This window comes from Solanum lycopersicum, chromosome 7 (genome assembly GCF_036512215.1).
Source record: "Solanum lycopersicum chromosome 7, SLM_r2.1".
In the NCBI taxonomy this organism is placed as follows: Eukaryota; Viridiplantae; Streptophyta; class Magnoliopsida; order Solanales; family Solanaceae; genus Solanum; species Solanum lycopersicum.
The window spans coordinates 3,018,241-3,082,674 of NC_090806.1; the positions used below are offsets into that span (position 1 = coordinate 3,018,241).

General features: G+C 28.1%; 4 protein-coding genes and 1 long non-coding RNA gene across 6 annotated transcripts; 3 read left to right on the top strand and 2 right to left on the bottom strand.

Annotated features, from left to right (window-relative positions):
• The first annotated feature begins 11,418 nt into the window (after nucleotides 1-11,418).
• Nucleotides 11,419-12,424, top strand: LOC101265448 (protein GLUTAMINE DUMPER 2). The gene has a single exon (XM_004242620.5). The coding sequence runs from the start codon at nucleotides 11,653-11,655 to the stop codon at nucleotides 12,208-12,210; it is 558 nt and encodes a 185-aa protein (XP_004242668.2). The 5' UTR covers nucleotides 11,419-11,652; the 3' UTR covers nucleotides 12,211-12,424.
• A 10,031-nt stretch (nucleotides 12,425-22,455) lies between these two features.
• On the bottom strand, nucleotides 22,456-26,588 carry LOC104648144 (uncharacterized). Its single transcript, XR_742193.3, has 3 exons — nucleotides 25,993-26,588; nucleotides 23,512-23,596; nucleotides 22,456-22,805 (listed from the first exon to the last, which is right to left on the bottom strand). It is a non-coding gene; the product is annotated as an uncharacterized lncRNA (long non-coding RNA).
• A 4,680-nt stretch (nucleotides 26,589-31,268) lies between these two features.
• LOC101265742 (PTI1-like tyrosine-protein kinase At3g15890) lies at nucleotides 31,269-35,221 on the top strand. Its single transcript, XM_004242621.5, has 4 exons — nucleotides 31,269-31,660; nucleotides 31,953-32,103; nucleotides 33,050-33,312; nucleotides 34,287-35,221. Exons 1-4 carry the CDS (start codon nucleotides 31,614-31,616, stop codon nucleotides 34,984-34,986), a joined length of 1,161 nt encoding a protein of 386 aa, XP_004242669.2. The 5' UTR covers nucleotides 31,269-31,613; the 3' UTR covers nucleotides 34,987-35,221.
• A 3,402-nt stretch (nucleotides 35,222-38,623) lies between these two features.
• LOC101266040 (probable receptor-like serine/threonine-protein kinase At5g57670) lies at nucleotides 38,624-46,804 on the top strand. 2 transcript variants are annotated; one of them, XM_010324932.4, is made up of 10 exons: nucleotides 38,624-38,860; nucleotides 39,702-39,856; nucleotides 40,555-40,673; nucleotides 40,886-41,013; nucleotides 41,639-42,025; nucleotides 42,901-43,155; nucleotides 43,647-43,804; nucleotides 44,473-44,688; nucleotides 46,041-46,190; nucleotides 46,276-46,804. In XM_010324932.4, the coding sequence occupies exons 1-10, from the start codon at nucleotides 38,713-38,715 to the stop codon at nucleotides 46,420-46,422; spliced, it is 1,863 nt and encodes a 620-aa protein (XP_010323234.2). In that variant the 5' UTR covers nucleotides 38,624-38,712; the 3' UTR covers nucleotides 46,423-46,804. The 2 variants fall into 2 exon arrangements, with proteins under 2 accessions (XP_010323234.2, XP_019070535.2); XM_019214990.3 differs by lacking the exon at nucleotides 46,276-46,804 and having other exon boundaries at nucleotides 46,041-46,199.
• Nucleotides 46,805-53,597: 6,793 nt separating this feature from the next.
• LOC100191137 (CONSTANS-like protein) lies at nucleotides 53,598-55,367 on the bottom strand. Its single transcript, NM_001247519.2, is given in 2 exon segments — nucleotides 53,598-54,152; nucleotides 54,608-55,367. Coding segments are annotated over 2 exon segments (1,155 nt in total). The 5' UTR covers nucleotides 55,364-55,367; the 3' UTR covers nucleotides 53,598-53,753.
• Between the last annotated feature and the right edge of the window lie 9,067 nt (nucleotides 55,368-64,434).

Here is a 64,434-nt window from a genome sequence, read left to right on the forward strand (position 1 = left end):
TTGATTTGATTTTTTACTATTATAAATAGAAATGTTATTAGTTATTTTCAATTAAAAGAAATAATAGAGAGAAATAATAACGAGATTCAAGACTATTAATCGAAGAAGAAAAGAATAACACTTTTGTAATTGTCTTGATTTAATTATAAAGATGTTATTTGCTCTGAATCTAGGCTCCGACGCATTAATTCTTTAGATATTAATAAAAAAAATGCATCAACAATTAATTCTAAACACATTCTTATAATTTTCCTAACTTTTTGTTTCCATTTTTATATGAAATTCACATAAAAGTGTAATGTTTAGTTACCCATGCCTTAGCATAATACAATGAGCTCAATGTGGTCCTATATATATATGCTAATTCTGTGGACTTCTACATTATTAGTCCTCTAAAAAAACATTAGGTTATTCTCAAAACTTTAGTAAATTATATTAAATATATAATTGGACTGATTTGTTGACATGTAGTTGGACAAAGAGAAAAGCAGTTGAAAATCAATTATTATTTGTGGTGGCCTACATCCATATCAGATTAGTTAAGCAACCAAATATAATTATGTAAAAAAAATAAAATATTAGAAAGGTAGTGGAAATCCCACTTCGACAAAAGATTATATATATATATATATATATATATATATGAGTAAATCAATTTCTCCTATGTGACATCAATATTCCAATAAATCTATCTAATCTCCCAATATTTTAAAAATATCTTTTTATTTATTTATTATTATTGATTGAGAATACATTAAATTCTTTAAAAAGCATCCATATAAGTCTAGATAATTTAATTAGAAATTTTAATATATATTTTTTTAATTAAAAATGTTATTCTTAAAAATGGATCCTAGCATATAAACAACGAAGCTAGAAAAAATAGATTCTCGAAAGAAAAATTGTTTGTAATTTAATTAGGCTCACGTGAGCATATGAAGATATACCTTTATATATTTTTCTTCTCTAGTTTTCACTAATTATAGATTTATTTAGTACAAATGAATCTTTTTATTGGTTTTTCTTTTTAATACTATGATTTTTTTTTTGGAGGAATTTAATCTTTTTGTCATTTGAAAAATTATCCAAGTCATGGTATGATGCCCATGAATAAAGATGGATCAACAAGGACGGTTTGAAGAAAAGAATGGATAAGCTTAATTAAAGAATGGGTACGTATTATATCTTAAACAAATTACTTAACCAAATGAAAGACAGAATTAAAGTCTAAAAAGAATTTTATATTTAAGATACGAAACAAATCATGCATTAAGATGATTATATAGTTTAACAAATAACTAAATCAATAAAATTTGTTAAGCCAAAACATATAATACGTGTCATGAACCGAATCGCGTTTAAAGAATTCTAAACATGCTATTCACATTTAGCTAAAGGAATTTAATAGTTAATTTATGTGTTTGATGCATGTCATGTTATATACTCTATTTCATATTACAGAATTAGATTCTTGCATTAATTATTTTAGATTAAGACATGTGAGAATCAAATACTAAGTGGAACTAAGCTAACAATATATCTTATAATATTATGATACCATAATTATAAATTAAATAAATCCAGGAAATGTATCATTAGATCATTTAATATCAAAAAATTCTTATCTGCTAATTAATTAAGTACATGGTGGTGCTAGTCTTCATTTTGTACAAGTCTTGTCTTGATTAATTTGTAAGTGCAATGGATTTTTTAATTTCATTATTTTTTACTTGTTCGCTATTATATTTTCTTTTAATATTGTTTTAGGTATGTTTTATTTGAGTCGAAGGTCTACCGAAATATTTTTTTTATTTTCATAAAATAAAAATAATATTACCTATATAACACGATTCATTATGTAAAACTACATTAAATATATATACAACCCTCGTGTTGAAGGTAAGAGGTGCTACCCATCCGAGCAACTCTCGTGTCCGTGAATAACTTTATATATTGCATTTTGAACATTTTCTTAAGCAGAACAACAGAGCAAAAGTTTTTTAAAATGGGAAGAAGCAATAATTAGAACTTTCTAATGCCTTTTATTATTTTTCCTACAAAAGAAAAAGTAGAACTTCTATCATCTTTTATCTCTCTATCTAATTAATTAAATTAAGAAAATGTTTGATTAAGTTTATAAGTTGATCAAATTGATTTATAAGTATATTTTAATTTATTTATACGCACGATAAATAATTAAAGTGCTCCTTATAAGATAATTAGTCAAAGCTATAAAGTAATCATTTCAATTTATTATTATACGACTTACAAGCACTTTTAATTTGATCAACATTTTATTAGCTTATCTTTAATATATTCTTTGATTTTCTAAATACATTTTTCAAAACAAAACCCCTATTGCCCTCCTCATTTCATATCAATAATTCATCCTTTTCTTTACAATTTGTTTTTTAATTATAAGTTTTTGTAATAAATTGAGGGAATATAAGAATTTAGCTCCAAAACACATTGAACACTGCAGACTAAATACAAATCAAAACGGATTTTTTGCTCATATAATCTATAGGCGAACTGTGACAAATAAATTTAACTCGGTTAGTCACCCTTAAAATCCATAAAAATATCACAAAATTTTAAAAATTAGTTTGTCCATAAATGGATGAACTACATTTTTGTTACATGTTTATCAAACACATTAATTATTTATTATCAGTTTCAAACACTTTTATTCACACATAACTATTTTAAAATTGATATAGGAACTATGCATAAATATTGTACTTAATTAATTAGAGATACATCAATTTGTACTTTAGTTGCTTAATCAACTATTGTGAGTGGGATTTGGTTTTGGATTAGGACGTCACTTGTATTATTGATGATTAATTTAATAGATAGTGGTTAAAAGAACAGTAGAAGACATAATTATACTACTATGATTACTTCACACTTTGTTAGTTGTAAGATTGAAGAATATAATAAAAATTTATTGGATTTCACATATTCTCACATTGGATGTATCTTATGGGTAGAAAAATTATCACCAACAAATTGTGATAAGGATGTTAAATATTTCTTTAATTTTATCAAATTACGTTATTAAGAGATGATCTAGTCCTAAATTTTATTAAATTTAATATAAATATGTTATTAAGAGATGATCTAGTCCTAAATTTTATTAAATTTAATATAAATATCGAATAAGAAAAATGTTTAGAAAAATATGTAATCGTCCTTGCCGTGTACGTCCATTTTCAAAATGGAAGCTGACGATGAAAGGGGCCATCTTTTTGGTGGGACCTATAGTAGTCATTTTATTCATAGTGATGAACATATATAACTTTTATTTGGGTCCTACTATATTAATTAATTTGTGTACAAATATTGCTTTTACTTCTTTTTTTTTCTTTTTTCATACCTCTTCCTTTTTCTTTTCTTTTTTATTAGAAAAATATTAGTAGATTTTAATCGTTTCATGTTGTTGAAAATCTTAGGATAAGAGTAAGGTTCTTGTATGTTAACATATTTATGAGATCACATTTTATATGTTATTTTATTGTTATTTTAGGTTGAAATTAGTTTTTTTATGAAAAAAATAAATATGCGAGAATTGAAGAATTGAACTGAGAATTAAATTGTAATGACCCGAAAGGTTATTTTTGGAAATTTTGAATATTTGCTTAACTTGAATTAATTAATCGATAGTTTATGGGCTAAAGTGATAATTTATTTAAGACCCTATACTCTTTAGCCTATATTTAATAAAATATGTGGATAAAACCTATCACTTTTAGTACTTAAATAATTCAGAAAAAAAAAAGATAGAGAAACAGAGGAACTGACGGTGGCGGCGACAAGTTACGAACTTCAGGTAAGAACCTCAAAATTGAATTCATTAAACTCTTTAGTCCCATTATGACTTGTATATTCATGAATTTAATGAATGTATTGTAAGTTAGAGGGGAAGGAGTATTAAATTAATATTTATAATTAATTGACTTTCAATTAATGGTGATGCACGTGGGTTTGGGAATTTGGGGTACAAATTTTAGTGGGATATTCACGTGAGGTTGTCAGCAGGTAAGGTTTAAGTTTGCATGAGAAATCACAGTTAGCAAATTAGATGAACTGCATGTTTTCTTAAAATGTTATTAAAAAGTTTGATGAAGTTTAACACGTTGGAAAATTCTTAATGTAATCTTAGTTTTTTTTTGTGTGTGTTTTTTTTTTAGTCAAAAAATTTATTGTATAGTATGAATAAAATTTTGGCATATTGAGATACCTAATTAAATATTAGGTATATTTGATTGTATGATATTATTAATTTTATATAATACTTGGAAATATTAAGATTTAACCCTAGGCTTGAAACTTGGGAAATATCATAATTGAAATGTTAATTGACATCAAAATTTAAGAACTTGATTATAAATTAGGTGAATTCTTAGGTCAAGGTTAAACACATAAAAGTGTGAGTGTTGTTAATTCCGAAACCTTATTGTAAATATATACTTGAATAGATTGCATTGGTTCAGAAGCTCAACGGAAAGGGAAGGCTCAAGTCCAAGAATAATTATTCGATTGACTAAGGCAAGTGGATTTCTAAACCCTTGTTAAGCGTACGAAATTCGTGTATTTCCTTGTGTGATGTTGAGAATGATTTGGAGACTTGTTGCTTAATTGTTGGTGTTGTATTTCTTGTTGCAAATTGTGCTTTGTTATCAAATGGTTATCTCCTCCTTTTCATTTGAGCATGTCATTTGCATTGTATCTGAGACATGGTTGTGGTAAGAGGATGTACTATTTTCGAGGGTCGTATCGCGCGCCGCGATGGATATTATATTCCGAGGGACGTATCGCGCGCCGCGAAGGTTACTATTATCGAGGGTCGTGTCGTGCGCCGCGACAGATGCATGGACAGATATGTCCCTCATGGGTCCCGGACTGAGAGACAGCGGGTGTGTATCGTTAGGGAAGACATGCATCACTATACTTGACATTACATCTCATGGCATTACACATTTGATTATTGATGAACTTGAACACGTGTTTTGTTGATCTTGTGAGTGTTTCTCTGTGAAGCTTGTGACTGTTGAATATTGAGTTGTTATTGAGAATGTGTAAACTGATAGAGTGTGGTTATTGAGTTGTGTGTTTGGTAAACTGTAAACTATTAGACTGTAGCGCGGAGGTTTAGATATGGTGTAAGAAGTGCCCGTATTTTGTTCACTTAACTTGTGTTTAGAGGTTTGCTTGTTGGGTACCGCGTGGTTTGGTACTCACCCCTTGCTTCTACAAATTTTTGTAGGATACGAGCTTGGATCTTCGTGATACCTGTTATTCTTTTCGTTTCCGAGGCATCTTGTGGAGGATTGTGAGGTAGCTGCTTGTCATCTCAGCAAACTTTCCTACTCCAGTTTATGACTTTGTTTTTACTCGAAAGACAACTTCATGTTAGACTTCTATTTTATTTCAATTCTAATATTTACATTAGAGGCTTGTGCACGTGACAACCTGATTTTGGGGATTGGATTAATATGACTTGGTTTCACAATAGGAATTGTTGTTGGATTGTCATTTACTTCCGCACTTTGTTAGATATTTGGTTTTAGGCTGACTTGTCTTGGTGGGATAAGATGAGTGCCATCACACCCATTTTTGGGTCGTGACATAAATGTGAAAGACTAATGGTTGACACTAAATGATCATACAAAAGAAAATATGTGAGAATTAAAGAACTGAATTGATAAGAACGACAATGCGATGATACTAGATTGTATAAAAGAAATAAATATGTGAGAATGTATTTCGATGCGAGAGAAGACACAAAACAAGAGTTAACTTTTGAGGAAGCGTTGCATAAGATTAAACAACCTCAACCCTGAAAAATTATAAATATTACGATACATTTAAGATCATAAATTCTAATGGTAATTCATATAATAGAAGGATGTACTATTGATCAACTAGTAGTACAATATTTGTACTTAAGTTATTCAAAAAAATTACTTCCTCCGTTTTAAAAAGGATGATCTATTTTGATTTAGAACGGAGTTTAACAAAAGAAAGAAGATTTTTTAATTTTATAGTTCTAAATTAAGATTATGTTAAATATATGAAATACTCATTAATCTTGTGATCTTAAATATGACACGTGCAAAATTACGATGCATGAATGAGAGAGGGTAAAATAAAGGGGGTGATGAATAGAACTTCTTTTAATCATTTGGGGCAAAAATGACATTAACAATTATTAGAAATGAAATAATGATGATTGTCTAGACTCTAGAGGTATCAGGCCAAAGAATATTATAGTAGTGGAGGGGTCTTTACAGTAGACCCCCCTAAGTTTTTAGGGACCCATTTTCCACCCCAACCTTATGATGAATACTCCTAAAGTCATCCAACATGATCAAAATTGTAATGAAATCTTACTCTACAACCCAAGATTTGATATGCCTCTTGTGCATTTTCCATGTTATATCTTTAGCATTGCCATTTTTTTAATTAAAAAAAATTACTCTACTTTGATAAATATCTGATATGAAAATTTGAACGTTATAATAACTAAGAATTCAGTTGTTCAGGGTATGACTATTAGAACTTTTATCTTTGTTGAACGGGATTCGATTCTCCATTTTATTAACTCCGTCTTGGTTTTTCCTTTCTCTCCACCTTATATATAATTAAATTTTTTTGAAAAAGAAAAGGTATTCTGTAAACAAGTGGGAAGAAAAAAATCGTGATGAAATGAACGTAAATCACTCGTAACCCTTAATGGGAATGAGAAAATTCTTAGTAAAAAATAATTTTTTATTAATAAATTTTAAGCAATACGAATCTAAATTAGTCGAGCCGATAAATTCTAAGAAAGGAGGTGAGGGGGAGGGGAGGAGGGAAGGAGCCTCATTTTCCCTTTCCTTTTCTTCCTTTTTCTTTTGTTGCTTTCAAGTGTATTTTGCTTTTATAGATGTCTTTATTTACAAAAAAAAAATTATGGAGGCAACTTTTTATTGATATGAGGATACTTTATATCATATTCTAAGTTTGAATATTTCTTCATTACAATGATACAATGTGAGGATTAGTATGAATCCATTATTATCTTATAGTTCAATAGGATCTACAAGTATATGCTATTTTAAAATCAAAAAAGATATTTTATGGTGACATACAAATCTAAAAGATGAAATAAGAAATACTTTTTTAATGATTAATCAACTTTATTGCTTATAATAGACAAAAAAAAAATTACTACAAAATCTATTACGTAAGTGTTAGAGAACTTCTATATTTTTGGTATCAATTATTTTCGATGCAATTTTTTTTTATATTTTTAAGAAATTAATTAAAAGTACATTCAATTAACCAAAGTTAAAACGATCAAAAGAGGTCTATTTAAATATCTTCACCATCAAATTATATATTTAATATATCTCAACTAAAATTCTACCTTTATCGCTACAATTAAATATTAATATCACGTTAAAAAGCATAAGATATGTCTTTCGTACGCATATCTAACATATGTATATAAAACTTCTCATAATTATAAGTTTTTCTTTTTAAAATTTAATATAAATATCCAACAGAAATAAATTTAAAAAACAAAAATGGTGTGAGAATTGCAGTTACCAAGACGAGAGAACATATCAGCATAGAAACCGTTTCCTGTCTTTTAAGTACTGTTACACATTATGTCATGAAACTGTCTCAATAGCTATTTTCATCAAGCAAAACCCCACCCCTTCTAAATTACTCCCACACTCCACTTTTATTCGTTACGTTGAATTTTCCGAAAGTAAATTTGATTAATTTTAAAGTTAAAATTATATTATATTAATTTAATATTTCAAGCAAAAAGTTTAGATATTCAATACTATATGAAAAGTATAATAAATTATAATTATCTACATATTAATATGATGAAAAAATATACCTTAAAATGTTTATCAAAATTTTTATAATTTGACTTAAAAAATAAAAATCATAACAAATTCGAGTGGACGGAGGGAGTATGTTACAATTCCTAATATAACCAAACACAACTGATGTAATTTATTAATTTACCATTTAATAATTAAATTATTACTCTTAAATAGAATTGATTTAAGCACACTATGGAGTACAATAATAATATAATCAGTGAAATTTACTAGTAATATAAAATTTATGCAAACTTTATCATTATTTTGTAAAAATTGAAAAATAAAAAAAAATACTCAACTCGATTGCAACAAATTCAGTTACTAAAGAGAAAGAAATAATAAAGAGAATGTATTGTTGAGTATTGATTATTAGATCCTTCAAAAGGGAATTCAAATTAAAAAGAAAAATAAAATATAGCTACAAAAAAAGTCGATAATTTGTCGCTACGAAAACACATAGCTAATAAATGAAGATTTTTGTTATCGCTGACAATTTCTTTTTGAAATTTCAGAATAATCAACGATTAATACAATCTCTATAACAACATCTATTTTTCGGGTGGACACAATGTGATGAACACTTTATGCGCACTGGGTAACCCTCCTCCCTCTCTACATTATAATAACTTGCAAAACACACAAGACATGTAAACTGCACTAGCCAAGTCCAATACAAGAGAATCAACCTTGGATCAATCTTACTTGCTAACACATTTTATTCTTTAATTATTATTTTTATATATATAATGAACAAGAATGATGTCTTACCTGTATTATTACGTAGATAATTGGCTTATATAGTTCTTTTTTATTATTAGATATACACATGATCAATTAGTGAAGAAATTATACTTAAAGATGAACGTCTCTCAATTTGTTTTTAAGTTTTGATTAATTATAAACGAAAACTTAGACCAGAAGAATATATTGTACCTTTAATTCGGATTTATGCAGAATATGAATATATGATAAGAAAGTGATTGGTCAATTTCAAATATTATTTATTGATTTTATTTATTTATTGCTGTTTTAATTTCATAATGAAAGTATATTTAGAGAATTTTTGGGGATAAGTATTCATCTGTTAAAATCTCCAGCTGCCAAAAGCCTGATAGGGTGGGGTTCCAGAGTTACACTATGGAAAATTGTCTGTTATATTTGTTTTGTTTCATAAAGTGGAGAATTTTTAGATAAAATCAAAAGTTAGTAATTGAGAATTGTAGCTTTCAATTAAAAAGTAATATTTTTTCTTTTTCGTGATCAAATTTGTAACTTGTTCACGTAAATGAGTTCATAATTTAGTGATATCGAAGAAAGTTTCATCACACTTAGGATGCAGTAGAAAAAAGAAATTGAAAAATCGATTTCTATGGATGGAATCAATCAATCCTTAATTAGTGGTGTTTGATTATAGTTTTGAAAATTAAAAATTTCTTTGACAAAAAGTGTTTTTCCCAACTTATTATACATAATAAATTAATAACAATAATCAGATCAGTAAATTTTAATAATGTACGATTAAATTTACCTTCAAAATCGACTTTGCCACACAAGATTTTTTTTCTTCTTTCAATTTTTCACGTATAAGACGTAATAACCAGTTGGGGTCATATCTAACTTAACTTTCACAACTTTAATCCTAGCAAGTTCTCAACCAATTATATATTTTCCCTAATGAATGGTCCCAATATGGATCCTAAAAGCCAACTCTAGTAACTTTAGGATATAGTTCTAAGTATGGCTTTGTTTTTTTTCTTAATTAAAAAATTTAACGTGACTTATAGGTGTGAAGTCACTCCTATAACGAGTGATTAAACTTTCAATACGAAAACTTTCAAATACGAGTCACATTTAATTACACAAGCTTTAATATGAAGTACTTAACAAAAACAAAGTTCATAAGTAATTGATTTGAGTCAAGGGTACGAACACCTTTAAAAGAAGCATTTTATATATCAGAGTGAGACTTCTTCGACACAATCCAAATTTAATCAAACTTTAATATAATTATCAGACACTCAACATCAAATCGAATGAGGAATAAACATAAAGTTCACAACCAATTGATTTGAGCATGAATATGTACATGGATAGAGAGGTTTCAAAAGTTAATTAATGTGAAACTTTTTAATTTGATTCTAATATGAATATCAGATACCCAATCGTGACCATAAAAAAGAATTGCATATCCAATTATTGCCATCCCCAACCCATGCAATACTCTAAGGTTGGGTCCACACAATGTATATGAAACTTAAAAGCTAACTCTAGTAAGCTCTATGATGGGTGATTCAGCAATTTTAGACTTTTCTTAAAAGTAGAATAAATGATGAGCCTAATGAAGCTTTTTATGGACACCCTCTCTCTCTCTTTGATATTACGTATAAGAAATTCCTTATTATTGTAAAATTCAATTAGTTTCAGAAAAATAACAAAATGAAAAAGTTTTGATTGAAAGTCTAGGAATTAATTCTTAACTCAATTATGGAGAAAGTAAATGGAAACAAAGTTCTATATATTGTGATATCAAATTAGTTGGACATATGTGTATAATACGGGCAAAAAATTTTATGTGTTCAAGATTTAATATATAAATATATAAGTAATTTACTTATATACACTTAATGACTATAACTTTCTGTGTACATAATCTATATTATCGATAAAGCATATTTAATTGATTATCTATCAATGTATGCAGTTTCAATATATTTAATCCAATTAAACATAAGAAAATTGAAAAATAATTTTCAAAAATTATTTTTCTTTCGTACTAAACACAAGAGTTAGTCATGTAAGTATGTTTATTACTTATGTCATATGCTTTTTACGAACCTTATGGCCCTATTAGAAGACAAATTTTATAAATTTGTACAATCTATAGAGAATTTCTAATACTTTAGAATTATTATCTTAAATTTTATGTTCAATCAAATTACGAAAACAATGAGTAATATTTTCTTTATTTTAATGGGATCAAGAGTCAGTTACTTAAAAATAAGACATATAAATTATTACGAAATTTAAAAAATTTATTTCATCTAAGTTATATAAGTTAAATTTTAATTACATCACTAGATCTCAAATTTGCTTTTGTATACATCAAATCCCTTTAATTCTGTTCAAGGACTATAATCATTATTATGCTATGCAAGACAATCCAAAAAATTCCTACTATATATCTTTAAGCAAAACGACTAAACAAAAAAGGTACTCTATGAAAACACTATTTAAAATTAACAAAAAGTTTTAAAAAAAATGATTGGGTCCCTCTTAACACATTCACAATTATCAATCTTCTTTTTTTGCCAATTACCTTTTCATTAATTATTTTTCTTTTTCCAAGTGTAGTATATTTTTATATTTTTATATTCATAGATTGTCCCTCCCAAAAAAAAAAAAAACATAAATAAAATAACAGAACAAACAATCTATATATGGACCCCATTTTTCATGCAATGACGAAACATTTCACTCAAAATAAATAAATAAATAAATAAAATAAAAATTTATAAAATTATAATAAATAAATCCACTCTCTTTAGTCTCTATATATAACCACCTTCCTTTACTCATCATCTTCATTCTATACCCTTTCTCCTCCTCTGTTACCACTATCACCATCATCATCAAAAAAAAAAAAAGATCCAAAGTTTTTTAAAATTATTTTAAAAAATTTATCATACGAAAAACATTACGAGTCTACAGTTGTACTTATAACATAACTAGTCTATTTGGAACGAGAAGATTATTTTTCACAACGATGAGGAATTTGGAGGGATCGTCATCGTCTATTGCACCGGTGGGCCCGCTACGGTCACCGTGGCACTCACCGGTGCCGTATTTATTCGGAGGATTAGCAGCTATGTTAGGGCTAATTGCATTTGCTTTACTAATTTTAGCTTGTTCTTATTGGAAACTTAGTGGTAATCTTGAAGAAAATCAAGAAGGTGATCTTGAAGAAGGAAATAATAATAATAATGATAGTAATGGTGGAGATGGTAAAATGGTGGAACCACCAATTCTTGAAGAGAAATTTTTGGTGATTATGGCTGGACAATTAAAGCCAACTTATATTGCTACACCAAGTTTGTCTAGTAGAGCTTCATCTTTTGGAAGCAATAGCGGTTGTACCGCGAGTAGTGAGAGTAGTACGGATAAATCCGAGGCGGAAGAGAAGGAGGAGGAAGGAAATGATGTCTCGGGTTCAAGTCTTGAGAATCACGAAGAAACTCTCGTAGGAGAGAGAGAAAAGGAGGTCTCGAGTTCAACTTCTGAAAATGATATTGTGATTAACGTGACACAAATACGAATTAGTTAACGGAATGAATTTCAGAGTCATATGGTAAGCATGATGAGATTAGGTCCTTTAATTTCAAAGAGAAAGAGAAAAAAAATGTTCTTTTTTTTAACTCTTTTTTTCCCTTATGTGGGAATTTCCGGAAATGTATATATTTTTTGGAGAATGAATTGGGAAAACTTTATATATATTGGTAATTTTAAATAAGGAGATCATACTTTTTGATTTTGGAACATATGCTAGCTATGTTAAAGCTCATTATTCAATGCTTATACACCTTTAGGAGTTAAAATTTATGTGTTAGATGTTTATATCTAGTTATATTTTTGTTAAAGATTAATTAATTTTTAAAGTTAATTATTTAGTTAAATATAAATAGCGAGGGTAAGTATTCATGTTCAATTTCAATAGTAAATTAGAATAATATTTTTCACATAAGTGGTGTGATTCATCCACCTTAAGAATAGTTAGGTAGACAGTAAATTCGATGTGGTCCTCAGACCTGAGATCCCAAATTCTGAAAATGCTTGAATATCATGAAAATCACACCCCACCCCCACCCCCACCCCCCCCCCCCCACACACAACCACCACCACCTTTATTTATTTTTTATTGTATAATTTGAATAGCAAAAAAGCAAAAAATTATTTCTTTCAAAGTTTTATGGGATTTTGTTAGTTCTTGTTTGAACTTTACATTGATCCACCCCTACTATTTATTGATCATATCATGTGTTAAGTATATTTTATCAAACTTCTATAAAAAGTACAATTTTAATTTAAAAAATATTTATAATGTGTCGTAAAATTAATTTCTTTTTTGATAAACTTTTTTTCTTAAATATATATGTATATATCCAAAATAATCTGTCTATTTGGTACAGCTTTAACCAGAGAGTAGTTCAGGAATTCACATGAAAAATCCAGACAGTTATAGCTTTTATCTGAAACTGATTCAAACAACAAGAATTTTCATGCATTAAATTTTTGTACTGTTGTCCTAAGTCACGTGACACTTGAATGAACACGTGTATTCCATTAATACCCACCCCACCCCCTCGCCTCCCCACCCTACCCTCTTTAGAGAGACCAGTGTTACAAATTTGGGGATTCTAATCGATTTACAAGTTAATATACACATATTTATTTAATTATTTAATATAAATATAAAATTTATGAGAAAATTAATAAATTTATTTGAACTCATGAATTTTATCGAGTTTCGCCTCTGCTTCTTCATCTGGGGCGGATCTAAGATGGGGAAGAAGTTTGGGGAGTTATTAAGAAGTTTATATTAATATAAAAGAATTTTTTTGTTGGAAATCTACTAATGAGAAATTTTTTGGTTTCACTACTAAGAAAATATTATTTCTTACCGAAAAATGTTAACTATACAAATATTTAAGTGAATTAGTGAAAAAGAAAAAGAAATTAGTGGTTGTTTCTAATATTTGGATGAAATTTATTTTTCATCAGGTGGTTATCTGATGAGCTGGTTCAATGAGGCTAGAATACTAGGACAGAATAATTATGTTTTGTAACATAAATTTCGCATTAATTTGCGATGAAAAAAACTTATTAGAATGAAACTTGTTCAGGTTTTGTTACTCTCCTTGTTGAGGATTTGATTCCTCTTTGAAATCCCAAGAACCTATAAGTTTCAAAGTTCAGACCCACACTTTTGTTGGGGAAAAAATCTTATTGAAAATGCTAAATTGTCTCTATAAATGAAGCTTACAATTTTCAAAATATAAATCTAATCAAATCACCACATGAATATATGACACTTTGTTTTTTACGGAGTAGTAACTTAGTGTTTCATATGATTAGGGTGAACCTAAATAAAGTTAATAACAAATCAAAAGATTGATTTTGGTTTGTGAAATGGAGATCAAAAATAGGATAATGATACAAGTTTTAATGATGACAATTTTATTTTGTTCTTAGGGAAGTGGTACACAACAACACGCATTGTCTAGTTGAGTGGATGCACTCTATGAATAATACATCCACTTTAATTTGTTGAGTTATATTAAGACTGTACACCATTTTTGTGGAACCATTTAAAATGACTTGTAACCATAATTATCTTTCACATAACTTACAGGGCAATGCACTCCATTTGAATATCATGATTAAGTGACAAAGTCGAATTTTTCATCAAAATAAAATTTATATGTTTATGAGAAATTTGTTTGTGTATATATAATATATTCCATTTTTTTAATGAAGGAATTTGAATAAACTCCCTTTTACTTACCAACTAGATCTATTTCTAATAAAGTTTAGAATATTTCATCTAAGGTCAAATTTATATGTATATAAGAAATTTGTTCATGTATATATTATATATTATAATTTTTTGATAAATCAATTTGAGTAAACTCGTTTTGACTTACTAACCTTGTTCCTATTGATCATGATAAATAGTAAGCGTATTCAGAATTTCGATGACGAGTGTACTTAAATTCAATAACAATAATCTTATAACATTTTCTTGATTTAATTTATTATTAATTCAATTTTTGTACACACCTATCTGAAAGAATTTTACCAGTCAAAATTCTAGAAGGTCAAATCTGAAACCTTAAATCAAAAATTTTTAAAAATACTGTATTTAATTTGTCCTTCCTTCTCGTTATTATAACTTTGGGCGATTGTGTGTAAAAGTTTAAATCTTACAGGAAAGATAAATTAGCTCACCAAATTCATCAATTAAATAATTTCCAAAAACTTAATGTTGTCTCTGTTTCTATTATTTATTTAATTTTAATTTCATATAATTTAAAAATTTAAATACTTTTGAATTTTATAACTTTAAATATATCGTATTAAAAATATTTCAACTAAAAAAATAAATAAACTGAAACAGAAAATATAATTAAAAATGAATAAATAAAAACATGAGAAAGTATCAACCATGAAAAGCCTAAATCACCTCAAAGTGACATAAATTAAAATGTCAATCATGAAAAGAAGCACAAATAATTAAAAAAAGATGCGGCATCATGAAAATGTTGCTTAATTAGTGCAGTACACATCTTCACTGTATATTACGAACAAAAAATAGTGTAATCTTTGTCATATATATATATATATATATATATATATATATATATATATATATATATATATATATATATATATATATATATTAATATACTCAAGTCCTAAACAAGAAAATTGTAAAGCACTTTATTTTTAATTGCTTACATTTATTAGGACAAACTAAAAGTGGACAAGTGTTTGTAAGATACTAATTCAATATATTCTTCTTATTTAAAAGTTTTGATTTTTTTTTTCATCTAATGTCTGATATTTATAATAAGATATGATTAATTTAAATTGCATATTACAAAATATATATTTAATATAGCACTTTCAGTGGGAATTTTTTTCATGTTAAGAAGCTCAAACCCAATCGTTAGCAATATACAAGAAAGGTGCTCGTTCATTTTCTCTCTATTTCCATACTTCTTAATTTCTTGTCTAATTTTACCTTTTATTTATGATTTAAGTTATAGACATTATCAGTATAAAGTATTTTTTATATTATCAATATTATTATTTAAAAGATACTTGAGTGTTTTTCTTTTTTATAAAATATGTGTTTTATAACATCAAGAATAAGATAGGTTACTTGTTTTTTTAATGGGTAAATTTGGACTAACGATATAACCCTTTTATTATCACATTATCTATGTATCTCATATTCTAAATAAATTATGTTATAGCTATCATTTGCGCGACATGATAACTAACGACATATTTAAGGTTCAAAAATTTGAGTTAATTTTTCAAACGGTTATTCATCTTTCTTTTTTTAACCAAAAGTTATCAACCTCATTTCTTTTAATTTAATAATAAAAAGGTCATAAATGATTAATCCCCTTAGGAGGTTCTAGATATATCATATGAACACTACAAATCAACTTTAACTCAATATTTTCAATACAAAGTATAAATATATATATGAAAAATTATTAACATGTTAAAAATAAATATTAATTTTTGAAATCATAATTTCAAAGATTTAGGGTGTGTTTGGTATGAAGGAAAATGTTTTCCATGGAAAATGTTTTCCTAGAAAATGTTTTCATGGAAAACAAGTAGATTTTGGACGTATTTTCCCATGTTTGGTTGGTGAGTAAAAAATATTTTCCGAAAAATGATTTTTAGTGTTTAATTAATGAATGAAAAATGTTTTTGAGGAACATCTTTTATTTTTACTAGAGTATAAAATAATTTATGAAATTGAAAATATTTTTTTTAAAATAATTTTTTTGGGGGGTGGTGGTGGGAGGTGGAGGGGTAGTGGGGTGGGGGCAGGGGGAGGGGATAGGAGTGAAAAAATAAAAATTTGAAGTTGATAGTATTTTTAAAAAAATAAAATTAATTTTTTTGGGGGTTGGGGGGTGGAGGCTGGTAGGGGTGGGTAGGGGGGCTGGCCAGGGGGAGGTAGGAGTTTAAAAATAAAAATTTGAAGTTGAAAATATTTTTAAAAAGCAAAATTAATTTTTTGGAGAGAGGGGTTAAGGGGGAGGGTGGTCAGGGATCGGGTGAAAAAATAAAATTTTGAAATTGAAAATATTTTTTTAAAAAAAAATTGATGTATTTTCAAAAAAAAATGTAATTTGAAATTGGAGGAGAGCTTTGGAAAATGTTTTCTTTAATTTTTTAAGGGAAGTCATTTTCCTTAATTTTGAGGAAAATAAGTTGATTTGGAAAACAGTTTCCAAAACTTTTGCCCCAACCAAACATGAGAAAATTTGAAAACATTTTCCAGAAAATGTTTTCCTTCATACAAAACTCACTCTTAAAGGAAAGGCAGAAATCGTCAAATTAAAATTCTCAAAACAGGTATGAAGTCGCCAAATTTTATAATAGGCATACTACATTATATTGATAAAAATGCTCATTCATTTTTAATCTTCTTTTTTCTATAATTGTCTAATCTTGCCTTTTTCTTTAATCACATCCATGGTTGCCTTTTAAGGTTTCAAAATTATGCTCTTGTTCTTCATATTTATCCTCAGCAAAGCAAATACCTAACACCCAAAAACTTTTTTTGCTTAAAAGTTAGGGAATAATTAAACCCATTATTCTTTACATTTTTTTTTAAACTCCTTAATGGAACATTTCAAAGTTATTCTATATATTAAAAATAAAAGAAACAAAAAAAAACTCTATTTAAGGTATGACATGACATAGAACAACTGGTAAATGCTATGACAAACATGTCAATTTAATATCTTGATCAAATTATTCATTTCACAAAGTGCATGAATCAATTTACTTTATAATTTTTTTAGTAAACATTAGTGCAAAAGAAAAAAGTAATGTTGATCTTTACGTGGTAAATGTATGGATAATCATCTCTTAGTACAATTCAATAGATGGGATAAAAAAAAATACTAATAGAGTTATCTTTTGCATAAATGCATGTCATTTGGACTTCATTTATTGATGTATGAGATTGGAAGAAGATTTGATGCTTTCAAGTGAGAATTCGATTCAGGATTCAAATTGGGAATTGCTAATTTATCAAATACAATTAGCTCTATTTCATAACAGAGGCATATTCAGAGTTTAAAATATAATTATGTGGATAATAGTAATTCATCTTTTACCTTTAAAAAGATTATACAATTCTCTCCTAACTTAAACATGCAGGATGCGGGTTATGATAAGTGGCTTCTTTGCTAGCTACTAGACGACCCATATGGGCTCAATGTTTGAGTTCTTTATCAATAGTTAAATTCATGACACATTTGAAATTATAATAATTTTTTTCATATGTTAATCGATAATTAGTATTGAAAATATTAGATTCAACTAAATCTGATAATACTCTCCATCAGCCTTTGGCCTGAAGACATGATTTATCTTATTATATGCCATAGGTATGACCTTTTTTATAATCGCTAATTAATATACACTTCGATAAACTTCCATATGTAACCACTCTTACCAACAATTTTTACTTTTTTATTGTCAAGTAGTATAGGCTTCTTACCAACAATTTTCACTTTTTTTTATTGTTAAGTAATATAAGCTTCGATAAATTTGTATGGTAAGTGATTCTCACCAACAATATTAGCGACCTCTAACATAGAATATTGTTCTTGATTTAAAGGAAGTGCACTTAACCAACATTTTCATAGCATTAAGTGAGTATGTTCCATTCAAACATTATTTTACAAAACTATCAATGAATCAAAATGAGGGAGAAAGAATATAAAGTAGAACACTATATGGTGTCCAAATGAAACCAAACTATTTTTGAAGTGTGTGCTACAGTATATATGATCCCAATTATATGATTGCATAAGCCATATCTAGTCCACCACTCAACTACATTTAGCCCATATAGAGAATAATATGAGGTCATTTTGCTTATTTTAATTAATGAGAAGTCTTCATCAATTTTATGTTATTAGCACAAACTCCAACTGATTACTACTTATGAACAATTGAAAGTATGATGTGACTGCACTTTTGTGCAAAACAAGAAATGTTCTTGATCTTAATTATGTGGCATAATGGTTTGTATATTCATTTCATATTAAATGGCTGAAAGACAACTAAGAATTTTATTAGCATATACATGGCATTAGGACTTTATCTATCAAGCACTTTAAATAATGAAATTGGAAGAAAATTTGATGCTTTCAAGTGAGAAATAGATTCAGGATTCTTAATAGGAATTGCTAGTTTATCAAATACAAATTAGCTCTATTTCATGACATAAGAGAGAAATCAATCCAAAATTTAAACTTTATAGGTTCAATTTTGAGTTCTTACCACTAAACTCGTGAAATATTGAAAATTATGGATATTTACAATCTGATATTTATTAAAAATTTTAAAATAATCAATAATCTTAGCGATCTCTATGTATCAAATATTGATCTAGATTGAAATAAGTGCATTAACCAAAACATTCATAGCATCAAGTGAATTCCCACTCAAACATATCCACAAAAACTAGCAATTATTGCATTAGGCAGAAAGAATATTAAAAAATAACATTATATGGTGTCCAAATGAAACCAAGATATTTTTTGAAATGTATGCTATGTGTGATACCAATCAAAGTTCATCATTAATTAAAGTTATGGCATAAGCAGTATCAATTTCTCAACTACATTTAGCCCATAGAGAATAATGTGAGGTGATGTTTCTTAATTATTTCAATTAAATGACAAGTCTATCAATTTTTATCTTACTAACACAATCTCCAATTGCATTACCTATGAATAGGTCAACAGCATATTAATGCAACATCCGCTTAGAATCTTGAGGTAGATCAATGTGCTTAATTTCATAGGTCTTGTTGTAGACCAATGAGCTTAATTTCATATTGCTCTCTATTTATCAAATCAATGACTTTGGGGTTTGCAAAAATTGTACCATATCAATGATTGATAGGCCAATGACCTCATCAGTCTAGACATGTGTCATGACTCATGAGCAACAGAGTTACCTAGGAGTCAGGTTACACTCTCATAACTTATCAATCAAATGGACTTAGTTTCTAGGTAAGCCTACAGGTGCAACATTGGTTAGGTCTTTTAAATTTAGTATTTTCAATTTGAACCATATAATTAGGTGTAAAAATTCAATAAAATTAAAAGAAATAATACGAAAAATCATGTAACTTCAAAATTGCAATTGGTTCAATATGAAGAATCTTAAATTTGAATCTACATGGTTTAAATTGAGAATCTGCAAGCTCTAGATTTTTATGGCTTATGATTTCAATTTTTAATTAATATGTTTAATGTTTTAAAAAAAAAATTGGCATAGCTTTATTGGAGAGGATAAAAATAAGACATTTCCTAATGATTATGACAGCCATTTATATTTGTTGGACAAGAGTCATGTCATTTGAATTCAAATGATATTTTTGATGAAGTAAGCCAAGAATATATGGAGAAAGTTTCATGAATAATTCAACTCAAAAAATAATGAAAATAACAAGTCATAAGCTTCATTATTATATGTAATCCATTTGGACAATTTGTGGACAAGATGATCAGATTCAGGATTATTCTTTTTGCAAACGTCAAAAATAATTATGCAGAAACTAGAAAAAGGAATATATCTACATAAAATTATTAACGTGTTTTGTGGACAAAATCAATAGCACATAACCCTAGATAAAGAGGTCTAAAGTCGAGGATTAGGATAGAAGAGTAATAGGTAACCGATTACTTTATGTGATAGATAAGGGGGCTATAGTTCCCTCTTTTCATTTTCTCCTTCTTTAGTGGTATTATTATTTAGTATTCACGTCGTATCTTATTCTTCAACTTTTACTAGTACTACTTGTTGCTTCACTCAGATTTGTTTATGTTGCTACTTTGCTATCATTATTTTCCTTCCAATACCTCTTTGATTACACTTATTTTGACCTGTCTAAATTACTTGAGTTGAAATAGTCTAAAATGTGGGCACAATCCAATCCACTCAATTCTTACTAAGGTTTAGTTTTTGTATTTGCTCTTTTATAATTTTCTTAGTATATCATAAAATTATGTTTTTTTATCATGGTTATACATAACATATCAAAATGAAAAAAATTATCTTTTACAAAAATTAACAAGATTTCTCATTAATCAATTTGAACATATATCAACCCAAGTTTTTATAGGTTGTAATGGACTGGAAGAGGTATCTACAGGCCCAAAACATTTGCTCTGTAAATGCAAGCACTATCCAATTGGATTGGTCTTCATCTATGTAAATTTCAGGCCCAATGTGAAACATCAGATGCATACATGTGAAGTAGTTTTAAAACTCCAAACATTTATGTCTAGTTTTTAAAGTTAATCTTGAAGCTGTTAAACTTGTAAGATTTTATAAATTTTGGCTATGCTTTAGATATAGATCTTGAAATTGATAATATCCTAACCCAAAATTGTGTAGGTAAGCACTTGTAATACCTTTGTTCAAATGGCCATATTCAGTTCTTAAAAACTATTTAATATTTAGTCAATTTTGGCAAATTTTAGACTAAACCTGCTGCTTTTACTTACTAGCTTCGAGTCTAAAGTTGGCTACTGCCATTTCTATAAGTTAAATGGATAATGTGTTGTTTTATAACACATTTATTTATATTAACAGCTTAGTAGTAGAATTTGTTTAAATGATTGTCCACACTCCATAGTCATATGACAATTAAAGAGTAAACTAATAAGACAACTCAGTTGATTGGTTATCTGGTTATTCATCTTGTTGATTAAGTTTGATTCTCCCGGCTTACAATCCCCTCGGCTATTTCCCCTTCCCCTACCCCAGTTTCTTTTTAAAAAAGAAAGAAAAAACTCATGATTGGCATTGGATTGCGAGTTTCATCAAATGGGTTAACCTTGCAATAAGTTTCCACTTATTCGCTCAAAATAGGAGTGTTGTCGCATTTTACGTGTAAGTAAAGGATATTTAGTAATTACATAGTTTCTTAATTTTCATTGTGTATTACTACATGTTTTCTCATTTTTTATATATCATGCTATTTTGCTTCAGAAAAAACCTGGATGTCCCAAAATATAGACTTTAGAGTTTAGAGTGCCAAGTACTCCTCCTTTCTTCCTAAGAGTTTAAATTCCCTACACAATAATCCATATTTTTGGGTCTCAAAGAAAGCTAGTTGATGAAGAATAAAAGTGAGGAGAATCTCACAATTGATTTTCCTATGTTGTACTTAAAATTGGACTATCTTTTTTGGAATTGGATTATGTAGCATTAGCATTAATCTTAATCAAATTAACAAGAAATTGGAAGCTTCGTAGATCATGAACATTTACTTCTTTTTTTGTTTTTCACCCTGTGTTTGGTATCTGCATTAGAGCCCCACTAATTTATATTTGCTCCGTGTAGGTCCCCATTCAAGGTGAGTTCTCCCTACCAAGGATTTTTCATACCCCAAGCTCGAACTTGAGAATTCTAATTAAGAGAAAAGTAGCCTCATCCGCCTGCACCACATCCTTTAGTGGTGTAGATCATGAACATACTTCCTCCCATTTGGACCATCTTTATTGGACTTGGGATGGAACAAAGCACAAATTCGATTTTGATTTGACAAGAAATCGTCCAATTCCTATTTGGTTTGTCAATACTAACTTTTTGAGCTCGTGGAGTGATGGTTGTGATCCCTCCACTCTTAATCCTATGTCTCATGTTTGAGCGCCCTGAGCCCCTGACAATGAAAATATTCTGTATGGAGCATTTTACCCCTCATAGTGAGCCTACTTGACACGAATTTAAATCAGTACTATATATATATATATATATATATATATATATATATATATATATATATATATATATATATATTATAACACATTTTCACAAGCATTGGATGCTACTTGTAACCAGAAATAATTGCTGGTGTAGCAGGAAATTTGCAACAAATAATTTGAATAGCAACAGGTATTTACTTAACACGTCTTGTTGCATCAATTAAAACAGAACAACGTAGTCGAAGACTCACGGGTTTTGATTTGTCAATGTTCATGTCCCGAGCAAATGGTGACAATGTCTGGGATTCTGAGATTGGACCATGGGCGTTTAACGGATCCAGCAGCATAAAGTGGCAATGTGGTGCAGAGAATGCTGGCAAGGAATCAAATGTCAAAGAAACTAGCAGAAGAAATGGATGTATCTAAAAGGCACGTACATAGAAAATGTATGAACTTGCAAAGAACCACATAAGGAACAACAGGGAAGCAATCGACAAATTAATAGATGTGGTGCTAGAAAAAGAGACTTTTTCATGCTTGATCCTCCTTACTCCTCTAGAAAAGCATATGAATTAACACATCTTCTTGTTGCACCAATTCCTATTCTTACTACTCCTCTGACCTTTCTCCCTATAACAATTGATTTGTTTTCTTTTGATGCTCTCTTCAATGAAAAGTAAGTGTTCTTCCCTTGCTTCAAGATTTGTTCTTTTATATATATGCATATATCTTAGTTACAATTGATAAGATGAATTGTAGATGTTCTGTAAACCATGACAACGTTGTAGAAAAATATTGTTAATTATGTATCCAACTGAACTCATACCAAAAGAATTTGACTACCGAAAATGAAAGATCGGATCTTTCTTTCTTTTTGTAATGTCCTGGCACTCATTTCAGTCATGTTGTATACACCAATGTATCAGTTGTAAGATCTTCATTTTGGAGTCTCTTTACTTCTAGCTGGTGGAAGTTCTATGCTTTTCAAGATCTCAAGATTCTCTTCATCTTAAGGTTAGAATTAATAGATTTTGTCCAACTTGGACAGAGAGATTTTTTGTATGGTAAAAGATATGTACCTTGCGAAAAGAAAGAATTTGTTGTCACTAATAGCATTCGGGGCACTTGTGTTGCTTGTTCATTGCCACTATTGGCATCAGGAACCTAGTAAATAACAACACATAGATAACATAATTTCGTTATAAAGCTAAACTTTAAGAAGGAAAAAGTTAAACATATTTCATTGTTTTGAGGCCAACATGATGTGGTAGGAGCATATTTACACGACTTATCTCATCCATGATAATTCTAAAACGAAGGGCTGAAAGTTTTAGAGAGTACAAAATCTGACTATACATGACAATACAAGTTCAAGGAGATGAAATATTTATAGAATCAACAGATTAACTGTAAACACAACAAGAAGTATTTAAAAAAAAATGAGAATTCAACTCAACTTAACTAGGAAGGAAGAAAAAACAGGTTTGAAACATAAATCAGTACACAAGTACTAAAATTCAGCTGCTGCAATTTGCTACTGTCAATTACTCTAATCAAGAGAAGTGAACAAAATAAGAACGACCAAGTATATTAGATCAGAATTAATATACAGGTAATAGTACACAGCCCCAGAACTTTAATACAACAAAAAAAAAGAAAAAAAAAGACACCAATGTACTCCGATAAGTGGGGTCTGCGGTGGTAGAGTGTATGTAGACCTTACCCCTACCTCGAGGAGGTAGTGCTCGGCTTGAGTAACGAAAAAATACCGAAGTAAAGAGGACATAGAAAGTAATAGGGAAAACAAATCGTCGCATTCAAAAGAGAGGCAATAACAATAACCAGCCAATGAGATAACTGAAGCACAGTAAATAACGAGGAGGAATAAAGGTTATAAGCCGCGAATATATGTTGAGTACAGTGTTGGAAATTCTGAAAAGAGTTGAGCTCTTCTATAACTGCCTGAACTTAGAATTTCTGCCCAATTAATTTGATTTTAATGGCAACTAACAAGGTCCTTCACTCCAACAGAACTTCTTGCCTCTCATTGGATACATTGGTCATAACACAGCTTTTAAATAGCTCACTAAAAGGGAACATAATACATGACAAAACATAGTAACAAGGCATAAACATATCAGACTATTCCATCTCAGGCTAATTTTATTATTTAAATTAAAAGCTGTAACAATGACAGAATACTAACATGTTTAATAGCTCCAAAGATGTTGTTTTGAACAATAAAAGCTAAGTCATGTAAGATGCTGAGTTACTATCCTTTATAGTACCAAAGCAATAACAACAACAAACCCAATGTAATCCCACAAATGGAATATGGAGTGGGTGGTGTGAACACAAACCTTACCCCTACCCTGTGAGGATAGAAAGGTGGTTTCTGAAAGATTCTCGACTCAAAAAAAAGGCATAACAAATCGAAGCAAAGGAAACAACTGGTCATAATAAAGTAGTGAATAAGGGGACAAGCTTACCACTCTCCAAAATAGTCGCAATTTATTTTTTTACACTTGCAATAAAGTGTAATAATACAAAGTACCCCAAGTGTTTTACTAATATTCAGGGAATACTAGTATAGATCCAAAAACTTGAGTAAATGAACATGAAGAAATATGCAACAAACAGTGAAAGCAAACTCATGTTTTACTAATGATTCATTCTTGCGGTACAAGTGGAAAGACTATTCATGCTTTCATACATGGAGTCCTAGCCTCATAATAGTTTAATACAACTTCTACTATAATATACCAACATGAAATTGGCATCCAAACACAATCCTACAAGGACAACACTAAGACATTTAGCTTAAGCAGGTGATGGCAAATCTTTGGAGCCTACGAGCTGTGTATACTTTTCGAGTTGTTGTACATCACGTGACAACTCTCTAACAGAACAAGCTCATTTGCAGGAATATTGTTTCTCCATTGACATTGACAAAATTCTTCTAAATAAAACAGTGAACACTTATTTGACTATCAAAGTTCACAAATCAAAAAATCAACGAAGCGACATAATTCACCTGACATTCAATAGGAGAACATACGAAATCCCAAACAAAATCAGTTTAAAAAATAGAATCAATTTTACAATCAGATGACAGGTCTTCGAACTCTCACTGTTAATACAATACTTCTTACCTAACATCCACAGTAATTTGCTCAATCCGCATAAGATCCACAATAATCAAATCAACTTACTTAATTCAAATACATATAATCGATATCCACAGAAGTACAAAAACTCACATGATATTCAATAGAAAATATACAAACTTCCAAACAAAATCAGTTTACTGATCATCTAGAGCTAATAGAACTCTCACTTTCAATACAATATTGAATTACCTTCTATTGAGAGAACTAACAGAACTCTCACGGTTAATTTCAATCCGCGTGAGATCTACAACAATCGAATCAATTTTTTCAATACACAAGTCTCTCTTTTAAGAGTAGTAATATCACATTACGGATGAACACATAAATTTACATGATATTCAACAGGAGAATACCAAATCATGAATAGCGAAGGGATTTTCAGTTTCTTACCTCTAATTTTTGACATATCTTAGCTACTGATGATGATGAATGATGAATCGAATGAAAATTTCTGAATGTTGATTACAGATTTTTGAGCTGAACTTACAGAAGCTATGGCGATTATGGATTTTGAAATACCCTGACAGAGAGAAGAGAGCGATAGAGAAAGAGATCGTCAATTTGAATTGGCGGGATTTTTATAGAGAAGTGAAATAATGGGAGGGAAGATGAATTGTATCGGTGTTAAAAAGGGGCGGGTCGGTTCACGAAATATTCACCCGGTTGTTTCGTGGTCCAAGTTGGTTACCGGGTTCGGGCTCAGGTTTTCAATTGGGCTGGGTTTATCCGATTCCATCTCATATCAACCAAATTTAATTTAATTTTAATTTTTCAAACGTATTTAATACTTGTATTAAAATTAATTGATTGTTAAAACTACGTAAGTCCAACTAGAGTCAGTCCCAGTGTTTTAAAAGACTCTTTCGGGACTCGCCCTAGGACGGGGCTCTAGCAAAACGCCTCGAGACTCAAGTGTGGGACTTTATTTTACAAGACTTACGTCCTAAGCACGCCCAACGCTCACAGATATAACAAAAATTATGTGTTAAAATCTTTAAGTAACATTGTTGACCCTCACAACTCTTGAATAAATGAATGATACGTAACTTTTTAATCTATTAAGATAACAAGATTGAGAGTAACTCAAACAACAAATGTAGTATCACATATCTACTATTTGGTAATACTATGAATATAATTATACATTACGTAACATTTCTCTTAAAAATATATAGCGGAATTTTACTTTTTCACTTATCATTGGTTTTCTGATTTTGCCATATGTATCAAAATTATCATATTTTATTTAACTACAGTATGGTATACATATTCTTTTTAGAAATAATGATTCTTTTATTATTAAAAAAATTAAGATATTAGATTAGTTATACTTGTATAGTCATGTTTTATTATTATTGGTGTAATAATATTTCTCAAAAAGTAATTATATCACTTTTTTCGTTATTATAGATTATCAATACTTATTAATCATAATATAATTTCTGTATATTATAGTTTTTTCATAAAGAATTAGTTGTGAAATCATTGAAAGGAATTTAATTAGTAATAAAACTATAAAATTGAATATACATGAGACTGCGCCCCGTAGATTCATGGGACTTACGCACCGTGTCTCGGAGCTTAGGTTTCGCCCCTTACGGTATAAAACGTCTCGCTTCACATTCCGCCTTTTAAAACACTGATCAGTCCAATTGTGAACTTTCATGTTTGTCAGCTACAAAAGTCGGTAAATAACTATAATTCTTTTTAAAATCAAAGAGTCGATAATTTTGTATGCTTAGACCATCTTTTCTCAAAACCTTTATAATATAAAAATTGATCGTAACTTATGATTGAAATATTTGAAAACTATTATTTTATAAAAATAAGAATCTTGTGACTCGCGCAACTAAATTTACTAGTATATCAAAATGGTCAAAGCTAAGTGGTTGTTCCAAGTTTTTAGCTTCTCTTTGAATAAAAAAATGTTTAGTGAAAAGAATTTTAGTTCAAAAATTCATTTCTAGCAATTTTTCTTAAGTTTGGGAAGTCAATAGCACCCACTTAAAAAAAAATTATCGAGAAAATAATAAGTTCAATTGATATATTAAAGAAATACGTATATTGAATACCAATTTCTATTTATTTTAATATCACCAAGTAATAGAGGTAATAATTTTATACATTAGCAAATTGACAGCACTCTATGAGAAAATATTTATAAAAAAACTAAATATTTTTATAAAATTAGCAAATTGTATATCCTGTATGTATATACACACAATCATTAGTATCTCATAATCAATGTATAAAACGTTTGAACTACGCGATTTATGAACAACTTTAGCAAACACTATTTAAAGCTTGTTTGGGTAGAATTAACTTCTTCTTTTTTTCTTTTCAATTTTTTTATTATTTAACTTTAAAATAAATATTTAAATAATTTTATTTTTATTTTGTTAAAATTACTTAAAATATCTTAAGTAAATCAATCCACACAGGCTCTTACGTATTGTATTTCTGAAATATAATTTACAAGTTGCAATGAAATTTACACGTGAAAACGAAATAATCAAGAGTATATTTGGTAGAAATATTATAGAAAATAATGCATGTATTAAATTTGTATATTACTATTTCCTCTTTAATACATATTTTTTATGGGCGACTTTCACATATAGAAAATACAAAACTCATATTTGTATGTTATAGATTGCGCTTCATAGCAAACACATATATGTATAATTCGCTATACATATACAATTGAATCGAATTGTATAAAATGAGAAAGAGAGAAATTATTTACAATTTGAATTTGATAGAGAAAGGCAAAAGAGACTTGGGCGGGAAAATATTTTTAAATTATAAGTGTATATGACGATTATATACAATTTGAATTTGTATAAAATGAGAAAAAAAGGAAGGCAAAAGAGACTTGGTTGGAAATATACAATTGAATCAAATTGTATAAAACGAGAAAGAGATAAACTATATACAATTTGAATTTCTATAAAACGAGAAAGAGAGAAAGACAAAAGAAACTGGACAGGGGAGTATTTTTATTGTATAATTATAAGTGTATAGGACGAAAATATATATATATTTGCATTTGTATATACAATTTTCTCTCGCTTTACACAAACATAAACGCAATTTATTCATTTCGTTTCTGTTTGTATAAGCGAGAGGCGCGAGGATGGTGAGCGAGATTAGGGAGAGTGGCGAGCGAGATCTGGGAGAGAGGAGAGTGGAGAACAAAATATATGTATTTATACATTTTTCTCGCTTTATACAAATAGAAACGATAAATTCTTTTTAAAATCAACGTTCTTAAAATCAAAGAGTCGACAATTTTGTATGCTTAGACCATCTTTTCTCAAAAAAAAATTTAATATAAAAATTAATCTCTAGATACTAACTTATAATTGAAATATTGAAAACTATCATTTTATAAAAATATGTAAGAATTTTGTGACTCACGCGGCTAAATCTACTCGTATATCAAAACGATCAAGCTAAGTGGTTGTTCCAAGTTTTTAGCCTCTCTTTGAATAAATTGTTTAGTGAAAAAGAATTTTACTTTAAAAAGTCATTTCTAGAAATGAATACAATTTTTCTCAAGTTTGGGAAGTCCATACCACACACTTAAAAAAAAATTCAAAAAAAAAAAAAATCTTCAAAAAAAAAAAACAAACTTTTCTTTAAAAAAAAATAAGTTCAATTGATATTATAGAAGTACGTATATTGAATGTGAATTTCTATTATTTTTTCAAATTACCAAGTAATAGAGATAATTATTTACACTAGCAAATTGATAACACATTATAGGAAAATATTTTTTTTTTAAGTAATAGAAATTACTCAAACTGTAAATAAATTAATACAGCTGTTAAATTTACTAAACATGCATACATATACATACATTCATTAGTATCTCAAAAACAATGAATAAAACGCGTTTGATGATTTCCATTTATGAACAACTTTAGCAAACACGATCTAAAGCTTGTTTGTGTTTTCTTTCAGATTTTTATTATTTAACTTTAAAATAAGTATTTGAATTTATTTATTTTTTTGTAAAAAAAACTATTAAACTACTTGAGATATCTAAAATAAATCAATCTACACACGCTCTTACGTATTATGTTTCTGAAATATAATTTACGTGTTTCGATGAGATTTACACGTGAAAATGGAATAATCAAGAGTGCATTTGATAAAAGATATTAGAAAATAATGCATGTATTAAATTTGTACATTACTATTTTCTTATTTAATACATATTTTCAATCTATGTATAACTAATATTGATATAAAATTCTAAGTTGAGTGATTTTAATTTATTAATACAAAATAAAATTCAATGACTTTGTTAGATAAATTTTCAAAGTTGAGTGACATCTTGAAATATCAACTCTAAATAGAGATATCGTTCACCATTTATATAACACTGTAAAAATTAAATTATAAAATTAGTTACTAATGATCAAATAGATTGTCGTAAATGACAAAATTAACTGATTTTGGACAAAAGAATCAAAAGAAAAAAACAGCATAAATCATTTCATCAGATTTGTCACAAAGTCATAACATGTCTGAGATATCAATAACATTGTTAGAAAATAAACAATATATACTACGACAAAAATATCATTAGCGATAATTATTTTTTACTTGTCATTAAATATATATTTTTTTTTATAGCAATTAGCACTTTTTATATATGTGCCTAAAGCCTTTAGTGATATTAGTTCTAATGATACTTAATTAATACCGATAAAGACTTTAACTCTCTTTATTACTATCAATATTTATTACGCTAAAAATTATTTTTGTTATAGTGATAGGGTATCTACTAGGTATCTTTGATACAAATGAAAATGCTTTCCTCTTGACATACATGAATTTCTTACTTAATTTATTGTATTCGATACGTAAAAAAAAATCTAAAATTATTTATGTATAATTTAGATGAATATAATCAAAGGAATAACTATGAAATACGTGTGTGGGGTGGTGGGGATCAGTGCTACGTGTTTGGATGGAGATGAAGACGAGGTGTGTTAGAAAATAAGGAGGCACAATCCATTAGGGAAGTTTTTTGTAGTATTCATTTTCAATGTGATAGAACTAATTAAACATTTATTACTCTCTCTGTTCAGAAATATTTGTCATGTTGTGCTTATTGAAAGTCAATTTAATTAATTTTCAAAGGTAAATTAGATTACTTTAATTTGATATTTCAAACAAAAAAGTTAGATATTCTAAAACTATATGAAAAGTACTATAAATTACAATTTTCTCATATTAGTATGATGAAAAAATGAATCTTAAAATGTTAGTCAAAGTTTTTATGATTTGACTAAAAATAGAAATCATGACAAACAATACCGGACGGAGAGAGTATGAAAATATAGTAATATCGTACATAAAGCATCATTTCATCTTAAAAGGTCTAATGCAGATAATCTATCTTAATTTTGTCATTAACGACGATTCCTATAATTCAAATATATATTTGATTTATAAATCATAAAAAGACTAACTTTAATATACTCATACGTAATAGGCACTAAAGCTCTTGCATATACAGAAAAATAACAATTTTGGGGGTAATCGACTAATTTATTTTTATTTGATTCTAAGAAAGAAGAGTTTCAAATGAATATTTTAATTACTTATTTAATTTTCTATTGGAACCTCCTAATACTACAAATTTGGTGATTAGTCAAATATTGTTTGCTTGTAAGATTAAAATTGAGATCCACTTGGCTCTTGGAACGAAATGGCACCATAACATCTACTTTCATACTGAAAAAAATAATAATTTAAAAGTTCATGATTTTGAAAAAGTCAATTTTTAATGGGCTTTTTAATTAAACTTTTAAATTAAATATTTGACATATATACATATATTAGTTTCATAAATTAAGCCGGCAGAGGACGGCAGTAGTGTTAGCCTATCCAAATGACAAATTACTAAATTGTCATTTTTTTCAGGTTTAAAAAGGAGTCCACCAAATTAAAATTTATCAATTGAACTTAGTTTAATTTATATGAATTAGAAGCTAATGGGATCATCTTTCAGTTGCTGTGGTGATGAAAAAGTTGATGAAGGGTATGTGCACTAACAAAAAACTTTTATTCGAGATTTTAAATTTTAAAATACGATTTATCATGTTTATATATATATTTTATATTTTTTTAGATATACATAATTAGAGCGAAGATTATTATGTGTCATTCTAAGAAGGATATGTTTTCTTGGTGTCACTGAAACTCTAGGATCATACACTTATCGAGAAAAATTATAGCTCATAGAAAGAATATAACTTTATCTAATAATTAAGCCTGTCATGTATTTCAACTAGAAAAATCATACACATGTAAATTAATTGGGATTTTTGTAGGCAAAACAATGAATTGGTTGGTGAAAATTCTTGGAGAATATTCACATACAAGGAGTTATATGCAGCAACAAATGGTTTCAGTGAAAATTACAAGCTTGGAGAAGGTGGATTTGGAAGTGTCTATTGGGGTAAAACCTCTGATGGTCTTCAGGTAATACAATTAATATAAGAGTTTTAGTTTTTCGTTTGATGTTCGCTATTCATTCTGAGGTTTCGATTCATTAATCTGGATCTGTATTACGTAAGGTCCATTAAGGATAAAATACTTCATACCATAATTTTTTTTATTTATAATACTTGAATCAGAGATTTCTAATTAAGAATAGAGCGATCTTATCATAGACGTGGTGCTTCTTAGTTTAAATTTGGTAGTTTTTCTCTCAAGAATTTTAAATGAAATACCTTCACTATTATCATTTTGGAATGGTAGAAGATACAATATAGAAAAGTAGTTTCAAAAATATCTAGCTTATCCCTTCGACGAGTCCTATAAAACGTGAATATAGACTAGTCAATTTAGAGTCTGATTGGATTGACTTAAAAGTTAGTAAAAAATACTATCAAGTATCAAGTCATTTTTAGCTTTTGAGAGTGTTTGATAACGTTAAAAATAACTTAAAATAAGCTTTAAATGACATTTAAAAATTAAAAATCAAAAGTAGGACTCTCCTATTTTTTTATTTTTAACTTAAAAGTCATTAAAATTTGACTCTTTATTTTTATTTTCTTGACCTAAAATCTACTTTATTTCGCCTATCCAAATGGGCTCTTAGTTGTTATACTAAAAAGAATTTAACATATCAACAATTTTCTTTTTTAAAGAAAAATCATTTCCCATTTGAACCTGAGAAATCATAATGATAGGAAGCCCATAGAACAATGATAAAAGTTGTCTCAGTATGACTTATAAGTCACGACTGTTAGAGTCCTGTTATACATGAATGTGAATGATTCGTGCACCAGACTGTCTTTTATATCAAAAGGTAATTTGGTGTGCTAAATTCTTATTATGCGATCGATCTGGTGACCGATCGAACCATATATTTTACCTTGCGTTTCTACCAGAGGTTAGATTAAGTTACACTTTGGAATTGCAGATTGCAGTAAAGAAACTAAAGTCAATGAATTCAAAAGCAGAAATGGAATTTGCTGTGGAAGTTGAAGTTCTTGGAAGAGTTAGGCACAAGAATCTGTTAGGTCTTAGAGGTTATTGTGCTGGAAATGAACAAAGACTTATTGTGTATGATTACATGCCAAATTTGAGTTTACTCTCACATTTACATGGTCATTTATCAAGAGAAGTTCAATTGGATTGGAAAAAAAGAATGAAAATTGCTATTGGCTCTGCTGAAGGCCTCTTGTAAGTTTCTTTACTTACTCCTTTTCAATATCTTATATCACTTTATATGGGGGAAATGCACAGATATCTCTAGACTTGATCGAAATTTCAGAGATATATCTTAACTAAACTAAAGTCTTATTATCCATAATTTATTTTTTTTTGTAATTTTGTGCACCTTTTTGGCTTATGTGTCATCCAAATATCTCTCACACGCCTCAATTGTGTGGAGTCACATAATGTGGCACGTAAGACAAAAGGTGTATAAAATTACAAAAAAAATAAGTTCAGGGGAGTAACAGAACCTTATTTAGTTAAGGTATGTTTCTGAGATTTCGATCATATAGTCTAGGAGGATACTTGTGGATTTTTCGTTTTATAAGGGAATTAGCAGACATACAGCTTCTGTTGTTAAAAATCGAGAAATGACATATTTGTTGTTCAGTTTGTCTCAAAAAAAAAAAAATAGAATATACTTTCTTATTTAGAAATTTTTTATGTTATATACATTCTACACTGTTTATGTAAATAAGTTTATACTATCACTTATTGCCTTGTTACAGTAAGGTAATTTGACTTAATTTTTTTAAGAAATACAAATCTCATTTTCGAAGGAGACTTACGTGTATCATTTGGATGACCTGATAGTGTAAAAGTAGTTTAAATTAATGGTCTAAAATACAATAATACTTCCATTTTATTTTGTTTAAGATGAATTATAGACAACCAAGTGTTTACGACTTATTTTAGACAACTATATCAAAATTCTATTTTTTTCTTTCTAAAACTCCATGCTAGTAAATATTGTTATATAATTGGGATAGAAGGAGTAATATTTTCTATAGAATTTTTATTTGTTATGATTACCTTACAAGTGATTCGATTATGCAAATTTTTTTTACATCATCAGTGTATAAAACTTAAAAACCTCTAATTCAAAATAATCATAACATATACTCACATATATATGTGTTTTTTTTTGGCTATATACATAGGTATTTGCATCATGAGGTTTCACCCCATATAATTCATAGAGACATCAAAGCTAGCAATGTGTTACTTGACTCAAATTTTGAGCCACTTGTTGCTGATTTTGGCTTTGCAAAATTAATTCCAGAAGGTGTTAGTCACATGACGACACGTGTCAAAGGAACATTGGGTTATTTAGCACCAGAATATGCTATGTGGGGTAAAGTCTCTGAAAGTTGTGATGTCTATAGCTTTGGAGTTCTTCTACTTGAACTAATTACTGGTAGAAAACCAATTGAAAAACTTCCAAATGGTGTTAAAAGGACAATAACAGAGTGGATGGAACCAATGATAGCAAAAGAAAGATTTAAGGATCTTGTTGATCCTAGGTTAAAGGGGAATTTTGATGAAATTCAATTGAAACAATCGATTCGTGTAGCTGCATTGTGTGTTCAGAGTGAGCCTGATAAACGTCCAACGATGAAAGAAGTTGTGTGTATTTTGAAAGGGGAAGAAGTGAATAATGTTGTGAAGGCAAATCATGAGAATTTGAGGATTCAAAGTGTTAGGTATGGAGATGATTTATTGTCTTTGGATCAAACTAGTGATCAAGAAGATAATGAAAGTAGTAGTGATCAAGGAAATGAAAGTAGTGTTTATGGTGTATTTGGTGTTATGGAAATGAAAAAGATGCAAGATCCTTACAAGCGTTTTGGAGATAAATAATGTTTGAGGTGTACGTAAGCTGACCTGAACAGTATCGTTATTGAATAATTACAATGTTTTGGTTTGAATTTGTAATGATATTGTAATGCACAATGTCAAGGAATTGAGCTATTGGCTTTTTGTAAGGTTTTTATTTGTAATGTTTTAATGTATTCTTTTATTTTATGTTAGAGAATGGAACTCTAAGAATGTTACTTCAACATAAATGTATCCTAAATTTATTCATTTTGTTCTATTTATCGACTATCTCATCATAACCCTTGTTGATGACGATGTCATTTACTTGAGACAAAACAAAAACAACAAAAAAAAAAGTGTGTTCAATCGAACCCATAATCTTAAATACAAATATGTATGTGAGAAAAACATAAAATTTCAATAAAGACAGATTCTGAATCTAAAGTTATCATAAAAAGTTTAATGTTAAAAATCTAAATCACCACAAAGAATTATAGTGCATCAGATTGGATCGACCTTAATCACCAGACTTTTTTTTGAATCTTTATAATGAAAAAAAAATATAACAGAAAGCATTTCTACTTTGATGGGTCTTACGTGATACATTTACCAAAATTAATTGACACAATAAGATAAGTCCATTTTTATTAATATTTCTTTGTAAAAGAATAAATTAATTTATAAACTTCATGATTATATTACTTTTAGAAATTAGAAAGGGATGAACATAGCTAAAAGATAGTCGTACGTACAATTCATTAATTAAAGATCTCAAATTCATGTTTGAAATAAAATCACCTTGATAAACTGTCCCTTAAAATTAAACTTTATTAAACGAATCTAAATTAATTATGTCCAAAACTGATACTTACATCTGGCGGAGAAACTAAAAAAAAAAGAGTATTGCACTCTTACAAGTTAAATATTTAATTTATTGCTAAAAGACCACGAGGTTATTTTGGTACTTTTTAATTTTAATAATAATAATAATAATAATAATTATAATAATATAATTATAATAATAATAATAATAATAATAATAATAATAATTATAATAATATAATTATTATAATAATAATAATAATTATAATTATAATAATATAATTATTATAATAATAATAATAATTATTATTATTATTATTATTATTATTATTATTATAATAATAATAATTATTATTATAATAATATAATTATAATAATAATAATAATAATTATTATTATTATTATTATTATTAGAAATAATGCACAAGTACCCCTCAACCTATGCTCGAAATCTCAAAGACATACTTATACTATACTAAGGTCCTATTTCCCCCTGAACTTATTTTTAAAATAATTTTCTGCCCCTTTTCGGCCTACGTGACACTATCTTGTGAGTCCAATGATGGTTCACTTTTTTTTTTCAAACTAGTGTCACGTAGACTCAAAAGGGGTAGAAAACTACTTATAAAATAAGTTCAGGGGATTAATAGGACCTTCGTATAGTATAAGTGTGTCTCTGAGATTTTAAACATAGATTGAGGGGATACTTGGGCATTATCTCTTATTATTATTATTATTATTATTATTATTATTATTATTATTATTCGATGAACTTGACACCCTAAATTCTTTTCCTCGAGATAATTTGTATCATAGAACCTTCAATTTATTTCCTTCATATTTATTACTGCACGTTTCTTAGTTTTAAATAATTAAGAATTCAGCCTACTTAAATCACATAATTTGGAAATGAATTTTAGTGAAAGAATTGTTCATTTGCCTAATTTCATGAGGTTAGTTATTATTCGTCCTTCTCCACCCCACCCATCTCGATATGAATCGAAAAAATAGCTCGACTTCAGAATGATAAATATCTAAATACTTTTCGTGTATGAAGAATTTGTTGTCTAATAGGCTTTCTTAATCATTTGGATGTTTCATTTCTCTCTAATATTAGATATATTCCTGACGACATATGTAAAATTTATATCTTTGTCAAAACTATTTATGATATTTTTTTATCGAAAAAAATTAAAATTTTTTAATGAAAATGTCTGTTGGAGAAACATATATTTTTATTAATATATATGAATGTATGGATTATATTAGTCTTTTTGTTTATATTTTTGAAGAATTTTATTATACATCTCCTTTTGAATTTCATAATAATTTTGTAGTAATTTACATAGTAAAGTGAATATTGATTTGAAGTAAAGTCTCTTCCATACCCATAATAATTGGAAAAAATGCTAATGATTATACAGTTAGCTGCATGTTTCAAACTGCCATTTATGCAATTACATAATAATAATAATCATCATCATTATCATCATTGTTTTCTAGTTATTAGTTTGTTAATTTTTTTAATTTTCTCTTGGTGAGGAATGATATTATTGTTGTTACCACATATAATTATTTACTTAAGTGGTGTTAGGTCAAAATTGTACTTTAGTTTGCATGACTCTATGATGAGCCAACCTTAGAGGATTATTATTTACTGTGAGATGAATAGATTGTTTCTTTTTAATATTTAATCAAGTATTTCATGTTTGGGCTTTATATATATTATGTGAATTATTAATTTATTAAGATAACAAAGTGATAAATATCAAACGTCAAATGAAGTAAAGGCAACACTAAAAAGATCCCACCCTTTAGGATTGTGCATAATAATGACATTTTTAATCAGAATTTTCAAAATTAAAATATATTTTTTTAAAAAAAATTTAAATTTAATTAATCGAAACTTCTACGCATCGAATAATATATACTTAATGACACCTAAGAAGCACATGTCAGTCTTTGAAATAATCTTTTTTTTTTTTATAATTCCATGGATGTAGGGATAGTTTATTAGTTTGGCAATGTGGACAAGTAATGATAAGTTGATATATTATTATTTTCTTTGCATCCAATTATCCCTTATCTTTGGGCCATTCTCTCATATAATTAGTAGCCACAAAAACTATTATGTTTCCTCATTTGCTTTTTTTTTCCTTTCTTCTGATATTCACTGATTCACTAATCAATCAATTTATATGAGGTCATTATATTCTAAATCATCACCATCCATATTATTTTTAGGCGATTCAATTATTGTAAAAGCTTTTTTTAATATTATCAGGATATAAAAGTTGAATTTTATTCAATATGATAAATGAGATGTATTATTACTATCGTGCTCGATCGTTGAATCATAATTTTTCATTAGTCATTATCGATCAAAATATTGATCGCGATGTTTATTCCAACAAAAGTTGACTCGTCAATAGAAACATTCACAGTGTCTTTTCATCGGAAATGTGCATATTTTTATGACATTCTGATAATAATATCTCGCATTATTTTAAGTAGAGTCTCGACTACCGTCCCACCACCTAGGAATGTTCCCTTTCCATGAGGGCAAGGCAAATAAGAGTAAAAAGAATGACTTCATTTGAGTGGCACATAACTTTACCTACCAAACAATATAACAAGTCATGTACAAAACTTATGCCACAAGAGAAATCAAATGCAAAAAAAAAAAAAAAAAAAAAACCTTTACCTTTGCTAAATCCAAAAGTTACATTATACTTTTTTTTATCCTATGCTTCTTATGAAAGAATAATTGAATGAACTAAGGTGGTCACACTATACACCCCACCCCCACTCCAACCACAAGTCCTAATAAATACCACTAATCATTTAAATATCTCTTACTCAAGTTTTCTGCAATTCTATGTGTTCATCAACAAAAAATATAGTGAAGAAGTGATTTAAAAAAAAAAACATTTTTTGGGGGAAAAAATGGATTTTTCAAGTACTACTAATTATAAGCCATCAAAAATTCTTGTGGGAATTTCTTTGGATGTTGAAGAAAGTAAAGAACTTATTTCTTGGGCAATTAGAGTTTTAGCCAATCCTAATGATACCATTATAGCACAACATATTGTTGGTAAGTTTAATATTTTCCTTTCAACTATAGCCACAATTTTTTTAATTTTTTTTTTTGTATTGTGTAATATGTCGAGTCCAGAGCCTAAAGGGTACAAAATATTAACAAAAATTTTAAAACGGTATATAAAATTTTATATTAACCAAAACGGCAAAATCGCTGGAACAGCAGCGATTTACTCCACCGAAAAAAGCAAAATCGCTGCTACTGCAACGATTTTGCAAAATGTGATTTCTTTTTAAAAAGAATTCAAATCGCTACCTAGACAGCGATTTTCAATTTTTATTTTTTTTATTTTTTTTGGAAATCATTGCCTAGACAACAATTTTATTATAGCCACAATTTGTTTTAAATTTTTTTTTTTTATTGTGTGATATGTCTCACTTTGGGAAATTAGAGTTTTAGCTAATCCGAAGTATACATACAATTATAGAACTACCATTTTTGGTATGTTTATTTTTTACTTTCAATTATAACCACAATTTTTATTTTGTGATATTTTCTTGTTTTTCCCCCCCTTAAGTGTGACAATGACCCTTGGAGAATGACACGTGTGACTTTTATTGAAATAATTTTATTATTAAACCAATCAAAAAGAAGATAAGAAAGACAAAAAATAATAAGAAGAAATAGTAGGGGTCTTGATTTTTATACATCTCTTTGTGGAATATTTTCAACACTCTCATATGTAACATTAGAAGTTAGCACAATACAAGTTCTTCAAAGTTAGAAAAATACAAGTTCTTTTTTTTTTAAATGATTTTCGTAAAAATGTAGCTTTTTAATCCTTGAATTTGTATAAGATATATTGATTTTTATTTTTTTGTCATTGATGAAACAGTGGCAACAGAGAAAAGCAAGAGATTTGGTGATCAAAGAAAAGAAGAAAGCAAAAAATGGCAATCTATATCGAAAAATCAAACTCAAATTCGAAAGGCAAAAGCATTTGTTATTTCTATGATGGGAGAATTTACAAAAACATGTCAATATAAACAGGTAGCTTCGAAATCTTATTATCTTTATTTTTATTTGTCGTTATTTTCTCTTTTTCACTCTTTGTCATACAAACATCTTCCGAAAACAGTTTATTTACATAAGTAAAAATTTTATATACTACTGAATATTTTACCTTCTCCAAACCTCAAACACTAAGTTTATTATTGTTATTGTTCACTAATTTTTCAAAAACTTTTTTGCAATATATGTTTTAAGAAATTATTCTCCTTCGTTTCGATTACAATATAATTATATTTCAATCCCAAATAATTTATAATCCGCTATAATATTGGAATCTTAACATTTTTAGTCAGACGGCTAAGAAATACTTTATTAATTACCTAGCCATAGTAGCTTTTAGTTATCATTTGTCACCGATTGATATTTAGCGTATAATTAATGATTGTATGTGATTGATTAAAACATACTAATTAAAATTTGTAAGAAATAATAATTATGATTTTTTTGTTGTGCATTGTAAAAATTCCCTATATTACCTTTATTTTCCATGTTGTCCACCTAAACTCACCTTAAATCCACATTTTGTTTCTGTTATCGCATAAAATTAAAGCTACCTACAAAAATTGTTTTTATAATCTAAACTCAAATTCGAGAAGTCTAATTATGTTACTCCAACTAATATTATAAAATGTATTGTCATTTCTATTGATTTAATTTAATTTATTGAAAATTTTCAGGTAGATTTAGAAGCAAGAGTTGGTTTTAGTTCTAATCCAGGAAGAGGTTTAATTAAAGAGGCTAAAAGTATTCCAGCTGATTATCTTCTCATTGGTGGCAAAAAAAATAAAACTTGCAGGTAACTTTAATTTACTCTAAGTAATTAACTTCGATATACTGATAGTATAAAAAATGGAAGAAAAAAAATTGACAGCTTCACATTTTGATATTCTAATAGAAATATTCATCGAAAATTCGTACATTTTTAGTATTTTGTATTCTTAAAAGACATTTATTATTATTATTATAATTATTATTATTATTATAATTATTATTATTATTATTTTTCAGATATCCATTCACAATTGCAAAGTATTGTTGTGAAAGAGTTCCAGATAATTGTTCACTAGTTGTGGTAGCTAGAAATTCAGGGCAACCACCACCACATAACATTCATTCCAATTCCATTCGAATCCAAGGTAATTTAATTTTCTATCACATAAAAATTAACTTGATTTCACGTATAGTCATTGAACTTTATTTATATATAAAGTTACGAAACTATATATTTTATCACGTCAAAGTAACTAAACTTTGCCTACTATAACAATTAATTAAGTCACTATTACTACACTTTTTTGTCACATAAAAAAAAGTCAACTTGTATCAGTCGTACCAACAAGTCATAGATTTTACCCACTATTATAGTACAATCAACTTGTATTATCATAGTAGATTAAATTTGATTACTATTATATTACAGTTGATACAATTCAGTTACTTAAATGTCACACGTTAAATGATTGAAATTTTACTTACTAGAACAATTAAGTTACTATCCCTACACTTTTTGTCACATCAAAAAAGTCAACTTTTATCAATGGATAAAGTTTCATTAGTATTATGTTACCGTTGATATAATTCATTTACTTTAATGCAACAAAAAAAACATTATTTGTGCCATGACTTTACCTCTATATAGTAAATATACTTGTTTTATTTTAACGTGATTATAAATAACTCGTAATTTTATTTGTTATTTATACTGAATAAATTTCAATAATCATATGTGAAATTAACGTTAGATACATAAATTGTATGCAGAAAATCATCAACCTAGTTCAAGATGGCTTAAAGAAAACAATTCCCCTTCTTCAGAAAAACAAATTATTACAAGAAATTCACCAACGACCGTATTAAATGGATGTGAAGGAGAAGAAAATAGTTCAAGTTTTGGTGAAAATTCCATCACTAAATCTTCAATATTATCATCATCATCATTAGTGACTAAGGAATTCAAATATCAACAAGATCAATTCAAGAAACCAATGTCTCCATTAAGGCGAATTTCGTCTTTTTTACGTTCACCTTTTGATTTGAGCTCAAGAAAGAAGAGTTCAAGATTTCAAAATGAGGAAACTAAACAAATGTCTCCATTGAAGTGTTTTAGCTATGAGGAGATTGCAAGTTCTACAAACTATTTTCATCCAGGTTTGTGTTCTTCATGTGTTATATATATATATAAGTATGTCTTCTACCTCTTTCGGAATGGACCTTCATATAAATAGCTAAACAGATTCAATAAATCTTTCTAATCGATATACATAGATTATATATTAATTATGCATAATGATGCATATGTTATACATGAATTATACATATATTTGACCAAATGGCCTTTTATAGGCTAGTCTTTGGATTATGTCCCCCTTAGTCCAATAGGCTAAGTGTGGCTTTTAAAATTGTTAAATATATCACATAGTATAAAAAGTAAATTACATTTCATTCTCATTTTTTAAATATAATCACTTAAAATTTATAATACATTAAAGAGTAAATTATATTTCATTCTCATTTTTTAAATATAATCACTTAAAATTTATAATACATTAAAGAGTATCTTAGATATATTATAACATAAATTGAATATATTAAAAATTAGCTCGGATACATAATATATAGTTCTGATACATTAAATAGTAGTTCTGATACATTAATATATAGCTTAGATACATTAAATACATTAGGAGAGAAAAAATAGATTTTAGAGGTTTTTAGAAATAGAAGGAGATATTGAAAATAAAAAAAATATAAGACGTGTATTTCAGTAATTTTTCCTAAAATGAAAGGAAAATTTCCTTTAAAAGGGTATTTTGTCTTGAACTTTTGACTCCGAATAACAAATTTAATTTATAGCCATAACTTATATCTTATGGGAAATAGAAGTCATTTTCAAAAGATCTTATTTTTTTTAAATAAAATAGCAAGGATTTATATATTATTTGGGACTAAACGTAATTATTAAATCATGAATATAAAATATCAATTTTGTGAATTATCATTGATTTATTTCTTTCTTTTTGTAGAGAATTTAGTTGGACAAGGAGGATACTCAGATGTATATAGAGGAGTTCTTGAAGATGGAAGACGAATTGCAGTAAAAAGATTAGCAAAAGATAGCAATAATATGAACAAAGAAAAAGAATTTTTAATGGAATTAGGTGTAATTAGCCATGTTAATCATCCAAATACAGCAAGTTTAGTTGGTTATTGCATTGAAAATGGATTCTATCTCATCTTCAAATTCTATCCAAATGGCACTCTCTCTTCAGCATTACATGGTATGTCTTTTTAACCTAATTTACTCTTTTCATTTCATATTAGCTATATCTCGATCGATAAATTCTGTCGTTAAACAATAAAATTATTTCATCGTTAATCAAGTTGAACAATCCATGTTCTATTATATTAATGATATGAATGATTTGTTAGCTAGCTACGGAGCAATTTTTACAAATATATATATATATATATATATATATATATATATATATATATATATATATATATATATATCTAGATGGTCTTTTGTACACACACCATGATCTTGTCAGGGGTAAATTAGTAATTTTTACCAGAAGGATTCTAAGTGTTCAACTTTTAAAACTTATAATACTTTTGACGTTTAATAGATTGTTATTTCACCTCTGCGAGATAAATATTGACAACATTAGATAATTTTTTTATATATATTATATAATGGATTTGGAATATTTTACGTTGTTAAACCGATGATCAATAATTTTTGACTTTTTAATGCTTTTTTTTTCAGGAAAATCAAATAAATCACTTGAATGGCCAATGAGATATAAAATTGCCCTTGGGATTGCTAGAGGTTTACATTATCTTCACAAATGTTGTAAACATCGTATAATACATCGTGATATCAAAGCATCAAATGTTCTTCTAGGACCAGACTATGAGCCTCAGGTACAACTCATAAAGCACGTTTTTTTTTTCAATCCTTATCGGATTTTCAGTATATTTACTAACCCTTGTATCGAGTAAAATTAAAAAAATAGCCCTTTTTCGAACTTGATTTTGAAATTCAAATTTAAAATGGTGAAATTCTATTACAATATCTTAGATAAAATATACAAACACATTGTCATGAAGTTTCATTTTTCGTAATGAAATTAATGCAAGTGTCAATGGTTAAAAAATGTCATGAATATTTCACTTGTTTAAGTTCGAATTCTATATTAATTTTCGTGATATTTCTATAGCAAAAATGATTATTTTTTTTTCAAATTTCCGAATTTTGGCTATTTTTTAAAAATTAGTAGTCTTGCAATCATTACCCTTCTAATTTTTTTTCTCTTATATTCTTAAAATAGAATATCATAGAGTTTCACATATTTTCAAGTTCAAAATATATGGTCATGTCATAGATTTTAAAATACATGATAGTATCGTGATATTTGTTATTATATCAAAATTTATTATAACTTAACGAATTTTCGAAATATTGATTATTATTTTTTCAATGTTTACATAATTTCTATTTTTCTACCAATATGGAAGATTTAAAGATGAAATTGAAATATATATTTTTTTAATCTCTCAATTTTTATCTTTTTTTTTTTTTTTTTGAGAAGATATCAGATTTTGGGCTAGCAAAATGGCTACCAAATAAATGGACACACCATGCTGTAATTCCAATTGAAGGCACATTTGGATATTTAGCACCAGAATATTTCATGCATGGAATTGTGGATGAAAAAACAGATGTTTTTGCATTTGGAATTCTTCTTCTTGAAATTATTACTGGTAGAAGGCCTGTGGATTCATCAAGACAAAATCTACTTTTATGGGTAAGTTTTATTTATTCCTTTTACCTCTATTTTTTTAGTTTATTTTTAAAAAAAATATTTAATTTAAACCTTATTTTAATTGTTAGCGAGAAACTTCTATAGTCACATAGATATTATGATACAAGTAAGATCACAAGTTTTACGAAGAATTGCATTTACAAAGATGTTATGATATGTTTATGTCCACGAGTTTCAAGATACTACTTCTTCTGTCATAATTTATGTGAAGGAGTTTTAGGAACATGTACAACGTTTTTTGTATTGAGTGATAGATTGTTACAAAATTTGGTTAGCTATGAGCAAATTAATGTCGAATAAGCAACAAAGTTTGTAGGTAATTGTAACTCTTCTTTTGTAGTAGAAGCTTAAGAAAAAAAGAAACATGGCTTTTGAAACTTATGGTTTAAAACTATTAATATATATTTATATGGCTATAAATCAATCATATTATTAAGGATAATATGAGAAAGTTTAAAACAAAATCATTTCTAGAAAAGGAAGTATGTGTTACGTTCACTATTTTTAACCAAAAAAATGTCATATAAATGAAAACAAAAAATTACTTTCTTTATTAAAAAATTATATAAACTCTGTGCTTAGGGCACATTTGGATGGGCTTAATAAAAGTAGCTTTAAAAAAGTACTTTTGAAAGTGCTGAAACTTATTTTTAAAATAAGCAGTTATGTGTTTGGATAAAAGTGCTGAAGTTAAAAAAAAATGTTGTTGATGTGTTTGCCAAATAAGTGCTGATAAAAAAATGTTATAAGCTGGAAAAAAAAAACACCCCTACCCCAGCAGCTTTTAACTTTTGGCTTAAAATAAGTTTTTTTTAACTTAAAATAAGTTATTTTGAGTATTGCCAAATAGCTAAATAAGTCAAAAACCAGCTTTTAAGTCAGTTTGGTCAGCTTTTAAGCTGAGCCAAACAGATGTGGTCAAATGTGTTTTCTAAATTAAAACTGAAAAAACAGTTTGTTGTTGATTTTTAGTTTATTTGGAATTTTTGGGGGAAAAAAAATCTAATGAAACAAACAAATACATTTTGGACATTGGTCCATACATTTAATTAACAATAATAATTGCTCTAAGAAATATCTCATTGTCTTGTCTTTTTAACCTTTTTTTTTTTTTAGAAAAAATAAGTGTGTAAGTTGGATATGAAAATGACGTGTGATCTAATGGAGGCAAAAAAATCTAAAAATTATAATTTTTCAACAAATATATTATGATATTTTTTCAAAAGAAAATCAATATGAAGGATGATAAGATATTTATAGACTTGTATTTGTTATCTATATAGTAAGTTATTATTTGATTTAATTGCTAAAATTTTACTCTCTTTTTTGTTAAGGCGACACCCTTGATGGAAGGTGGAAAATTAATCGAACTAGTAGATCAAAAGTTGGAGGGTGAATTTAATATGGACGAATTACATAAAATGGTCCTTACAGCTTCATATTGTGTAAGACAATCTTCCGTATGGCGTCCGTCAACGACCGAGGTAAAATAATGATTAGTTATATCGTATAATGTCTCAGTCTCAAATAAATTATGATCGATTATATTTTTTTTTCTTTTTTTTTTAGGTGTTAGAATTGTTGAGATATGGGGATGATTCTGAGGCAGCAAAAAGTTGGAGAATACCAAAATTTACAAGTGATGAAGTTAATGATTACTCAATGGTTTTTGGATATGATCTTCCTTCTGATTTAATTTTAGAAGACCTTTTCTAATCTTTAGTTTTCATCATAATGTTGAATTAATTTCCCTCATTTTTTCCATAAATTTTCCACTTAATTAGTGTTTATGCCCTTTTTATTATTTTTCACTCAGGATCTGTTAGTATATTAGAGCTTGAGTATTCTGACTTCACGTCATAACCTCATTTGAAGAGGAAGTACTCCCTATCAAGGATCTTTTTATATTCAAGATTCAAACTCGACACCTTTGATCTTGAAAGGATCAATCTCATTCACTGCGTCGTATCAGTTGATGGTAGTGTATTATGACCCAAAAAATAAGAGTAGAGAATATTTGTAATCAAAGTACTCTCATAAGGTACTTTTTAAAAACATTTTGATGCTTTAATTTGTCAATTATATATCCTTTTTGTTATGATTGTGTCATTTTCTTTGATTTCTCAAGTTTTTTGTTTTTATCTTACAGAAAATTTATGTACGCAAAGTATTGACATTAAAAATACTAAAGCATTAAATGCTGATAATAAATATCTTTTTGGTGTTAAAACTGATTTATGCATAAGAAGTTAAATATTTGTGTTTGATGTGCTTAAATTGATAAAAGACATTTGATGTGTTTGATAACCAATTTACTGCTAAAATACTAATTTGCCCTTAAAAATGTTTAAGCAAATAAGCTAAAAAAATATATACCTATAAGTTAATTCGACCAACTTATAAATTTCGACAAATACCTTTTAAGATTTTTCATCGATAGTCAAGCTGACTGTACCCCGATTTAGCCCTACTCATCTCAAAAAATACACAAATTTCATATAGAAAAAAAAGTACATTAGGTATATAATATGAGATAATTTCTTCTCCTTTATTCAAAACTAGGTGAACGAAGTTACTTGGTACATGTACTAGCAATACTAGTAAGAGATAGTAGACACCCCAAAAAATAGTCAAGATGCACGTAAATTAATTAATACTGTGATTATAGCAACGGCGATAACAATATACTCAACATAGTCTCATCAAGTGAAATCTGAAGAGGATAGAGTATACACAATCAAATCTCTATATCAAAGATAGAACAATTATTTTCGATACACCACGATAATGTATAAAAAAAAATAAAAAGTGAAGTGCTTGGATGGATTTGAGACAAGAGAGTAAAAATGGGCCAAAATGTCTTGTTGGTAAGATGGCAATTGGAGATCAACTTCTTGTTCTAAAATGGGCCATTTATTGGGCCTACATAACACGTGAATTTCACGAGCTAACCTCGTGTAATTGGGCCCACTTTGTCTTTCTCTTGTCAATTCTATATAATGTCAACAAAAGTGATAAGAACAAGAGGGTGGCTATTTATTTTTTTTTGGCAATTATCCTTTTTCGGAATATTTGTTTAGTAAATGATCGTAAAATTAGGTTTTACGTCTAACTTACGCTACATAAAAGTTAGCTTAAAAGGAAGAGGATTACGCAAGCTTTATAAGTCATTTTTAACACTCACCTCACACCCAGTGCTTAGCATCTGGTGCATGGACGAAGTCCCAACATCGGGTGAGACAGACTCTGTTTTGATACCATGTAAAATTAGGTCTTAGGCGTAACTCACACCCCAAAAGCTAGCTCAAAGGGGAGGGGGATTGCTCAAGTCTTATAAGGAATTCACTCATCTCATTAACCATCGATGTGAGATTTTTTTGTCATTATTAACACTCTCTTTTTATCTCTTATTTAATCTGACATAGCACATAAATGTATTCTTCAACTTGATACCATTTCATACTTTCGTTCTTCAATTTTATATATGCATAAGTAGACGTTTAAATGAGTATAAAGTTAAACAAGTAAATAAATGAATTTTACCTAATATAATATACATATGACATCACGTAAGACATAATTTTTCACGTAGAATAAATATAACTATGTTTTTAACTTCATATAAATTTATATATTTACTTTGTACATAGTTAAAATTGAAAGATATGAATGGTGAAATGAGGTATAAATGTTAAAAGAAGGCATGATATTTTGTTTGTAAGATTGAATAATATATGACAAAATATTAGATTTGAGCATATCTATTTCTGGAAGGACTATATTTGTACGACTTTAATAATAAGAATAAAATATAGATATTTAGTAAATAACTATTTCTTTAGATCATTAGATTAGACAATGGACTTTTTAGACCATAGAGAATTTCAGTTGTTTGGTAAATGATTATTTATTTATTTATTCTTAATTGATGAACCTTTAAAATTATGATATAAAGACTTTTTATGTAAATTGAAAATTTTATGAGAAAATTATATAATGATCTTAAATATTATAAGTCGCTGCAAATGTGAAAAAAATAGTGTAATCATATAAAATTTATTTAAATATAAATTTATTAAATGGTTTAAATTATATTAAATTAATAAATATATTAGTCTAAATAAATGTTATGGATTTATATAATTGATTTAATTATTAAATTCAGATAAATATAAATTTGATTAAAGTCCGCTCCAATCGCAACTCATCTATTCTAAAATGATAAATAGGGGTCTCATAATTCAGAAAAGAGGACTAAAAATTTTAACAAGAAGCTAGAGAAAACTCGTTGATCAAAAGCTGCAGATTTCTCTACAAGTTCAAGAATTTAAGCATTCAAGTTTCAAGAACGATCAAGATCAAGACCGTCGGATTCAAGATTAGGCTCGAAGCCCTTGGATTCAACTAGAAGTCAAGATAAAGTTCAAGTTCGAGATCAAGATAAAGTTTAATATAAAGTCCAAGTCAAGATCAAGATAGAGATTGATATCAAGATAAATTCCAAGTTCAAAATCAAGTTTTAAAGCCCTTAAATTTATATTTGAAAAGGCGAATTCAGAAGAATCATAGAGATTGTAACACTTGCATTTGAAATAATAAATCAATTGTTGCTATAATTTTCTAAACCTAATTATTATTTTCTCGACACAAATTTTATTATCTACAGACAGTTTAATAATTTATTTGCCGGATCAAATAATATGAAAAAAACCATAGTACCATTGTTACTATGGGTAGTTTCTCAAGAACTTTATTTGTACAGCTTTTAAAATACAGATAAAAATTTAAATATTTTGTATATGACTATTTTTTTAGACCATTAAATTAGATTACGAACTTTTTTTTGAACCATGGTCTAAAAATTATTTCAGTTGTTCAATAAATGATTTTTTTGTAATTCATAAATCTTTTAGATTGTATTTTCAAGATTTATCTTGAGTAAATTGAAAATCTTAAAATAAAATGTCCTATAATGATCACAAATTTTGTAAGCTACCGCAAAAGCTAGAATTTGATGGTCTAATATTTTACTCGTAGGTTTGAATAGTACATGAGAAAACATTATATTCGAGCTTTTATTGTTTGAAAGGATAACTTCTTAAAACTATATTTATACGACTTTTTAAATTAGATATAAAATTTAAACGTTAATTTGAAAAAAAAAATATCAACATAAATCAATGAGTTTAAAATACACACTTTGCTTTAATTGACAGGTTAAAATATTAGAATCAAATTAAAAAAATAAGTGAATACATAACCCTCGAAAAGGGAACAAATGTGACAACAATATTTAATCTCTCTAAGTATTTGCTTAATTAATTAAAAGGTCGTTTACTTAATAAAAAATTATGTGTGTACTACTTTTTTTTTTTTTTATAGATGAATTATATCACGATATTGAAGACGCACCACTAAAGAATATGATAAGATTAAAAGTAAAATTCCTTCGGACTTAATTAAATAATTTAAATTTTAAAATCGATAAATTTTTTATTAGGTAACTTTTTATCCTATCGTGGATCCACGCAACTTTGTGAAACCAAATAAATCAATCTCGTGGCAATATAATTTGATTTGTCATTTTTCCTAAAAAAAAATTGTTAGTAGTTATTGCACTAATATATCATACACAAATTAGTTATGGACAAATTATGAGATAAAGGTGTTTATGAAATGTCACAACATTAAATTTTTTCTTGTATATTCATACTATATATTCCTTAGAAACTAAATTCCCTAGTGTGTGGTTAAGAATCTTACAAAAATATTAGATTGGCCTAATTATTTGTTTGCTTGACATATATACATTATCAGATCATTCAAAAGATATATATAAAATATATTATTACATTTTTCATGTGTATTATATATATATATATATATATATATATATATATATATATATATATATATATATATATATATATATATATATTTTATATGTATACATATTAATATTAAACACATTTTAATTTCAAATCATATCTCAGGCTATCGAATTGTTAGTTAATTGACAATAGCGTGTATCATATTTTTAAAAATAATAATAGTGACTATAACTATTAACTAAAAATTAATCTGACTTATAGAATTTGGACACCTCATCACCTCTATGGAAGCTTTGAGAACATTCTTAACTAATATTTAGTAAATTGACAACATCTCTAGGGTCTCAATCTAGCCCAACTTTCATTAGAAAAAAAATTATAAAATTTTAACCTAATTTTTTCTCTTAGCTTAGTTATAATTATTTATATTAGTCTAATAAAGGTTGGTGTAGAAAATAAACAAAGTCTATTATGGATTATGCCAATGAGAATTTATGAGAAGATATACCATGTTATACTCTAAAGGGCAACTTTTAGAAAGAGATATATGGCCCACTCAAAAGGCAATTAATGAATTTTTTTTTCTCAATTCGACCTTTGATTTTTATATTAAAATTTAACGAATTTGAATTTGTTTATCGTATGATTTGACGTTGAAATAAAAAAGATTATTTCTTAAAGCTCGGAATCAAATTTTTTTATTGAAATTAAAGAAGCCCGTGAATCAAACCTATCCTACTGTAACTCATGTGGGTTAAAGGAAAGGGTTAATAATTGTTATTCTAGAATATACTTATTTATTTATTTATTTTCAATTTGTCCATTGAGACTAACGTTGATTGTCTATAAAAAAATATTTTTAAATATATGTATAGAAACTACATGTTAATTTCGTTCTCTTTAAAATATAATTAATTTTCAAATGATTTTCTAAAGAGGTAAATAATTATCAATAAGGTGTAATATAGATCCTAAATACATAGAATTATATCAAATTTCTTGACCTATAAATCACACAAAAATAATTATATAGTTCCTCGAAACCCTTCACATTTTAACAACTTAAAATATGTGTAAACAAACAATTTGTATTGCCATGATTGAAGTGGCATTTTGGCAACAAATATGCATAGTTTTTTTTTAAAAAAAAAAATCACGATGTCTGATGTCTACATTAGAGTCTAATTAAATTTAAATTCATGCTAAAAAGTTCCACTTTAAAAAGTAAAGTGCTCTCTTACAAAGATAACTCCATGATCATAAAAATTCAAATTCGAAACATTCAATTAAGAAAGAAAAGATATTTATCGGAGTTAAATCCTTTAGTCATAATATAGAAGGAAAAAGTTAATATTTATTTATCAAAGTGGCTATGGCTAAAAGGACAGGTGAATGGTCGGCTGGATAAGGCAATTTTTAAAATATAATAATATATTTATGATATAATTGCCCTAAACATTATAAAAATGTGGGACATAATACAGTAAGTATAAGCCAATCAAAATTCAGAAACAGATATATCTCTACAGCCAATATTGATATTGACAACTCAAAAATGTAGGGTTGAGAATGGATTGATATTAGCCAATAACATATAAGAAACAGATCTTCTTTGAAAGAAAGAAAATAATATATTCTATAAAGGGAAAGACACAAATCTACTTACGAACTATAGTAAGTGGTATGCAATTATCTTACGTCGTATTTTTGGGATGTCGTTTAAAAATTAAAGCATAACGGCAAACTAAAATAAGGACACGTGACACAATCATATCCGTCGATTTAATATTTAATAAATATTGGATCGATAGATAAGATTATAACACATGTATATCCGTTATAAAAGGTATATATTCTTTATTTTTTGAACGACAGAAATATTAATGTCCCAAAAATATGATGATGATATCTACAAAATTTATTAATAACATATTTAATTATATAGTGAAATTTTAAAATAATGTATACTTAAATCCTTATCTTATGAAAAAAGAAGATTATATTCTGAAAATCCCTCGATCGAAAAGAAAATAGATGGATGTCCATTATATATGTAAGAAAATATGTGTGACTAATAATGAACTTCCAAAGGAGTCAAATTCTATTATTATAGGCTCCTTTCCTTTTCTTCTTTATTTATTGACCTAATTATATAGATTTTGCATGCTTATATAGATATTTTTATTTTTAGGGATTTGAATTTAATACGTTTTATTAAGAATATTGAAGACATCTTTATCACATCATATCATTTTATTGGTTCTTTCTTTAACTATCATATAATTAGTATGTTGACTAATATAATCAACTCAAATCTATGTGCTTACTGAATCAAAAGCATTTTCTACCTAAAATATTTCTCTTTATAGAATTATATTTTAGAATTCAGACAACGATCATTGTATAACGAAATTTAACAAGTTGTCAAAAATTGACATTATCTACCTCAGTAAAGATTTTATCGATTTTATCACCATTGTCTCTTTTTTCCCATTTCCTTCTTCATAAACTTTATACAACTAATAAAATATAATAAAATTCTTTCGATGTTTAGATACATAGCTACGTATTTATATATTAAAAAAATTAAAACCCTTTGGTTTGAATAATCAATCATAATTCAAAAACAGATCCCAAACAAACCAACTAAAAGTAATAAAATATAATCGTTTCGATAAAGCTTTCATTATACGAGATTCGAAAAGTTCAGATCTTACAAGATATATTATTTATACATAGCACACTCTTATTTATGTTTTTACAGATGACTGATGTTAAGTTATTAATTTAAATTTATAAATATTGATTGTTCTAAAAAAATTAAGGAACGTAATTCTAAATGAACAATTTATATCAAATAAACTTCGTAACATAAATATAAAATACTAATCTTTTCATATCATTTCATTTTGCAATAAGAAATTTAAGGAAAAAAATGATATGAGTTATTTTATTATTGAAATCTACTACGTGTCCATATTGAGTCAACAACCAATTAAAATTTAATAATAGATCCTCAACAAACAAGCTATTAAAAAAATATAAACAAAAAAAAAAGTTTGACTATTATTTTAGTTACCAAAATACCCTTCCATTAGTACATAAAAACCCCACTACACATTGGATATTTTCGGGTAATTGGAAATACTAGTACAACTTATAAACTAAAAATAGAAAATAAAACTATTTTTCTTTTTTTTAAATATAATAATTAAATTAAGTTAAAAACGAAGGAACGACGCCGTATCGCGACTCAGCCGCAATGAAATCGGTGCCGGAGAAAATCCCGTCAACGTCATCAAACTCGCCGGCGCCGGCGCTTCCGTCTGTTCTTTTAGCAAATCGACCTTTAATTCTTGGCCTTGTTTCAGCATAAGCTTTTCTTGAAGCATAACGAATAGTTTTCTCAAATTTTCTGTTTTTTTTCTTCTCTCTGTATCGCAAAACTCTTGCTTCTCTATCTAAACCCAGTAATTTTTCACCTTGATGATTCGCAGAATTCGATAAATCAATACTGCTGTTGCTGTTATTCATAGTTCTTATATATGGGTATGATATTTCGGAAATTGAACTTCCATCTGGTACAATTCCAACATCTAAAGAAGACGAAGAAACCTGAGAAAAATCCCACAAAAAATGAAGAAATTTTAGCTCAAAATGATGGGTTTCTCAAAAAAAAAAAAATCAAGAAAGTTAGCTCAAATATCAAGAAAATGCTAATCTGGGTGTTCATAAAATGATGGGATTTCAACAAAAAACAAGAAACGGAGCTTAAATTTGAAGAAAATGCAGAATTGGGTGCTGGTAAAATGATGGGGTTTTCATAAAAATCAAGAAAAATGCGATTTTGGGTGCTGCCAAAAATGATGGGTTTTTCATAAAAATAAAGTTAAATTAGCTTAATTTCATGAAAATGCAATTTTGGGTATTTGTAAAATGATGAGTTTTAGTTAAAAAACAAGAAAAAAAGCTAACTTTATTGCAATTAGAAATGATGGGATATTCAAGAAAATAGCTCAAAGTTTGAAGAAGATGAAATTTTCAAGATTTGTTGTTTTTGGGGTACTTACACTGAGTGATGGGGTGTTGTAAGATTTGATGTGTGATTGAGTGAAATCAATCTCAAAATGTTTTTCTTGATGATGAAATGGCAATGATTTAATTGGAGTATTAGCTTGTACTGGTACAACACTATCATTGGATGAATTGTAATGAGGTTGAGATTGTGTGTCTACACAAGCAGGATAATCAAAATCAAGAAAGTTTTCTGAATCTGTAAATATGAAATCCATCCCTTTCATTTCTGTGTTTAATGGAAGCTTTGATGTGATTGTGTTTGGTGGAATCCATGGATCATTGTTGTTTTCATGGTGTCCAATACAAGTATCTACTTTACCCAACTCTGGGGTGATCGTGGCCGTGGTTGTGGTTGTGGTACCGTTGATTGATACGAGGAGTGTGGCGGCGGTGGACTTAACGACCGACTCCACTGGGTCGTAAAACGGGACCACGGGAACCCGCTCGTGGCGCCGGGCGAGCGGGTTCGCGGAGTGGATGTCGCGATCGCACGCGACGCACAGCGCGGCCGCGTCGGCCCTGCACGTGACGCTAGCCGCCGCCTGCTCGCAGACCTCGCACACCCACACGCGCTCGTGGCGGGCGTGCAAGCGAGTATCGCACGACAGGCACACGAACGTGTTGTCCGTGCGACAGAACACCAGCGCGACGGCCAGGTGGCAATACTCGCACGACTTTGCCATCCGTGCCGTCGCGCCGGTGTTCCATCCTCCGGGAAAACAATTGGGGGCTTCTCTAAACATGCCCATCTTCTTCTTCTTCTTCTTCTTCTTCTTTTTCTCTACCCTAATGTTGATGGCTAAGCTTTGTTAATGTAGTTTTTTTTCCTTTTAGCAAAATGAATAACTATTGCTTCTTATTCTTAAGGGAAATCTTGATGCTGACTAGTATTGGTGTGACACGTGTAATAAATTTTGGCCACAAAAAAGATTTTTATGACAAAGCATGATATTATTTTGTATTAATTGTCATATGTCTGTGCCGACGTGGGGCCTACATTGAGGATAGTGGATTTTTTTTATTATTATTTTTATTATTTTTGGGGGGTGGGTGTTGTTATTTTTTTTTAAAAAAAAATAAACTATAAAGATGAAATTTTGGTGGAAGTTGATTGTGATGTGAAGAAGTTTATTTGTTTTTGTTAAAAAGAAGAAGAAAAAAGATCTAGTGTTAGATCACAAGAAAGAGAAGTGAAAAGTTTTGTCTAATTTACTTTATCACAAAGATCAAATGTGAGTAAAGTTTTATAGCTTTTCTAGTAAAGTTAGTTATTTTGTAGATAGTAAAATGATATCATAATATTATAATTTTTTTTCTGTTTTAGATTTGTTATTTGATATTTATATTGAAATGTTAATTTATAATTGGAAAAATACATGAGTATTCTTTCAATCTATGTCCGAAATTTCAGAGACACACTTGTATTATACTAATGTTCAATTACCCCTAAACTTATCTTATAAGTAGTGTTCTACCCTTTTTGGCCTATGTGACTTTATCTTGAAAAAAAAAGCCAACCAACGTTAGACCCACAAGATAGTGTCACGTAGGCCGAAAAGAAATAGAAAATTACTAATAAAATAAGTTCAGGGGGAATAAGACTTTAGTATAGTATATGTGTGTGAGAGAGATTTCGAAATATAAGTTGATGGGATACTTCTACATTGCATTAGTTTGAATTTACATAGCGTAACGCAAATTTAAAGAAAAAACCTCACTATATCATAATAATATCAAATTAACTTATATAAAACGATCCACTACCCACGTTCAATATCTAACATTTATTGCCTAAATAAATTGCAAATTACATTTAAAAGATTAGTTGACACTCAACATTTAAATAGACTTCTTGGATCAACTTTATTTTCTTATAAGTTGTTCCATGAGGGCAAAGGAATTGCATGAACCCATCATTTAATTTCAATTTGTCTTTTCTTAAAGGGTTTCTCGCTAGAATTTAATATTTAATATTTGTATCACAACTTACTTAAATATGGATTTGTGAGGCAATTATCAATAGTATTATTTTATTTTTATAAATTAAAAATTCAAGATTTTATATTAAAAATTGAGATACTTCAACTATTTCATTACAATTCATGTCCTTCGATATTTGTCATCATCAAGCATTGAATAATGAAAGCATTACTTCAATTTTGGATGCCAAAATTTTTAATAAATCTTTCCCTTTCCTAACGTAAAATGGAAAGAAGTTTCTTAGAAACTAAAAGTATATAATTATAGCATATATTTTTTTTTCAAATGATAGAGATGGAAAGTTATATAAATTTCGAAGTCTTTGATGACTTTGTTGAAAAAAATAATAGTAATAAGGAATTTGAAATTCAATTTAGAGGATTAGTCGAAAGTCTTGTAATTAAAGGTCACTAATTTTTATTCCCTAAACATATTTTATTTATCTTCTACAGGAAACTTACATAAATATACTATAATAAAAAAAATATTTACCATTTATATCAATAATTTTTTTCTTCACTTGATCACTTTTAATTCATATTTAAAATACAAGTTTAATTCATATTACAAAGAACATATAATACAAATTTTAATGATAGATAATTCATTCATCACACATTTTAATACACTTATAATACAATGCATCAAATTTTTACCAAACAAACATAATATATTTTAAAAACTAATTATAATTCATACATATTGCATACATAATTCACTTTTAATACATATTGCAGATTTAACATAGTATCAATATAAATAATAATAAATAAAAAGTATTACTAAAATCAGTAATTATTTATTAAAAAAAATATACCAATTCATATAATTTTTCCTTAATATATCTCAAGAAACTCGATTACTCTAAAAAATTCATGTAAGGTATTCTTTCTAAAGGTGGTTTCATTCCAAACATCCAAAATTGGTTCAATAAATCTTAGTACTTTGTGAAGTGAACTTTTCTTTCTCAAAATTTTCATTCAGATGACTCAAATTCAACGTACATTTAAGTAAAATTGAAAAATACTTGAAAAAAAGGCATATTAAAGTTTTATAAAAGCAACGCGAATTGAACTTAGAATATTTAAAAAAAATCCAATTTCCAAACTTCACATCAAATTAATCAGCATGAATTCAGAGTGTGTCTAACATAGATTTTGCATCATTAATCAAATCCTATCAATACCAAAAAGAACCAAAAGTATACAATTATTATTTTTACTATCTTTTATATCAAATTAGATGTATTTTCCAAACATCTTGCATTTGAAGATAAAATAACTATTCCACAAAGTAATATGAATAGTTATTTAGTCCAACTTTTAATAGAAACTTTCAGAATATGTACTTCAAAGAGTTCTTTAAAGTTAGGGCAAAGGAAAGAAAAGTTATATTGTAATTAACTTAAAACAAAAATATTAAATTTAATATATTCAAATTGCAATGTAGTAATATTACTTATTTATCGTTTTTAAAGTGTGTACTGAGTCAATAGTGAATAATTATTAGATTATTTTTTGTCACAAAGCTCATAAAATTTTAAAGTTGAATTATCAAGAGGTTTCGGGTTTAAGCCCCCTCGAGTGTGAAGCCGACATTATTAAGAAGTGCTTTATCCCTAATGTGAAATTTTCCGGAGCGAATTTCAATTTAATTGGACTCAAGAGCGGCTCAAGCGTATTAGTATCCTAAAGCAAAAATTAAACGGGGCCTTAAACTTAAGTTGTCAATAACTTTTATATAATTTATTTCTTCTAGCTAGTTTTCACCTCATAATATAACCATTCTTATTTTAAATTATTTTTCATAAGATATAATACTCAAAATATGTCAAATTTCTTCTAATAATCCCTTCATTTTTCACGAGATGTTTACTTTTTCTACAAATAAGTATTCAATATTTGTTAAGAAACAATAACTTATAACCTATTATTATAAAAAAAAATGAGGCCCTTTAAATTTGAGGACCTAAGACAAATATCTTTTTTTTTAACACCGTCAAGCCACCCTTGATCGGAGTCCAGCATTTAAATATTAAAACGATTATTTTATCCTTGCCTAAATGCTATTGTACCTGTTTAATGAAATTTTAATTTTTCATTCCAACACAGTATCTATACATTTGCCATTAATTATGTCAATAGAATAAACGTATTGTTCATTAATTTTAATTGCACTTTTCTTTTCATAATTATTTTTTTTGGTTTTATTATTTATTTGTATCACTTAACATAAGATTCACGTATAACAGAGTTATTTTAAAATACAGTTGAAACAACATAAAATTAATGAAGCAGCCAGGTCATGTATATTTGTAAAGTATGAGTAAAGATAAGTTGACACATGACCTACCAATTCCTATATATATATATATATATAAAAAAAATCTTCTCTCTTTTAAGTTTAATAATTAATCGTATTAAATTTCGATGCATAGCGTCCCCTCATAACATAGGATTAAATGAAAATTTGATGATATTTATAGAATCATCTTATGAGTTTTTCGGGTCCGAGTGATAGAATTGAGACTTTTAATAAGAAATTCAAAATATCAATAATTTGTAATTACATAATATAATTTTCTATCGAGCGAAATTTGTAGCTGATTAAACCTCCTAATTCCAGATCCTTTTTAAATCTTTTTATTATCTTTTTGATCAATCATGTGATGGTAGATATGTAGAAATAGAAAGGAGAGGGTGCACAAGTCGGAATTATTTGTTATGTTGCGTTTTTTAAAAGTTAATTTGACTAATTTTCAAAGTTAAATTAGATCATATTAATTCGATATTTAAAAAAAAATTAGATATTCTAAAACTATATGAAAAAGTACTATAAATTGCAATTTTTTTGCATATTAATATGATGAAAGAATACATTTTAAAATGTTAGTCAAATTTTTTATAGTTTAACTCTAAAAATAAAAAACATAACAAATAATACCGAACGAATGAAATAAAATCTTATATTCTATTTTCACATCAAGTCATAATAATACACGATGATTGAGGTGATAAAGTTTATGATGTAATTTTAATTGTGTAATGAAAATTATGTTTTGTATTAATTGTATTGACTTTTGTGTAGTTTGAGTTAGCTAATTCATAAAGGCAGAACAAAATATGTCAACGAAATTAGGAGTGACTCGATAGTATTAGAAAAAAGATATGTGTCTTAGGTTTCTAAATTTAAGAGGCCTCATTTTTAATGATAATAGGTTAAAAATTATTATTTTTTAGTAAATATTGAATATCATTTGTAGAAAATTTTTTTTTTTTTAATGAAAATAAAGAAATTATTAGAAGGAATTTGACATATTTGAAGTACTATATCTCACCAAAAATAGTTTAAAATAAGAATGATTATATTATCAATTGAAAATTATAAGAAATCAATTATATAAACGTTATTAACAATTTAAATTTAACACCTCATTTAATTTTAATTTAGGCCACTAATATTTTTGAGTCCTCGTGAAGAAATTGGAATAACCAAAGAAAGCAGCCAAGGAGAATTTAAGTGTAACTAATTTAAATTAGTTAAATTTCCAATTTTGGTTAGTAATCCCATTTTATACAACGCATTCCCTATATTATTAAGTATATAATATACTATATATTAGATATTTCTTAGTAATCTGTGATTTTTTATTTTGCTAAATTATTTTTCACCTGATATTCGATAATTATTATGAAATGAAAATAATATAAAATCACACCAAATATTTAACCTAAAAGTGATTCAATTTTCAAAATTAAAATTCGATAACTTAAATTAAAAAAAAATATATACTTAATTATCACCCACCATATCCATGGTCCATAACCTTTGATGACAAAAAAGATTTTTATTATATTGAAGGATTATGAAAAAGAAAAAAAAAGGATGATATTTTTTCATTTAATATTACTTCTGTTTTCTTTTTTGTCTTTTCATTTTTATTTGATTTTAAATTTTATTTATTTTATTGTCCATTTGTCGTCTGGTACAAAGTGGACAAGCGGGTCCACTGTGTGTTCTCGTGATATAGAGCAGGGTGGGTCCAGTGTCACGTGCTTCACCAGCTATTTGACAAGTCGATATTTTTAAATCGATCTTTCGGTGTAAATAAAAATAAAGTGAAAATATAATAAAGTGTTAAGAGTTTCATGTGCTTAATAAGAATAAAGAAAAAATAAATATGCGACGATATTTTTGGTTTCTCCCATACCTGAGTGAATAAAGAAGAGAGCAAATATAAGGATTCATTGTCACGACCCAAAACGGGCCGCGAGTGGCACCCACACTTACCTTCCTATGTGAGCGAACCAACCAATCCAAACCCCATCATTTCAAACATAATGAACTAAATACATTGCGGAAGACTTAAAACTCATTAACAAAATACATCAAATAACTTCTAAAAACTCAAACACTTATTATTATCCCAAAAATCTGGATGTCATCATTACAAGAACATCTATCCTCAAATTACTAATCTAAGAGTATCGAAGAAGCTAAAATAAGTAAAAAGCTAGTCCATGCCGGAAGTTCAAGGCATCAAGACATGAAGAGGAAGATCCAGTCCAAGCTAGAAGCATTAGCTCACCCTGAAATTCGGTGTAATGAAGACTGGCTAGAGTTGCGGTTGAGTTGAAGACGACGGCACGTTTGCTGCCTCCACAATTTAACAAAAAGAAACATACAAGTAAGGGTCAGTACAAAATACGGGTACTGAGTAGATATCATCGGCCAACTCAAAATAGAAAACAATATATATCAAGTAATAATGTAAAATCAACTACATTACTCAACATGTAGCAACAACAAGTACTATGATCGTTAATAAGTACCGCCAAGTTCACACATGAGGACTCAAACCTCAATACCATACTCATTTGGGAATTAGGTTCATTAGGTTGAGTATATTAACATCTTTCAAGATTCATCACCTTTATTCTTGTGTCGGTACGTAACACTCAGCTCCCCTACTACTATGTGTCGGAACGTGACACTCCGATCCCCTAGTTCTAAGTGTCGGTTCGTGACACCCGATCCCCTAATTCTATGTGTCGGTTCGTGACACCCGATCCCCTAATTCTACGTGTCTGTTCGTGACACCCGATCCCCTAATTCTACGTGTCGGTTCGTGACACCCGGTCCCCTAATTCTACGTGTCGGTTCGTGACACCTGATCCCCTAATTCTATGTGTCGGTTCGTGACACCCGATCCCCTAATTCTACGTGTCGGTTCGTGACACCTGATCCCCTAATTCTACGTGTCGATTCGTGACACCCGATCCCCTAATTCTACGTGTCGGTTTGTGACACCCGCTCCACTAATCTCATTCTATTAATTCATCAAGCCTTCTTTTATACCAAGGCATCATCAATCTCATTACTTTAGTTCATCAAGCCTTCTTTTATACCAAGACATCATCATTAACAAGGGGTTTCAAGATTTGGGATTCAATAGCTTCATCATGCTTATTTCATCACAATTATATAATCACATTCATGCAAGCATACAATTAAGCATATAGAAGACTTTACAATACAACCCAACACATATCATTCGCTATTAAGAATTAACTACGAATAGTATAAAAATCATAACCTACCTCCACCGAAGATTCGTGATCAAGCAAGCAATTTCCCCAAAGCTTTGTTATCCTCTTCGTTCCTCTCTCTCTTGATCGATTCTCCCTCTCTTGTTCTTTCTATTTTTCTTATTCAAACCCTTTTTTCTTTTACCCTAATTAGCATATAATTAAGTATAAAAAATGATAAATCAACCCATTAATTAATTTAAGGTTATCTCCTTTAACCCTCAAGAAATTGGATTATTAATATTCACCCACTAAATTTATAATTATAGCAGGAATAGTCCAAAACGCCCCCTTAAAACATTTAAAGAAATCCGACTCAGCCTGGGATTACGCAGTCTGTGATGGACCGTCGTGCCTGCGACGGTCCGTCCTGCTGCTTCCGTCACAGAGTTCAGAGACTAGATTTTTACCAAGGGTCTGTGACGGCCCGTCACGTCTGTGACGGTCCGTCCTGCCACTCCATCGCGAAGTTCAGAGAGTATATTTCAGTACCCAAATTTCAGAATTCTAAGTGTTTTGGAACGAGACCCCCACGACGGTTCGTCGTGGGATCCGTCGTCTCAGCCAGTTTTTCCAGAAATAAAATCTGCTGCTCAAAACGACTAAACAGGTCGTTACACTCATGTACATAAACAGAATAGGAACTAAATTGTCATTATAAAGTTTTATCACTAAAACATTTTTTTTTCGTAATGTCTTAGCTTAAGTAAAATGTTTAAATGGATCATTTAAATATTTTGAGTAAAAAATATATAAGTATTATTAACTAAACAATATAATTAAATATTTTAAAATTTATTTAATAGAACTTCGATTCTTCGGTGCACCGTAGTTTTGGGACCCTTGCATCGAACTCTGAATCGAAAATAAAATACTGACACCAAATCGAAGAACAGAAGAATCGACATCGAAAAATCGAAATAATTCGGTTCGGTTCGAATTTTTGGTTTTTCGAATTTATGCCACCCCTATGATTATATATTTATGATTCAAAGAAATTGATCTGATTTGAGATGAATGAATAATTATTGTTCCATCATAATCGTGTCTTGACGTAACCACAAGTTCTAATTCCTCTTCCACTATGAATTTCTATTTGGAGTTGTCGACTTGATGTGTATGTCAATGTTTCAATGATCATCTTGAATCGTTTAATTTGTAGTCTCTTTTGCTTAACATTTAGTATATGATATTTACTTTTAGTTCGACTAATTTAAATTCATCTATGAAGCATTTTCATTCCTCGTGCTTGAATGCACAATCTCTAACTAACGATAGACATATATATATATATATATATATATATCATTCACCCTACCACATCTCTTGACGAGATTTCAATCTAATTCTCTATCTAATATATAGAGATGCATGGGTGAAAAGTAAACATGGGCTGATTGGGCCAAGTACATAGATGGGCTTGAACAAATATGTAAAACAAAAGAAATGGGCTTAGAACAAATATGTCCAAACAATATCACAACAAAAGTTCCCAATGTGTTACTATGAAATTTGCAGGTATTGAAAAAAAAAATCTTTCTTAGGTTTCTATTTTTTTAATACCTTTCGAACTATTGATGATTAATGTGAAGGTAATTCTGTGTTTGATTGGAGACGGAGTTTAGAAAGATACAACCTTTGACATATATCGAAATATCATCTCGAAAATTTGTGGTTTAAATATGTTATTTTATATAGCAAGTTAGAAGCGCATGTCATTTAAGATAAAATGAGAGAAATAAAATTTTAGAAATCAAAGTATGAATTCCGTATAATTGAATATTGTTTTCCACTATGTAATATGTATGCGACGATCGCTATGTTTTTGGAGCAGAGATAAAGCTAGTTGAGGTTCGTGAGTTCGGATGAATAATTTTTTCGTGAATTTTGTATTTGTACTAGAAAATTAAGTATGTGTCTGTGTGTGTGGGTGGGGGTGGAGTGGGGGGTGGGGGTGGGGGTGGGGTGGGGTATGTGTGTGGGGGTATATTAACTAAAAAAACACTAACAAGATTGATTGACAATTTAGCGGTAAAAAAAGAACTATGAAAATGCTTTTCAATCTAGAGTTTTGAAAACTCAAAATCTTGGCTTCGGCTTGCTTTTGGGATTCACTAGTATCATCCTCGTTATTCTTATTAAAAATGAACTCATGATTATTTTTTAAGGAAATTAGTCTAGTATTAAGGATAGTTAAAACTTAAAATATAAATTTCAGAGTCAGAAATCTGTTTATTTTTTAAACGAAAAGA

Bases quoted from the DNA above. Each gene is read 5' to 3' on its own strand.
- LOC101266040 (XM_010324932.4), top strand. From the start codon at position 38,713: ATGGATTTTTCAAGTACTACTAATTATAAGCCATCAAAAATTCTTGTG. The intron at 39,857-40,554 runs GTAGCTTCGAAA...GAAAATTTTCAG, and splicing joins AAACATGTCAATATAAACAG to GTAGATTTAGAAGCAAGAGT. The intron at 42,026-42,900 runs GTTTGTGTTCTT...TTCTTTTTGTAG, and splicing joins TACAAACTATTTTCATCCAG to AGAATTTAGTTGGACAAGGA.
- LOC101265448 (XM_004242620.5), top strand. From the start codon at position 11,653: ATGAGGAATTTGGAGGGATCGTCATCGTCTATTGCACCGGTGGGCCCG.
- LOC101265742 (XM_004242621.5), top strand. From the start codon at position 31,614: ATGGGATCATCTTTCAGTTGCTGTGGTGATGAAAAAGTTGATGAAGG. The intron at 32,104-33,049 runs GTAATACAATTA...TTGGAATTGCAG, and splicing joins AAACCTCTGATGGTCTTCAG to ATTGCAGTAAAGAAACTAAA. The intron at 33,313-34,286 runs GTAAGTTTCTTT...CTATATACATAG, and splicing joins GGCTCTGCTGAAGGCCTCTT to GTATTTGCATCATGAGGTTT.